Source organism: Balaenoptera acutorostrata, chromosome 6 (genome assembly GCF_949987535.1).
Source record: "Balaenoptera acutorostrata chromosome 6, mBalAcu1.1, whole genome shotgun sequence".
Lineage (NCBI taxonomy): Eukaryota > Metazoa > Chordata > Mammalia > Artiodactyla > Balaenopteridae > Balaenoptera > Balaenoptera acutorostrata.
In genome coordinates, this window is record NC_080069.1 from 85739521 (window position 1) to 85811609 (window position 72089).

A 72089-nucleotide genomic window follows, 5' to 3' on the forward strand; every position below is an offset into this window, starting at 1 on the left:
TTTTTATCCTTCCTTTTGTTAATGTGGAGTATCAATCACACTGATTGATTTATGAATACTGAACCATCCTTGCATCCTTGGAATAAATCCCACTTGTTCATGGTGTATGATCCTTTTTATATATTTTTAAATTCAATCTGCTGATATTTTGTGGAGGATTTTTACATCTATATTCATCAGAGGTATCGGCCTATAATTTTTATGGTATTTTTGTCAGGTTTTGGTATCAGGGTAATGGTGGTCTTGTAGAATGAATTTGGGAGCGTTCCATCCTCTTCAATTTTTTGGAATAGTTTGAGAAGGATAGGTATTAGCTCTTCTTAGTATGTTTGGTACAAGTACCCTGTAAAGCCATCTGGTCTTAAACTTTTGAGGGCTGGGAATTTTTTGTATTACAAATTCAATTTCACTACTAGTGATCAGTCTGTTCAGATTGTCTATTTCTTCCTGATTCCGTCTTGACAGGTTGTATGTTTCTAAAAATTTTTCCATTTCTTCTAGGTTGTCCAATTTGTTGGCATATAAGTGTTCACAGTATTCTCTTATGATTTTTTTGTATTTCTGTGGTATCAGTTGTTATTCTCCTCTTTCATCCCTTATTTTGTGTCTTTTCTTCTTGGAGAGCCTGGCTAAAGGTTTATCAACTTTGTTTATCTTTTTTTAAAAAACAGCTCTTAGTTTCATTGACCTTTTCTTTTTCTCCCCCCCCCCCTTTCTTCTGCTGATTTTGGACTTTGTTCTTCTTTTTCTAAATCCTTTAGAAGTTAGGTTAGGTTGCTTATTTTTTTCTTGTTTCTTGAGGTAGGCCTGTATTTCTATAAACTTCCCTCTTAGAACTGCTTTTGCTGCACCCCATAGCTTTTTGAAAGTTGTGTTTCCATTTTCATTTGACTCGTGGTGTTTTCTCTTTGATTTCTTCATTGAGCCATTGGAGTTTTTTTTAGTAGCATGTTATTTATTCTCCATGTGTTTGTGCTTTTCCCATTTTTCTTCCCCAAACTGATTTCTGGTCTCATACCATTGTGGTCGGAAAAAATGCTTGATATAATTCCTATCCTTTTAAACTTGTTGAGACTTGTTTTGTGGTCTAGCATGTGATCTATCCAGGAGAACATTTCTTGTGCACTTGAAAAGAATGTGTATTCTGCTGTTTTGCATGGTATGTCCTGTAAGTATATACTAAATTCAACTTGTTTATTGTGTCATTTAAGATCACTGTTGCCTATTAATTTTGTCTGGATGATATGTCCGTTGATGTAAGTGGGGTGTTAAAGTCCCCCACTATTATTGTATTATTGTCAGTTTCTCTCTTTATGTCTGTGTTTGCTTTATATATTTTGGTGCTCCTGTCTTGGGTGTATTTATGTTAACAAGTGTAATATCCTCTCTTTGTATTGATCCCTTTATCATTACATAATGCCTTTCTTTGTCTTTTATTATAGCCTTTGTTTTAAAGTCTATTTTGTCTGATATGAGCATTGTTATCCCTGCTTTCTTGTCATTCCCATTTGCATGAAATACCTTTTTCCATCCCTTCACTTTCAGTCTGTGTGTGTCTTTAGCCCTGATGTAAGTCTCTTGTAGGCAGTGTATTCAAAGGTTTTGTTTTTTTATCCATTCAGCCACCCTATGTCTTTTGATTGGAGCATTTAGTCCATTGACATTTAAAGTCATTATTGATAGGTATGTACTTCTTGCCATTTTATTACCTGTTTTCTGGTTGTTTTTGCAGTTCTCTGGTCATTTCTTCTTTTTGTCTCTTCCCTTGTGGTTTGATGATTTTCTTTAGTAGTATACTTGCGTTCCTCTCTTTTTGTTTTTTTGTGTATCTACTGTAGGTTTTTGATTTGTGGTTACCAAGGGGTTCATATATGTTGACCTACAACTATATCTGCTTGTTTTAAACAGGTAGTCCTGTAAGTTTAAACACATTCTAAAAGATCTACATTTTTACTCCCCTCTCCTACATTTTGTGTTTTTGATGTTATATTTTACATCTTCATGTTTATCCCATGTTTATCCCTTACTGATTATTATAGATAGTTAATTTTACAATTTTTCTTTTTTTTAGTCTTCATACTAGTTTAAGTGTTTGATTCTCAACATGTATTACTAATTTGCCTTTACTAGTGGGATTTTTCCTTTCCTATAGATTCTTACCTCTTATCACAGCCTTTTCTTTTCCACTTAGAGAAGACCCTTTAACATTTCTTTTAGGGTAGGTTTAGCACTGATCAACTCTTTCAGTTTTTGCTCATCTGAGAAGTTATTTCTCTCTCCTTCAATTCTAAATGATAATCTTGTTGGCTAGAGTATCTTAGGTTGCAGGATTTTCCCTCTTAGCACTTTGAATAACTCATGCCACTCCCTTCTGGCCTGCAAAGTTTTTGCAGAGAAATCAGCTGATAGCTATGATTCTTTGCTTTTCCCTTGATGGCTTTAGAATTCTGTCTTTAACCTTTGCCGTGTTAATTAGGATATATCTTGGTGAGGGTCTGGTTGGGTTCATCTTGTTTGGGACCCTCTGAGCTCCCTGTACCTGGATATCTGTTTTCTTCCTTAGGTTTGGGAAACGTTTGGCCATAATTTCATCAAATACATTTTCAACAACCTCCTCTCTCTTCTTCTGGGACTCCTATAATGTGAATGTTGGTACACTTTATGTCGTTCCAGAGGTCCCTTAAAGTGTTCTCGTTTTTTAATTTGTTTTTCATTTTGCTATTCTGATTGGGTGATTTCCATTATTCTAGCTTCCAGATCATTTATGTGTCCTTCTGTATCACCTAGTCTGATGTTAATTCCTTCTAGTGTGTGTTTCATTTAAGTTATTGTATTCTTCAGTTCTGGCTGGTCCTTTTATATATTTTTTAGTTCCTTGTTAAAATTCTCACTTTGTTCATCTTTTCTTTTCCCTAATTTAGTTAGCATTCTTATTAATACTTTGAATTCTTTTTCTGGTCAATTGTTTATTTCTGTTTCGTTGTTTTTTTCAGGAGGCTTCTCTGGTTCTTTCACTGAGACATATTCCTCTGTCTTCTCATTTTGCTTAACTTTCTCTGTCTCTATGAAATTAGGTGAAACGGTTACCTAATGCAGTCTTGAAGGAGTATCCTTATGTAGGAGCATCCCTAAATAGTCCACGTGTGCCCAGTGGCTTTGGTGGGAGAACTGGATTTGATGTGAACACACAGTCACTTCTTTCCTCAAGGTGTGCTGGCAGCTGTCACCATGGTAGGAGGTGGAGCTGGAGATGAAGGGGCTAGGGCTGGAGCCAGGTATGAGCCAGAGTTTCCCCACTGCTCAGGGGCCATCACCACTGTACTGGGGGCAGGGTTGGGTCCCAGTTTGCTGGATCAGAAGCCTTGAGAATCAGGTCCACACTGGCTCCATTCCCTTTATGTAGGTGCTCTTCCCCCTCCCAGCACCAGCATCCTTGGCCCAGAAGGGAGCAGTGCTGGAGCAAGAAGAGCTGATGTGGGCACTCGGCATGGGTTAGGGGTTGGGCTGTGGCAGTCCAGCTGGGGTCAGAAACCTGGACTTCTGACACACTGCCTGTGTAAGTGTCAGTAATGGCTGCCCCCACTCTTCTCAGGTGCCACTTCAGGTCTGAGCCAACTCTGCATCTCACAGCCATGCCCTCACCCCAGTGCGGAGCTATGTCATGAAGCAAGTGGGCCTGGCAGGTTCCCTCAGCTCAGGCTGGGGCACAGCAGGAGTGGTTTTGGAAAACCAGACAGCCACTCGTGTAGTTTTCAGTCCACCCTCTATGCCCTGCTTCACACACTCCTCACGTGTGGAGTCCAGGCTTCCCACAGCCCTCCTCTTAGTGCCACTGGCCTTCCAACCAGCCAAAGGGTCTCTACTTCCCTGTGTCAGATCCCAGGGCTGGAACACCCAATATGTGGCTCAAAGTACTCCACAGGGAAGATTTCTACATGTTTATTCTTTTTTTTTTCCTTTGAGTCCTCTCCCAGGGGCACAGATCCCACACTGATGGCTTCTCTGCCCTTCCTACCCAATTCTGTGTTGATCTTTCTTATAGCCTTGGTTATACAGGAGTCTTTCTGCCAGTTTCCAGTTATTTTTCAGTGAGAATTGTTCCACATGTAGATGTATTTTTGATGTGTTCGGGGGGGAGGTAAGTTCTATGTCCTCCTACCCCATCATCTTGATCTCCTCCTACAATAGTATATTCTGATATGAACCAACTTCAGTTCAAATCCAGGTGCTATTATAAACTAGCTGTGTAACTATGCGAAAAATGCTAAAATCCTCTGTGCATCAGTTTTCTCGTCTGTAAAATGAGTATAATAAGTGTATTATCATCATAGGAATGTTTTGAAGATTAAATAAGATAATACATGTAAAGCTTACAATATATTGCCTAGTACATAGTTAGCCCTCAATGAGTGTTAGCACTGTTGGTAATGAGAAGTATGATGATGATGGTGATGATGATGATGATGATGCTGATGATGATGACAATGTTGATGACTGTGGTGATAATGTCCTAATTTTAATGGACATCTTTAGAAAGTGAATAGGGAAAGGATGTTCTGTATTGTACTGAATACATTCTCTTTCTCAGTCACCTCTATGCCATGAAAAATGGCAACATTGAAGGAAAAGCAGACAGCAATAAAAGAAGTCACCTTCTCCAATCTGAAGCAGTCTTACTAAAAATTTTCAACAGTAAGGGGAATGATGCTAAGATAATGGGAAATCTTCTCTAAAGTGAATCTAGGCATCCTAAACTAAGTGAATCTAGGCATCCTAAACTAAGTCAGACTTTTCAGTCTACTCTAAAACATCTTTTACCTTCTCAATACTTTTCTTTGACTTAGCATTTCTATCTATTTTTATTTTTACATGTTGATGTTTTATTCCACTGTGCTCTAAGCATAAAGCTTATGTATAAAACTGATGGCTGGAAGTCCTACTTTGGACACTATTTTCAAGATGCAGAGATCCAATTTCAAGCACACAATAACAGGAGACCCAAGGCCTAGGTCCTAGTCCAAACTTTGCCATTCATTTCCTATGTGACCTTGAATAAATTCCTTAATTTTGGGGGACCTCAGTATTTCCAAATTATAAGTTGGATATAATCAGGCTTGTAAAGGATGCTTCTTTCAGTGCTACAATAAAATCAAAAGGTTGGTTGTGGTTCCTGTTTTAAGATAGCTTTGCTATTCTTGGTCTGCTCACAAAAAGCTAAGAGTCCTGCCTTGTTCTTGAATCAGCTTCTAAGCTTGTAATATTTAAAAAGAAATGTCCAGTCATGTGAACAAGAGACTTAAAGTCAACTTTAGTGTAGGCAACTGGATGTATCCATAGAAAAACTGACCAATAAATTGAAGTTTTTCTTCCCCTCCTTAAGAAATAAACCTGCAAACTGCCCACAGCCTTTGAATGCAGTTCTACAAACGATTTTGGAGATCAGATGTAGAATAAGCATAATTGGAAAGAGGAAAGATGAGGGAAAGAAAAGTAAAAGGGTGCAGGAAAAAAAAGAGAAGATAGAAAAACTTGAAAACAAAATAATCCATCTTTCGCCAAAGTGTGGTCCTTAGACCAGCAATATTGACATCACTTGAGAGCTGAAATACATACAAAATTTCAGGACCTACCCTTGATCTACCATATGGGATTGGTGTTGAGTCAATGGGAATATCTTTTTCACCTGCCAGTGTACCCATCCTCTAGCTGTTATATGAGAGTTGGCTGGTAAAAACTCACAGCTGGCCCTTTATCTAGAGAGTTAGCCTTGGCTGAATGGGAGCTTCCTTACTTGAAAAGCTACACAATATACACTCCAACTACTCCAACCCAACAAACTTTAGTTAATAATTAGCTGATACTAAGGGATGAAAGACTCATTCCTCATCTTAGGGTGACACTAACGTTTTGTTGTAATTTGTGTTCCAAAGCTTCCCCTGGTGTTCAGACTGAAGCTGCCTTTAGTTGAGACTACATTCACGATTAGCTTTTATGCCCTGCTCTATCAGGCATCCCTCACTCCTTTTCTCCTAAGAATACTCCTTCAGTAAGTTACTCAAACAAGAATCCCCATCTCAGGCTCTTCTTTAAAGGAACTCAACCCAAGTTGCTTTGTATCAGAGTAGGTCTGAGAAGCAGAGAGAATTTTGCAGTTGCATCCAACTTGCCAACTGGATCACTTGTGGTAGGCGGTATTGCCAATCTCTGGGATGCTGTGCATGCAGCAGCATGCAACTACTAAGACTTTCACTTGAGGAGAATGATATGGGATGCAGGTTGAGGGGATGAACTAACTGCTGCAATTTCTCAGGCATTGAACTGATATGGGGAAATAGCAACTATAAAGGCTGTGAAAGTGAGTGGTTCTTGCTAAGTACCATTGATTTATTGAAGAAAGAAAATGATAGGCTCAGACCTCTTAATAATTCAAAGCAAAGTGTGGGTATCACAGGCCTCCTTGGTAGCATTCAAAAAGACTCGCCTCCTGAAGCCAGAGGGCAGAAACAGCTGAAGACGAGACACAGAACTTAAGTGTAATATTGGCAGAACTTAAGAGAATTCTTGGCCTAGGCAAGTCTCCTATGACAATACCGGGCCCAGAGAGGGGAAAGAGTGGAACCTTGAGATTTGAGATGTAGACATATGGGTAGATGAATCTGTGAACCCTGTATCCTCAATATCTCTGAACCCACCAGGCCATCAGAAGTGGCCCTCTCCTTTTTGGAAGAGAGATCACCCCACCTTTTCTAAGACTGTTCAAAAGACTCAAATGAGGCAGGTGCCAAACAAGACAACGAATGAACTCCCCCAAATCTGCTCTCTCCTCACTGCCAGGGCACCAAGCCCTTATGGACAAATCTCAGCATAGCCAGTTTGGAGAAGTGCTGGACCCATTAGGGACTAAGAGGGATTATGCATCAAAATTGTTATAGGACTTGGGTAGCATGCACTGGCTGGAAGCAGGAGATGATATCTGGAAGTGAATCCTAAGGGTGCTGGATCAAGAAGAGTGGAACATAAATCTGGATAAAGGAGGATTTACAATATGAGGGAAGTCTCTAGTGATACAGGACTTAACTCCCTTCCAAGATTCCTAAGTGGTGATTCTAAAACACTGCTGGGATGAAGCACGGTAGCTTGGAAAAAAACAAAAAAACAATAGCTGACATTAAGTTAGAGATACCATGGAAAACTGCGAGAAAGAGCTGAAAAGGCTCAGAGAACAGAGCATTTTAAAATGCTTCTATTACATACAACTGGAAAACCCACCAGCTGATCATTTCCTTCAGGAGGGCCCAGAGAGCACTCCATTTACTAGGACAATAAGGGATGAACTGGGGAAGAGCACACCAACATCACTGCAATGCTCAGCAGTGCCTGTCCTCTGCGGGTTGAAATGGTAGGAGAGATGCCATCACAAAACTGAGTTCCCTAGAAGCAATGGGGGTGATAGGATTTTGGAATAGCATGATTAGCAAAACATGAATGGCAGCCAGAAGGATCTGACTTGAAATGATCTACAGAGATGACTCAAAGTCATCTGCCCAGGGTACTGTCAAATATATATAAGAATAGGTAAACAGAAGGCAGAGGTTATCCTCCCTGGAAAGTCATGAATTTTTGCCCAGTTTCAAGACTGAAGTCAGCTCGCAGATACAGAGCCCATTGACTGAAGGAGCATCCAGGTCCAGATGATGAAGATCCTTATAGCATCACAGCAATTATATATTGATACAATAGTGATTCCCCAGTCCTTCCCCAGTGGAAGCCATAGCCATTTACTTGGGTAATGGCTCACTTGGGAAAGGGGAATACCCAGATCTTTCAAGGCCTGGTAGATATAGGGTCCAAGTTCAATCTGACACCACGAGACCAAAAAGTGCTACCTTGAAAGCCTCCCCATTAAATCAGGGGTATAAGGGGTTCAGGAAATAAAGGTAAATCCATAGAGTTTTGACCCAGGTCCATCTCACAGAGGGGACTATGAACCCACATAATTGTCATTTCCCCAGTCCCCAAATGTATAATTCAAGTGAATATATTTAGCAGTTGGCAGAAACTTCACATTGGTTCCTTGACCTATAGAGTAGGAGTGGTTGTAGTAGGGAAGCCAAGTGGTAGCCCCTGCAACTGTCCCTTCCCACCCAGAAATTAGAGTAAACAAAAACAATTATCACTTCACAGCACAATAAGAAGATCAGTGCTACACTCAAAGACTTAAAACATGCAGAGGTGGTGTTCCCCACCATATTCCCATTTCATTTACCAGTCTGGTCCCTACAAAATCTGGTTGGATCCACCGTACCAAACGTGATATCTTTATTAGAGAAGATTAACAGAGCCTCCAGTATACAGTATGTGGATATTAGACTGGCAAACCATAACTCACAAAAAAGAATATTAGAGCAGTTTACATTCACATGGGCTATATACACTCACTGTCATATCCCAATGTTATGTTCTCATGTTCTCTGTCATACTATAGATTGAAGGGACCTGGACTGTGTAGGAAAGAACAACTGTTTTCCCTCTACCTATGTGGGGTTCACTAACTGGGGCCCAGTAAATTAGATTGACAAAAGACAGATAAACAAGAGAAAAACAAACAGAACCTTATTAACATGTGCATCGCACAGGCACATTGGGAGCACACGGAGATGAGTAATTCCAAGGGGTGGTTAGAGCTTGGGTTTATATAGGATCTTAACAAAACAGCAATACTTTTTTAGAGAAGTGACAAGACAAAGGTAAAGAACTTTGAGTTTCTAGGGTCAGCATGCTATGGGAAGGCAAATATATGGGGAAACTAATGTTAGATAAGGGCTAGTTGCATAATTTGTTTTGTAGAGTCCTTTGGTAGCATCCCTGGGCTGAAGAGGGCCTAGTGTTGTCTCTGGTGACTAACTTCTGTTTTTCCTGGTAGAAAGGGGAAGGGGGACACCTTTATAAATTTATGTCCTGCATTTAGGCAAGTAGTGGAAGGACAGAGAGTTTTTCCTGTATCTTCCTCTTCTCAATTGCCTTCAGGTCAAAATAATCCTATGCCAAAGTGGTATATTTTGAGGTGGCATATTCTTCTATCTTTCAACTGTCTGGATATTTTTTGTAAATTAATATTGTATTAATTGAAGCTGATGATCAAAAAAGTGGCAAATGCTTTGGATGCCTTGGAAATGTACATGTAATCCAGAGAGTGGGGAAATGCCTCACATTTCCTACCGCAAAGAATGAAATCCAACCCTGGATAGGGTTCTTTGGGTTTTGTAGGCAGCATATTCTGCATTTAAGAATACTGAAACTACTGATTCACCACATTGGTTTGAAAGCTGTTAGCTTTGATTGAGGCCCCAAAAAAAGAAAGTTCTCTGCAGCAATTCAGGCTGTGGTTCTAGAAGTGCTGACATTTCATCTCTGTGACTCAGCAGATTCCATGATACCAGACAGATCTGTGGTAGAGAAAGACATTGTATAGAACCTTTGGCAAGGCCCAATAGGCTGGTCACAGCAGAAACTCCTATGATGTGGAAGAGAAGTCATGCCACATGTAGTAAAAATCTATATAAGACTCAAAAAACAGGTCTTGGAATCCTTTTAGAAACTGCACGTCTGACCTTGAGAATTAAGTGACTATATGGCCAGAACTACTTATCATGAACTGAGTGCTTTCAGATCCACCAAATCATAATTTGGGGCAGTTCTAACATCAATCCATAATAACGTGGATGTGGTATATCCAGAATCAGCCACAAGCTGGTCCAAAAGGTACAACTAAGGTGCATGAACAGCTGCTCAGAGCCCATGTTTCTCTGGGGCCTTTTCCTTAGCTCCCACTTTGACCACATGGGCATTTTCTATGACTAAATGATGGGAAAAGAAATATACAAAGCTTGATTCACAGATGAGTCAATTTAGCAAGTGAGTGCAAGCAAAAAATGAATTGTCACTGTACCACATCTTCACTCAGCAGAAGCCCTGAAAGAATGTCAAGGGAAAAGCTTCCCACTGGGAAGAGCTTTCGACACTACAACAGGCAAAACACTTGGAATGTAGAGAGAGTAGACCAAGGTTAAGACTATACACAGACTCATGAGCCAGCAGAAATAGCTTATCTGCATGGTCAATGACTTGGAAAAAACTAGATTAGAGGACAAGGAAGGAGGTCTGGGGGATTGGCAGGTAAATGGACCTTTGAAAGTGAGTACAAAGTATGAGCACCTCTGTATCACACATTAATGCTGAGCAAAGAGCATCTGCTATAGAAGAGGCATTAAAGTATCAATACCTAGTGGACCACATGACTCAGCAAGTCTTCTAATCTTTGTCTTTGACCACCCATTATCAGTGCCTCTTGCATAAGACTCATAAAGAGCTGTGTGGTGGCAGAGATAGAGGCTATTCATGAGTCAGATAGCAGGATCTGTTTCTTACTAATGCTAATCTAGCTCTTGCCCTTCTGCATATCCCACCCAACAACAAAAGAAAACAAAACAAAACTAGGATCTCAGAAGAGTACCACCCTTCAAGAAAACCAAGCAGCCACTTGTAGCAAGTTGACGTTATGGGACTTCTTCCCCCCCCAACGCCCGCCGGATGGAACAGCCATTCATCATCAACTGGAATTAACACATATTACAAGTGTGGGTTTGCCTTTCCCAACCACGTGCTCTTAGCTAGCACCACTATCCAAGGGCTGACAGTGTCTGAGCTACAGTGTCTGTAGCGCAGACAAACATATTTCACCTAAGAAGGCCCAGCATCGGACACAATGGTTGGTCCCACTAACCCTCTTACAAGTTTTCCCCCAAATATGGCCAACCAAAATCCTAAAGAAGCTGTGTTTAGAAGGCATGAACTTAATATAGGCAGCAAGTGAAAAGAGATGCAAGGAATTGATAGTAATGAATACTTGTGGTTTCCCATCCAGATGGCCTCTATTAAGCAATGCACATATGAATTTTGAATTACAGCAACTCATGGCTGCCCCCATCTCCAGAGAATTGCCCTTGTCCAAACAGGAGTATCTAAACACTGGTGTGACTAAAGATGTGAATAGGGCATCCCTAAATTGTACCAACAGCACAAACATTTGGCAGACATACATGATTCCTCAAAATATTTGCACAATTTTGTTTTAGGATAATTACTGGCAACGATCAATTCATGAGAAATATATGTATGTATCACCAAGTTATCATAACTTCAGGTAAATGACATATCTCAGAGACTGTACCTATTTCCCCTATTTTATAACTGCTTATACACACCTCAGTAGCCACACACTTCCTAATTGTCCTTTAATGAATGACAGCATTTTGATCTCCTTTCCTTTGTTGAGTGATACCTTGTTGCCACCTGATAACTGCATTTCTAGATAATCACAACTTATAAAAAACTGTAAAAAGAAAAAATAAAAGCAAGTATCAATGGTGGAGTGAAATCTCGGCTTCCCATGGGAAAGCATGCTTTTGAGAATTGTAAATAGCCTACCACATCAGAGGGCTCGTCAGAGCATGAGAGCCGGGTAAAGTGTTTTAACGCCAGACATTAATAGCTTTTATGACAAAGTCTTCCCATGGAAGATTTTGTGGTGACAGAATATTCTGATTAAAGATGACTGGAAGACATGAAAAAAAACATCAATAGTGTTTATAAAAGATGGTTAGTTTCAGCAGCATAGACATTAAGGAGTCAGTAAGGGAGAAGCTCATGCAGTAAAAAAAATACCAGGGATTAAAACAAAATAAATACACTTATTTCCTGCTTAGGAGAGTTCTTCTAGAAGAAAGTTAGGAAACTGCAGTATTCTTCCCGAATGATTACCGCAACAGTTTATAAACATTCTATTGATCTTTTTTTTTTTTTTTGCGGGGTGGGTGGGGGTTCTTTTTACATAGGAATTTTTTTTTTTAACATCTTTATTGGAGTATAATTGCTTTACAATGGTGTGTTAGTTTCTGCTTTATAACAAAGTGAATCAGTTATACATATACGTATGTCCCCATATCTCTTCCCTCTTGTGTCTCCCTCCCTCCTACCCTCCCTATCCCACCCCTCTAGGTGGTCACAAAGCACTGAGCTGATCTCCCTGTGCTATGCGGCTGCTTCCCACTAGCTATCTATTTTACGTTTGGTAGTGTATATATGTCCACGCCACTCTCACTTTGTCCCAGCTTACCCTTCCCCCTCCCCGTATCCTCAAGCCCATTCTCTAGTAGGTCTGTGTCATCCCAATGTCCATCTGTCTACAGGACAGATGATGTAATCCCTAGTTATTACTAACTGCACAGGAAAACAGTCTGAGTGACTGCAGAGAGAACTGCCTGAGCACCTGTGGCTTTGGTCTACCTGAAGAAAGCTTTCGACAGGCATACAGGCACACACATACAAATGCTTTATCTGCAGCCAAGGGGAACAATTAGGGTAGGCCTAGCGAGAAACCACATTAAACGTGTTTCTTCCTGCCGGCACCTGAGCCCCATAAGAATTCTCCTCTCTCTCCCTCCCTGCCACCCGCCTTCCTCTCTTCTTCTTAGACACATATACCCTCACACACACAATTTTATAATTTGATGGTTTGCATTTAAAAGACAGGCATCAATGTGTGAGTGGAATCTCTTATGCTTTACTCTGGTTTTTACTTCTCCTGTGAATCAGTCTTATGCCAGTAAACCTAATCCAATAATAATGACCCAAAGTGTCTAGCAACAGGACGCCCTGTACTGAATCTTCTGCAGTTTTCTTATAAGACCCATATTGGTTTTTTGGTAAAGCAAGGTAGCTCTTGTAAGGAAAGGAGAAACAGCCCTAAGGAATTCTGTAGTGCAAGGTCAGATTGCTTTATTGTCACTTTGTTGAGAAAAGTGGCAAACCAGAGAGTGAGGACAGAGAAATGGCTAGTGGAGGACTTGGCTAATTAAAGAGGTCTGGTCTGGTGCACGCAGAGAAGAGAGGAGGCTAATATTTAATAAACACGTTCCATGCCCTGTGCTGGTCATTTCACAATTTGTAGGTTTTAATTTTCATGTTTCCTAGAAGACACTGCAGCTCAGAGAGGTTACGTAACTTGTCCAAAACATGCAGCTAGTGAATGGCATATCCCTGGTTCAGTTCCAGAACTGTCTTCTGTAGCATCATGCTGCATAAGGAGAAGTCTCACAGGGAGGAAATGCCACATATCACACACCAATGGTTCCACCAGATAATTAACACAAGACGAAAAAGTGCAAATGGACTATTCCCTATAATCCTCTGCCACAGGGAGGCTGGGTTGTAGGCCTGGAGGGAGGCGTAGATGATGGGACACGCTTGCTCTGTGCTATGGCTGCCAAAGGAAAGACCCCTGTGAAGAAAAGACTATTAACAATCTTGGCTCCATTCAATTTAAAGCAGCTGCTAACAGTAGGGGCCTTTACATTGTCAATTATATGAATTTTCCTATTACTATGTCATATCAAACAGCAATTATAGTACATTCATCAAACCCTGCTCCGGCCTCTCTGGTTCTGGCCATTAATACCACAGTGGCAGGCCTTAGAAATCCTGGAAGACAAATCTGACATGCAGACTTTAATTGTTTCAAGGATTTGTGGTCAGAAACAACACTTGGTGAGAGGCAGGGGGTCAATTACACGATTAGACAGTGATAGGCAGAGACCAGCTGAACCCACTCAACACACCAAATATTTATACATCAGTTCACTTAGCAAAGGGCTTTGACACCTACTATTTCACTTCAAGTTTTCGTCTATCCCATTAACCGATTTGGGAGGTATTTAATTATTCTGCCTCTCTTACAGTTGAGGAAATGGAGACCAGAGGGTCTCTGCTGGCAGAAACTGAACCGTAGCTTGAGGGAAGGTTCCCATGCAGTTCCAGCCCCACTGAAGGAGCAGGGCAACAGCCAATGACCAATCTTTTTTTTTTTTTTTTTAACAAAAATACAATTATTTTATTTACTTTATTGGAGTATAATTGCTTTACAATGGTGTGTTACTTGTTGCTGTATAACAAAGTGAATCAGCTATACATATACATATATCCCCATATTTCCTCCCTCTTGCATCTCCCTCCTACCCTCCCTATCCCACCCCTCTAGGTGGTCACAAAGCACCAAGCTGATCTCCCTGTGCTATGTGGCTGCTTCCCACTAGCTATCTGTTTTACATTTAGTAGTGTATATATGTCCATGACACTCTCTCACTTTGTCCCAGCTTACCCTTCCCCCTCCCCGTATCCCCAAGTCCATTCTCTATGTCTGCGTCTTTATTCCTGTCCTGCTCCTAGGTTCTTCAGAACCATTTTTTTTGGTTGTTTAGATTCCATATATATGTGTTAGCATATGGTATTTGTTTTTCTCTTTCTGACTTATTTCACTCTGTATGACAGACTCTAGATCCATCCACCTCACGACAAATAACTCAATTTCATTTCTTTTTATGGCTGAGTAATATTCCATTGTATATATGTGCCACATCTTCTTTATCCATTCATCTGTCAATGGACACTTAGGTTGCTTCCATGTCCTGGCTATTGTAAATACTGCTGCAATGAACATTGTGGTACGTGTCTCTTTTTGAATTATAGTTTTCTCAGGGTATATGCCCATTAGTGGGATTGCTGGGTCATATGGTAGTTCTGTTTTTAGTTTTTTAAGGAACCTCCATACTGTTCTCCATAGTGGCTGTATCAATTTACATTCCCACCAACAGTGCAAGAGGGTTCCCTTTTCTCCAAACCCTTTCCAGCATTTATTGTTTGGAGATTTTTTGATGATGGCCATTCTAACTGGTGTGAGGTGATACCTCATTGTGGTTTTGATTTGCATTTCTCTAATGATTAGTGATGTTGAGCATCCTTTCAGGTGTTTGTTGGCAATCTATATATCTTCTTTGGGGAAATGTCTATTTAGGTCTTCTGCCCACTTTTGGATTGGGTTGTTTGTTTTCTTGATATTGAGCTGCATGAGCTGCTTGTATATTTTGGAGATTAATCCTTTGTCAGTTGCTTGGTTTGCAAACATTTTCTCCCATTCTGAGGGTTGTCTTTTCGTCTTGTTTATGGTTTTCTTTGCTGTGCAAACGCGTTTAAGTTTCATTAGGTCCCATTTGTTTGTTTTTGTTTTTATTTCCCTTTCTCTAAGAGGTGAGTCAAAAACGATCTTGCTGTGATTTATGTCATAGAGTTTATTTATGTCTGCCTATGTTTTTCTCTAAGAGTTTGATAGTGTCTGGCCTTACATTTAGGTCTTTAATCCATTTTCAGTTTATTTTTGTGTATGGTGTTAGGGAGTGTTCTAATTTCATTCTCTGACATGTAGCTGTCCAGTTTTCCCAGCACCATTTATTGAAGAGGCTGTCTTTTCTCCATTGTATATCCTTGCCTCCTTTACCAAAAATAAGGTGACCATAGGTGTGTGGGTTTATCTCTGAGCTTTCTATCCTGTTCCATTGATCTATATTTCTGTTATTGTGCCAGTACCATACTGTCTTGATTACTGTTGCTTTTTAGTATAGTCTGAAGTCAGGGAGACTGATTCCTCCAGCTCCGTCTTTCTTTCTCAAGATTGCTTTGGCTATTCAGGGTCTTTTGTGTTTCCATACAAATTGTGAAATTTTTTGTTCTAGTTCTGTGAAAAATGCCATTGGTAGTTTGATAGGGATTGCACTGAATCTGTAGATTGCTTTGGGTAGTATAGTCATTTTCACAATGTTGATTCTTCTAATCCAAGAACATGTTATATCTCTCCATCTGTTTGTATCATCTTTAATTCCTTTCATCAGTGTCTTATAGTTTTCTGCATACAGGTCTTTTGTCTCCCTAGGTAGGTTTATTCCTAGGTATTTTATTCTGTCTGTTGCAATGGTAAATGGGAGTGTTTCCTTAATTTCCCTTTCAGATTTTTCATCATTAGTGTATAGGAATACAAGAGATTTCCGTGCATGAATTTTGTATCCTGCTACTTTACCAAATTCATTGATTAGCTCTAGTAGTTTTCTGGTGGCATCTTTAGGATTCTCTATGTATAGTATCATGTCATCTGCAAACAGTGACAGCTTTACTTCTTCTCTTCCAACTTGGATTCCTTTTATTTCTTTTTCTCTCTGATTGCTGTGGCTAACACTTCCAAAACTATGTTGAATAATAGTGGTGAGAGTGGGCAACCTTGTCTTTTTCCTGATCTTAATGGAAATGGTTTCAGTTTTTCACCATTGAGAAGGATGTTGGCTGTCGGTTTGTCACATATGGCCTTTACTATGTTGAGGTAAATTTCTTCTATGACTACTTTCTGGAGGATTTTTTATCATAAATGGGTGTTGAATTTTGTCACAAGTTTTTTCTGCACCTATTGAGATGATCATATGGTTTTTATCCTTCAATTTGTTAATATGATGTATCACATTGATTGATTTGCATATCTTGAAGAATCCTTGCATTCCTGGGATAAACCCCACTTGATCATGGTGTATGATCCTTTTAATGTGTTGTTGGATTCTGTTTGCTAGTATTTTGTTGAGGATTTTTGCATCTATGTTCATCAGTGATATTGGCCCGTAGTTTTCTTTTTTTGTGACATCTTTGTCTGGTTTGGGTTTCAAGGTGATGGTGGCCTTGTAGAATGAGTTTGAGAGTGTTCCTCCCTCTGCTATATTTTGGAAGAGTTTGAGAAGGATAAATCTTAGCTCTTCTCTAAATGTTTGATAGAATTCTCCTTTGAAGCCATCTGGTCCCAATGACCAGCCTTACCTCATTGTGTGCCATTCCGTAAAAAGGAATAAAATGGGAAAAACGATCCCATAAGATGAGAGCAGTGAGAAAGATGAGAGAAAAAAAAAGAGGCCAAAAGAGTGTAAAGCATTGAGCTTGTTGAACTCACTAAGGATGGTTCCTAGTTGGGCTAGCATTAAATCATCCTCTCTATAGGTCGACGGTGTGTTATGCCATAGCTCCACAAAGACAGAGACGAACTTCCAGAAAATGAAGGAATGAGGAGAAGAGAAAGAGAATTAGTTCTTTCTAGTAAGATCTGACTTCAGATCAAGCCTACCTACTCTCTAAAGGCAGGTCTCCCCATGTTCTCAACATAAATAGTTTAAGAATCACAAGAGAAATTACCTCTGCACAAGATGATCCCTTTCAGTTCTATGCATGAAGCATTCATTGACCACCTATGCTCTAAGTTCCCTTCTAACCACTTGATAGATACTGAGATGAACAGGAAAGTTCTCCTGCCCTTTGGAAATCTGCCATTCCTGGAAGTGACCAAAACATTGGCTGATGACTCAGTATGGCATTTTAAATGATAGAGGTGAGCTCAGGTTGCCATGGGAGCACAGAAGAGGAAGAGCTCCCAGATAAGCCTGGCAGAGATATCTCAGATATCTCACATCAGTAAGGGCTGATCAGGTTTTTTAAAAAAAAGGAGTAGGAAGGATTTTTCAGCAGAAGAAATAGCATCAGATCAGATTCTGGTCTACCAGTTAGCAAGCACATTATGGAAGGAGACAGAGGTACCAGCCAGTTTTAGTGAACAAATGCTTCTGATCAGACCCCATATGTCTCAAGCAATAGGATGTGATGTCAGGGGAGCCCAGGATAGAGACTAGTTACAAATCGAACATTTCTCAGGCCCTGTCTTCTTCACTTCGACTCATCGTTTTCTCCCCAGACTCTGAAGCTGCTCTGGTCTCCCTGCTGCCACCCCAGGTCTCTGGAGACACAATGACCCCTGACTACTTGGAACAAGATGTGAAGAAATCCAGTATCCTTTTAGTTCAAGTGGGATAACCATTCCCAAGGAATTATGGGTAAAAACAAACCCTAAGTATTGATAATTTCTAAAAAATTACCTACATTAGGTTTACAAAACCAGTTCATCAGGTTAACCATTACTTCATAACAAACCACTTGAAAACTTAAACAATTACCCCAAATGACTTAAAACAACCACTTCATTTGTTCACAGTTTTATGAGTCAGGAATTCACAATGAACTTGGCTGGGTAGCTGGTCTCTGACCCATGTGGTGGTAGCTGGAGTGGCTGGAACTGTAGGATCCACTTTCGAGATGGCCTCTTTACTATATACTGGGAGCTTCATTATTCCTTGACATTCTCTTTCTATCTCCCTCCCTCCCTCTTGTCTCCCTTCCTTTACCTCCCTCTCCCTCCCCTCTTCTCCCTTTCCCTCCCCCTCCTTCTCTCTCTCTCTCTACGTGGTGTCATATTGTAAGCAGCTCCTTTGCCCCTTTTCCTTTTGTTCACCCCTGTCTTCCTCAGACCTTAATCATAAAGATGAGATCACTAGGCAACATTTAACCTAGTTCCTGATTTCTGCTTTACTGAATGTACACAATGACTTGCCTAACCTGTTGATTCCTTTCCTGGATTAGAAGGAGTAAGAATAAAGAACTAAGTAGTTAGGGCTTCCCTGGTGGCGCAGTGGTTGAGAATCTGCCTGCCAATGCAGGGGACATGGGTTCGAGCCCTGGTCTGGGAAGATCCCACATGCCGCGGAGCAACTAGGCCCGTGAGCCACAATTACTGAGCCTGCGCGTCTGGAGCCTGTGCTCTGCAACAAGAGAGGCCGCGATAATGAGAGGCCCACGCACCGCGATGAAGAGTGGCCCCCACTTGCCACAACTACAGAAAGCCCTCACACAGAAACGAAGACCCAACACAGCCATAAATAAAAATAAATAAATAAACCCAAGGTTAAAAAAAAAAAAAAGAACTAAGTAGTTAAAGAATGACTGACTCTCTACCCCTATCTATCTTCCCCTTAGTAAATCTGCAGGCAGACCACGTGGGCAAGAGAATATCCAATTGCAGGTGGACCACACAAGCAAAACCGCATCCCAAGGAAGATCAGAGAGAGTCAGCAGGTCTGCATGCATGGAAAAATGATGAAGAATCTGACCTCCTGCCTTAATGTTTAACTGATATTGTTTCCCCCCTTTTTCCCTTTAAAAATTGTCATGGCAGAGCAGAATCTTCAGAGTTGGTTTCTGGACGTGAATCCACCTTCTCCCTAGATTGCTGGCTTTTCTGAATAAAGCATCTTTCCTCTCTGCTGACACCTGCCCCTCAATTATTGGGTTTTGAGAGGTGAGCAGCTGAGCCTGATTTCAGTAACATTATTCTCCAGGATTTATTCATGCAGCTTGGGCTTCTTAGAATGTGATAGTCTCAAGGTAGTCTCCCTTCCTGCTTGGCAGCTGGCTTCCAAGAAAGCAGGGCAAAAGCTGCCAGTCCTCTTTTTAATAACTGGAATGACATCATTTTGCCACATGCTATTAGCCAAAGCAGTCACAAACCATCCCAAATTCAAGGGGAGGATAAATAGATTCCTCCTCTCAATGAATGGCAAAGAATTTATGTCCATCTTTAATCTGCCACAGTAACTCAAAAGAAGCTTAGCCAACATTTAGCTTTATTAAGCTGTGAGGCATTTAGAGCAGACATCCTCTGGTTCCTTACTTCCCATCATGATGAAGCAAAAAACAAAGCTTACATCCTAAGTACCTCCTCACAAGTAGATGCCATGCTTGCAACACTCTGTGTGGTGGGCTCCAAAGGATGCCAACTGCAAAAAAAATTCAGCCCACACCTATACCTGTTTGTCCCATTTGGGTCTCATGTGGTAGATGGAATACAGAGAGTGGGTCACTGTGAGACCCACACATCTCTCCTCACCCACATGCCTGTAAATAATTGCTAGAATACTGCTGTGATGCTTTTCAGTAAGCCAGAACGTATAATGAATTTGAATCCTATTCTCTGGCAAATTAACATTCACTGGCAGAAAAATCCGAGAGCTAATTTTCAGTATGTCTTTATAAGGAATTCACCATCAGAAATATTCTGAACAATATATACAATGTGATTAGGTAGAAGCAGTATTTGCCTTTAAAAAATGTTCTGAGTATGTTGTCATCACAAGTAATTGATGGAGGTGAGACTAGAGCCCTGGACATTTGACCATCTGACTCCAAAGCCCATCTTTCTACTATCTGTACTTAGCCTCCTAATGCAATTAAAAAAAAATAAAAGCACAAAAGGAGGACAGGGATGAAAAATGCCATCCTCACTGAGAAAGGATAGAAACTGCCACTGCCTTCAAATCCTTTTTAGTTCCCAAAAGCGGCCATGACAGGTAAGCAGACAGGGTGTCTCTTGGGAACTGCTAATGAACAGAGGGCTGGGAGAGGCTAGGGAGGATGAAAGAGGAAGCAAGCTATAATATCAACAGCTGCCTTGGGTATCTGGCTATTGCTCAGGGGCACGTAGGATGGCCCTAGGCAAATTTTCCGAGTAGGAAGCTTGTCTTTTAGAATTCAAGTTTCTTCTCCCTACTCATTCTGGAGCTCCAATAGTTTATCTGCCCCCCAACCATTATCATCACACCTTCTTGAAAGTCTAGACGCCCAGCAACCTCATGCCCCTCCCTCCCCCACCAAGACATCACTGCCACTTCCCCTACCTCCGTACAAAGTGGCTCCTGGAAATGTTACCGAGTCCAAACTCATACTGCTCACTGCACAACAGGCCAATAAATCAAGAGATGAGTTGCTGGGACAAGGTATAGCAACTTTATTCAGAAAGCCAGAAGACCGAGAAGATGGTGGACTAGTGTCCCAAAGAACCATCTTGCCTGAGTTAGAATTCAGCCTTCTTTTATACTAAAAGGGAAGGGAGTACAGTCAAACATTTCCTGGTTCCAGTCAGCCTCTGGAGGGGAGGTGTTAATTTCTTCCTTCCTGCAGTTATGCATAGGGGGGCCTGGTCAGGATGTTTCCTATGAGCTAAACAAAGGTATTTTAGCTTAACACTCATTACCTAGGCAGGGTTCCCAGAGATGGGCCATTATGTGTCATTTAAGCTTATAGGCAACATCCCTTTACTGATTAACTGGTAATAGAATACAAAGGTTCTCCCCTATTACAGAAATGACTCCAACAGCTGACATTAACACTCAGGTTTAGGGTTTACCAGTGTGGCTTCCCCCTTCAGGAAGTACCTGCACTTTCAGCTTCTTCCCCTTCTCTCTCCACTGGCATTCCCCAAACCAAGTAGTGGAGGCAGCAGCCGTTTGGTCATAAATCAATCCCAAGAGATGCTTTATTTAATCAAAACAGATTTTAATCAAAGGATTGAAAGGGAAGAGAAAAAGAGACATGAAATAAATGATTTCATCACATATTACTCAGTAAACAGCTTCTGAGAGCCAGTAAAATTTCAGCATGTCTTTACAAGATGATGGGAATTAATTGTAAGAATCCTTCCACACACTATGAATCACTTTTCTAGGTATAAATAATATTTTTAAAAATTAAATAATGCTTTATGTATTCAATTTATAAAATTTATATTAACGGTGATTAGGAATGAAGATAGGACTAGGATGCAGGTCATCTCATCCAAATCCCATGATCTTTCTATTCTCTTTGCATATTTCCCTATTGCTTTAGCTCTCAACTGTCTCTATGGTAACAAAAGGAACTTTTCCAGTCCTCTTTATGGTTTACCAAGAACTTTCGTATATATACTTTCATGTGCTTATAGGTAATGGGGATCGGTTAAAGGATTCTACAATATTTCAACCAGGTTAAACTGCAATAAAAAAGAACTCCAAAATCTTAGTGGGTGTAACCTAACAAAAGTTTATTTCTCACTCACATGCAAGTCCAAAGTGGGTCAACAGACAGGACTTCATCTTTATAATCCTTTGGGGATGCAGGCTGAGAGAGTGCCACCTTGCACATACCTTCACAGGCTTTGAGACTATTAAAAGGAAGATGCTAAATGGCCCACAGGCTCTTAAAGCTCCCACCTGGAAGTGACACAGGTCTCCTCCACTCACATTTTATTGGCCAAAGTAAGTTGCATGCCTTTTGCTCTGCATTCATAGGGTGTGTGGAAGTACTAATCTGCCACGTGTCTGGAAGAAGAAGAGACTGGACCTTTGTGAACAATCAGAATTACTACCAAGTACACAAAACAGAAATAGCATGAGTGAAGGTTATCCTAAACACTAGATAATTTAATAACTGAGTTGTAATTCATTTAAAACTCATTTGTAGTCTGTGGGTAGGCACCAACAAAAATAAGAGGAAGCCTAGGAGTGCACATGGTTCACAAGGAGAATGAAATCAGGAATGAACAACACTTTTCAAATAATCCTCCACATTAGTCACAAGGATAACTGATGGTTAAACATACATAAACATTTTATCAATCACAGATTCCTGGTTCCTAGGTTAAAACAGTACCATGATTAAAACCAACTATCATGAATATTCAAGGCTTTAGAATATCTCTCAAATGGAGAAAATTATTATGAAAATTTGGTTGCAACTTTATCATATAGCAGCTTCTTTATCTTAGGATATTGAAGTTTTACATTATTTAACTCTCTTTAACTTTAATTTACATGGAAATTTCTCACATATCATTGCCTAAAATCTGCAAAACAACCAAGCAAAGCAGGTCATCCTTATCTCCATTTCACAGATGAGGTAACTGAGGCTCTGTGATTTTATGTTTTGCCCGAGGTCACTCATATGAAAAGAGCACCAAAGCCAAAATTTGAGCCCATTCCTGTCCCATTAATCTAACAGTGAATTGAAATATGTAAGATCTCAGATATTAAGTTGTTAAAGTTGGAATGACTTAAGTCTTCCATTTCTTAAGCTGTGTTCCATCTAAGAACAGATATTCTTAGAATTAAAGAGCAACTAGAAATAGGTTTGGGACCCTCTGGGTTAAAGAAAATAAAATACAATTCCTTACAAGATTTTGGAGAACTTTTAATGCGCTATTAAGCATTGTGAGTTTCAATGAGTGAGAGTGTGGTAGGTAAAATAATGGCCTTCTAAGATGCCTATGTCCTAATCCTAAAACCTATGAATATGCCACCTCATACGACAACAGGGTCTTTACGGATGTGATTAAATTAAGAATCTTGCAATGGGAGATCATCTTGAATTATACTAGTGGACCTCTAATTATCACAACAGTTCTTATAAGAGGAATATGGGAACATCAGTGTTCAGAGTGATGATATGATGGTGAAAGCAGAGATCAAAGTGGTCCAAGGCCATAATTGAAGGATTGTGGGCAGACTCTACAAGCTGGAAAAGACAAGGAAATGGATTCTACTCTAGAGTTTCTAGAAGGAACACAGACATCCCGAGACCTTGATTCTAGCCCAACGACACCCATCTTGAACTTCTGACCTCTAGAATTATAAGAGAATACATTTTTGTTCTTTTAAGCCACTAAATTTGTGGTTATTTGTTACCATACCATTGGAAACTAGTACAAAAGGACGGTAAGTCTTTGCTCTTAAATTTTTTTGCAACTGAACCTTTTATCCCCTAAAATACATACCTCAAGGAATACAGTTTGAGGAACACTGGTATAATCCAACCCCCTATAATTATCTTGAGATATGGATTACTGAGATTGAGAATAAAATGTTTGACCAGGGTGAAAAAATTAATAGTAAATACAGGAGAGAACAGTATTCGACATTGGAGCATGGTGAAAATAACTTACTTCCGCACCCCTTGATTTTAATAGCAAAGGTTTCATCTCCTAACATTAAATGTTCCTGCCTCTCTCAGCTGCCTGGGGAAAAGGCAGCCCTTCCTCCCCATCTCCTCTCTCTACAGCACAGACACTTTTCTTACATGCTGCAGGCAAAAACAATTTGAAGCAGGTGACAGCAGTACTCTCCTTTTTAATGCCCTTTGCCTCAGGCACAAGACTAGATCTTTCCAGACACTAGAAATGTTATGAGAGGACATTCACCCATTCTCCCCTGGCAAAGCCAAAACATACATTTCAATTGGATCTCAGAAATGCTGATAAGTGTCAGAGGTCTGACAGGCTGCTTCTGAAGCAGGTCTCCCATGCAGCATTTTTAACCTGTGTCTTATTTAGAGTGGCCGCACAGGAGAGGAGAGAAGAGGGAGGGCACGGCTCTCCAGCCTCCAACCTTGCCTCTGCCTGTCAGAGATTAGAGGCAGTGGGGGTGAAAATCCATCCTGCTAATGCAAAAGGCTTAATGCTGGTTAGTTTGAAACCAGCAGAACTACAAAACTGCAAACCTTCTCATAGTGCGGCATTTCAGAATCATAAGGAAGTATAAATCATCACTAAAATAGTAGAAAACTGGGCCCCCAGCCTTCACAGGTTTCTACAAATCATTTTTACCTCTTACCCAAGAGACACACTCATGAGGCATTAGGTTTGGAGAAAGGAGGAAAATTTCCTGGAGAGCACAACTATGGTTACGTCACTATCACTGAAGGGGCCAGCATGATTGAACTATTTTGCCAGGACAGTAGCTTCAATCTCCCAAAGGCAATTGCAGTGCTCCAATAAACAGAAAGTGAAGGCCTGCTCAGTAATCTAGAATGATTGTTAATGTGAGTTCCAAAGATATTAAATATGCTTTATTCCAACATGTTACAGGGTCGTTGTTTATTCCATTTTCACAGCCTGCCCCCTCCTTCAGTCTGATCAACATTTGTTCATCGGGATTATGGCCAATATCCTATGGGCTGGAAAACAAGCCACTGTGAAACAAGCAAGCTGCTGGCAGGCTGTGACATTTTTCTTCATCTAGTTGGAGGGCCCAAGTGATGTACAGCTGTCTTCCAAATGAAGGCTACTTGTTTATGCAGAAGGCAGGCTATGGCCATAGGCTATTACTTAATATTTTGAGTTGTCAAATCACTTGCGATGACTGAAAACATTCACCTTACCACTGGGAAGATAATGGGTTGATCTTTAAGAAATGTCTAGTACCAACACCACTCATCACCGTTAGTTTTTCAATGATTCATTCAACAAGTACTTGAGAGTCTTCAATGGGCAAAGATACAGAGATGACTAATTCCTTATACACCAGGAGCTCAGGGTGTTTTGCAATGGGTAAATATGCATATGAATATGTGGAATAGAGTTAGGGTACAAAGAGCAGAGTGAACCATTTCAGTCTAGGTGTCAGGAAAGGTGTCACAATGCAAGAGGCACTTGAACTGAGTCTTCAGAAAATAACTGAGACCTTGGAGGTGGTGGCTTTCCATATCTGGCAGGGGCATTGAGGGGTGAAACAAGAGCACCCACTTGGGGAAGTGCCAATGATTCTGTATGGCTGAATTGTGGGGTGAGGCAGGGAGTGTCAGAGGTAGGCTAAAGAGGCAGACAGAAGCCATATTAGGGAGGGCCTTGCGTGACCTGAAGAACCTTCCGCTTCAGGCCACATTAAGGAGAATCAAAAAGTTTACTCAGGACCACAGCTTGAGCTGAAACTGAAAAAACCCATGTTGTCTTTGTTCACCTAGTATTTTCACAATCAGATCCAGGTACTTCAAACAAAAGGAATTATTTTTCAAACAAAGGGAATTTAATACAGGGCACTGTTTACATAAACGATGGGAAAGTTAAAACGCCAAACTGAGACAGTGAGGCAACCTAGAAGTTAGCGATGGCATAAAATTACAGTTGGCCCTCTCTATCTGTGGGTTCCACATCTGCAGATTCAACCAAGCGCGGATTGAAAATATCCGGGGGACAAAAAATCCAGAAAGTTCCAAAAAGGAAAACCTGAATTCGAATTTACTATACTGGCAACTATTTACATGGCATTTACATTGTATTTTCGACTATTTACATAGGATTTACATTATATTAGGTATAAGTAAGTTAGAGATGATTTAAAGTATATGAAAGGATATGTGTAGGTTATATGTAAATACTGCACCATTTTATTTAAGGGACTTGATCATCCTTGGATTTTGGTATCCGAGGAGGGTCCTAGAACCAATCTCCTGCAGATACTAAGGGACAACTGTACTATGTGATGTTACAGAAACCCAGAAGCTGAGGATGTCTGGCTGGAACTAGGACGACGGCAGGAGCTTCTCCTCACAGATCTAGAAGATAAAGTGATGGGCTCCCTGGCAGGTGCTAGAACAACAGAGGAAAGGCACCTACTTCGAGATGCCACCAGAAAGAATGAGGAAGGAAGAAATATACTGGCTTCTCCCTTTTTCTCTGCTTTTCCCCTTGAACTTCTCATTGACCAAGCAAATCTACAAACCAGTAGGCAAGAAAATGTGGGAAATGTATTGACTCGTGACCCAGAGCAGTGCAGAAAAAGTACAGAGAATGAACATGAGAGAAAACATCATATGACCTACACAGTCCACCTTTTTTTGCTAATCAGCATTCATTACACCCCTCTGCTCATAACAACGTTATTCCCTTTTGTCTTGGAATATTATTTACAGAATCCATAGAATAACTGTCCTGTATAAAATGAAAATGTTCTCACCCTCTTCCCAAATTGGGAGATGTAAAGACCCATCAAAAATCACCATGACTATACTGAAGTAAAGAATCTCCATGTGACATGCAGTCCTCCCCTTTCACGCTACCACTAGGAACTCGACTTATGATGGAGTTATGTTCCAGTAAATACATCATAAGTCAAAAATACTGAGAGTCAGAAATATTGAGAGTCAAAAATGCTTTGAATACACCTGACCTTCTGAACATCATAGCTTAGCCTAGCCTACCTTAAACATGCTCAGAATGCTTACTCTCATTGTGTAGAAGCAACCCAATTTACCCTTAGCAATCGGCTTTAACCATCCAGACATACCCAATTATCCTTTTCTGGCTATTGGATAGGATCAATGGCATGAGAAGCCCAAAAAAGCTCCAATCCAATGGAACCAGTGATGTCTTCCCTGGTGGAATTCATCCTCCTTTGGAAACTAAGGCCTCTAAATGGGAATAGAGATAGGAAACAAAAATTTTGTAAATGTGCCATTAGGTGTAATAAGGAGAGAGTCCACTCCTACTTATACTTTGGTATCAAGACTTGCAAATTCTAGCCATGGGAAAAAAAGTGGCATGTACTGGTCACTAGTACAAAGCAAATGCTGCGTCGTGGAGGGAGCAACTTAATCTCACAGAATGCTGCCTCCTCACTAGTGCTGATACTGAGTCTCCAGTTGATAATCCACCATTCTATCAGGCCATCCACTTCTGAAAGCCGAAGTATAAGACTAAGGAATTTCATGAACCCTTCTCTTGATGTAAAATAATTTCCCCAGTTAGAAGCAATGTTGTATGGGGTACCATCATGATGAGTAGGGTAATAAGTCCATGGATGATGGTGCATGCAACATATTTTAGGCATGCACTACAACTGTAAACCAATTAGGGTTCATTCCATTAAGTACAAATTGCTGCCCCTAACCAATGATGGAAAAGGAGTCAAATATAATCAAACGTCTACTAGGTGTCTAACTTAACCCCTGGTGGTAGAATAGTGCCATATCAGGGGCTCAGGATTGGCTTTTACTGCTGATACATTAGGTATTCAGGAGCCAGGTAGAAATATCAGCCTTAATGAGGGGAAGTCCATATCTTTCCTGCCATTAGAGCCTTTTTGTTGCACAAGCATGAGGATGGCTAAGAGACAAACTGACAGCCACAGAATGCATAATCTTATCCACCATGTTATTGAAAGATACCTCTCCGTGGATATCCTTCGAGGAGCATTCACACGGAGCATAAATATGCTCATGCCTCTTACACAGAGTCTATCTATATACCTTCTCCCAAACCTTATCGTCACTAATCTCCCAACTGTGTTTGTTCTGGGTTCCTGAACAGCAAGCTGAGTCATTAGCCACCGCTAACAAGATACTGTAGACCCATACCTCAGGACATACCTACGTCTTAGAAAAAGAGATAGCCCCAGATGTACTGAGATGGGATTTTCCTTAACAATTTTCTTTAAGGGCTACTTCAGTGGTTCTGTAATATAGCACGAATGATTTGGGCCTTGTTCCAGCAAATTTTACAGACTTATCTGTAAACCAGACTTGAATTCTTTTGTCTTCCATCAGTTAGTAATGGAAACTCCCTATAAGACCAAATGGATGTTATGAGAATCTGCAACACCAGCAAATTCTCCCTACCTGTCTCTCCCAGACCTTTGTAAGCCCAATCTCGCATATATGTTTATTTGATGATGGATGGCTACTGAACAAATACAACCTTATGGCTTGGTAAATCAGATAGAACCTAGTTCATGATGGGCAGCTCAGAAGGCACAGTCATCTGGTGTCCCACAATCAAGCAGTCAGTTTTTAGAACGCAGTGTGTAAGCCAGTTGCATCAGTAGAGGAAGAAATGGTTTTGCTCCAAAACCCTAATGGCCTGTACTGTGATTTTTCTATTAGAGGCTAGAATGGCATCTGCTAGATCATAAATTCCAAATAACAAGAGAGCTTGTATGAAAGCCTAGACCTTAGGCAAAGCCTTCTTTTTCTCTGAGTCTTACTAAAAAGTAAGGATTATATGAGATACTCAGTAAATGAATCAGAACAATACATCAATTATGGCTTATGTTTCCTCCAAATTCCATAAAGACCCACAAGGTTTACTATACCTCTTTCTTCACGGCAGGAAATGTAAGGCACAGCAACTTGTCATTCACATTAAAGTTTTTAAATAAGATGCCAGGTCACTGGGGTTTTCCTTCCACACTCTAGCACACAATTCTTGCTACTTGCTGCTCACCAGAATCAGTAAGTATAATGCCTCTGATATAGTGACAGTATGATATTCTGTGAGATATACAGATCATCAGTGTCTCTGTACTATATTATGATAGAGGAAATTGAGTTGGCATGGCCCCGAGGTGAGAGAGGGAAGGTATACTACTGCCCCTTCCAAGTAAAACAAATTGTTATTGATAATCTATGTTCATTTGTAGGGGAAATAAATTATTTACCAGAGCAATAGTTGAGATCCAGGTGTTACGACAACTTGCTCCAGCAAATATATCAGACCTGAAACATGTTACAGTTGGAATTACTATTGGATGAAATTTTTCTAATTCTCAATTATTTTTAAAGATACGTCAGCTTTAATCTGGAGGAAGCAGGCAAGTTAAACATGAACGTGATAGTAGTCATAACCTGTATCCTGCAAACCTTACATGGTAACACTTCAGTCTCTCAATTCCTACAGATATTGCTTTTCATTTACTATCTCAGTTGAGAGGTGCACTTCCATGGGCTTTGACTCAGCTCTTCATAACATGATAGCCCCCATTCCATGAGTCAGGGAGCCAATCTGGGGATTCAGCCAGTTTCCAATATGTCTATTCTAACTCTACATTCAGGAACTGGAGAAATAACCACAGGTTGGGTTCACTGTGGGATTAACTGGGGCCAAACTCCATTTACCATCATATCTATAAGCTCCTACTGACATCACTGGATCAGAGTTTCATTTTGTGACACCAGGTATTAGCCTCAGCTAAGAATCCATGTCTAAAAATCTCCAAATTCCTGGATATTTTCCATTTCTCTTTGCACAGTTATTCTGTTAAATTCAGATCCCTTTAAAGACTTGGCAGATGACTTACAGTATATACTTGTGGCAGTGTTTCACAATCCTTCTTCAAGGGATGCTGGCCTCCTCCTTAGGCTCTGGATCTGTGAACTGGCCCACATCTGGGAAGAGGAAGAGCAGTTGTGACTTCCTATTGCATTTATTCAAGGTGTTTTCTGATCACCACACCTAATGTTTCCTGGTTGTGTTAGGTCAAGCAATTCTTTGTTAGGCTTCTATGTAACTCCTAGGGAAACTATGATTAATTAGCTATCATCATAGATCCCTGCAGGTAAAAACATCCTGGTTGCCACTCAACCCTTCCTGCTCATTACAGTAATTGGGTCACCTTGTCTCTATCTGTAAAGTGATACTGCAACCTGATCCCAGACATCCTAAGATCTCATCTTCTTATTAAAATCAGTTCACTTCAAAGGCATCATCTCTTACTGTCATCCACAGCCTGCAGAGGAAAGTCACCATATACATTTAAGGATACTGAAGCTCCTCTCATTAACGCAATTACTGATGGTTTAATAAAAGAAGAGTCCTCTAGATTTCTCTTTCAAGAGATTGTCATGAGGAAAATGAGTAGGATGCATATAATAAATTCATTCCAACATTCTCATCTCCTTATGCTTCTGAATTCTTATTAAGCTTTATTCCAGGGAAGTTCTGGCATTTTATCCTCATTTCTCATAGACCACTTTAAAGTCCATGTTTCAGTAAACCAATCAAACAATGCTTTAGTGAAATTTTCAGCTGATTGAGCTAGTACTCAAACACATTTAATCTGGATACTTAGGTAAATATACCTATATTAATAAATACTGACCAATCCTACATCATATTCTGCCTTTCTTAGACTTACTCATATAGATTCCATCTCCACACGTTTTTCAGGGGTCTGCTAATAAAAATTAGCAAATATTTGCAATTCTTTGGATGTAAAAAATATTTACTCTGGGATAAGGCTTTGCACTTCACCTGAGGTATCAATAAGAGATACTTCTGATGAGTCTTTAGGAAAATAAGCATCTCCTTTCAAGGCAACTTTTTTCAGGTGAAAAAACTGTAAGCTCTTTAAGTAAGGGAAGACTACCCTCATCAGACATAGTTGCATCTGCTGGTAAAGGAAACTTGGGATATCAAGTGATCATGGTTCTCAGATTCAACTGCAATTTGTTCAAATAGCAATGCCCCCCCGCCCCAAACTCTTCAGTAAAGAATAAAGAAATTCATTCTTCAAAATTAATGCCTTAATACTAACATAATAAACTGATGAGCCTGTGTTTTCAACTTGCATGGTAACCTTGCAAACTACACATGATTCTGATGCTCAACAATTATTTCCCTCCTGATACAAAAAATTCTAAGAACACCATGGCAGCCCTCTGACTCCTTGGTTTTCCCTTGAGCTAAGAGTTTAAACCTCTAGACTTATCATTTTCTGTTTGTATGCAGTCCAGCACAATCAGAACTAGCGATCCCATTTTTATTGTCAAATGCAACAGCTACTTGTTTTCCCAAAGTCTAGTTTTCAATTGTCACATCATCCCAAACAAACCAGGTTATAATTTAAAGTAATTGTGATGTCATTTGATAAGACAGATTAATTATAGTATCCCATTTTTCACCTGAGAGAAGTTCTGTACTGTGTTCAAGCTAAAAGAAGCAAGCAATCGAAGTTCAAAATTTTCTCTTGAGGATCTGTTTCCTGGAACTTATCCTGATACCTCCCGCCTAAAGACTGTATCAGTAAAGGTCTAACCAGGAAAATATAAATCAATGTACGTATTTCAAATAAAGGAAATTTAATACAGGCAAATGGTTATACACGTGTTGACAGCACTGAGAAACTTAATAGGAGATCACGAAGCAATCCACAGACTGGCAACAGCAGGAAAGCCAGTACTACCCCATAGGGCTATAGGAAGCAGAAGTGACTTTACTGAAGCCCGAAAGCCAGGAGTATGTAATGGGGGCAAATATCACTGGGGGAGCTGCCTGGGTGAGATGGGACCACTGAATGAGGGGTTATCTGCCAAGAGCTGGAGTTAAGGAGATGCAGCTTCTGCCAGAGATGCTGTCTAAGTCAACATGAGAGGAGATATAACCTTAAATTCCCCCTTTCTCTTGTATTTCACCTTTTCTTCCCATTGGCTGACCCTACCTAATAGCTAGTTAGTAGTCCCTTGCAACACAGAATCAAAATGGGAATATTCAGTAAATTGATCTGAGAATAAAAATATGCAATAAATTGATCTGAGAATAAATAAGCAAATGACTGGCTTGCTTTCACAAAGAGTAATGGAAAGAATTTGCCACCATTCCATTTGGAGTTTTAGCCAGGGCAACTCACAAGTAGCTAGAATTCCTTGTACCTACTTCCTATAAAGTCATTTTCTCTGTCATGCATATATTTCTAGTTCAATCCAGGGTAGAAAGTTTGATTTCACACAAGAAGTTTCATCAGCTACAGGAATTTAGACAAGAAAGCTGGGAATGGGTCATTGTCTATAAAAGTTAACTATGTGTAATAGGTGTTGAATACAGACTTCACCTCTAATTCTCCCAATGCCACCACTATTAAAATAATTGACACCAACCCCACTGAGGTTTGTATTAATGTATAAAGAGAGCATAAAACATACTTAAAACATAGTATTATACCACAAATTGCCCTAATATTAGTATTACAGAACCTGAGTTTCAGTTTCAGTGACTCACCTCTCTGAGATTCAGTCTACTGTTCTCTAAAACAGATTAAAATAATTTGTAAGTCCTTTCCATGTATTTGTTCAAAAAATATTTTCCCCAGTCTCCTTTGCTAACTGACTTTAGCTAAGCACAAAGAATATAATAATTTATCATTGCAGCCCATGTATATTTCATGAAGCCAAATGCTATGGTTATTAATCAAACAGACAAATGTATATTAAATTGTAACTGTTCTGAGTGCTATGAAGGAGAAATGTATGATTTCATGCGGGCATTTGGTCTAGTTAGGGAGTCAATTAAGGAGTCCATGAGGAGATGATCCTTGATATGTAGGCGTTCAACAAGGAATGAGATGAGAGGAGAATGTCCAAGCACAGACAAAAGCCCTGTGGCTGGAGGTATGTGACATGTATATGAGGCTGAAAGGACAATGTGCCTGGAGCCAATTAAAGAGGATGGGAGCATGGTGCACACGGACACTACAGAAGCAGTTAGGGGCCAGAATACGAATGACCACAGGGCTTGTGAAATAAACTGTTTTTACCCATAGAGCAGTGGGAAGCCATCAAAGGGTTTTGACCTGGAAAGTAACATGTTCAGATGTGCACTATGAAAAGATCACTAGCTATGCTATAGAAAATGAATTGGAAGAGAAGTAGCTACTCTGGTAGCTCAGCTTAGGTTATAGTTGATAGAGACAATGAGTAGTAGATATATTTCAGTGAGTTTTAGGAAACTAAAATAACAGGACTTAGTGCTGAGTGGGATTGGCGTAGTGAATTAGAGGGATTTGTCAAGGATCCATGGGTGGATATTGGTGCCTTCACTGATAGCATTACTGATGGCATCTGCTTGAAAGAGACCAAGGTGAAAGGACAGGATACAGGGTAACTGTGAGTATATTCTTGGACATATTTGATTCAGGTAAATTGAGCTATGTAAGAGAAAGTGCCAAGTAGGCAGGTGGATATTCAGGAGTGAAACAAAGGAACAGTCTTGACTAGAACAAGATATTTGGGCTTCATCACCTTAGAGATTGTCATTGAAGTCTTGGGCAAGAGTTAGATTGCCTAGAAGAAGAATGGAGGGTAGAAAGAAAAGGGGACCAATAATGGAACTGTGAGTAATCTCATCAGCCAATGATTACTTACTAGAGGTTGAGTCTAAAACAGAAATAGGAAAAGAATGAACAGATAGGCAGGAGAAATGCCAAGAAAGTGTTAGGTCACAGAATTCAAACAAAGTGTTTTGAGAAGGAGGATGTGTTGAAAGCTGCTGGGAGGTCAGGAAGAGGAGAAGTGAAAGAGTCCATTCAATTTAGTGAAATGGACAGTACTGATGACATAAAGGAGAGCAACTTTGGTGGAGTCAGGGGATCAAATGCCAAACTGAGGTGAACTCAGAAGAAACTGGAAGAAATTTGCCGTAGAAAGGAGGAAAAGAGAATGCAATATGTGAAGGGTAAAGAGGATTCTTTTTGTTGTTCTTAAAAAATAAAAGATATAAACATGCTTAAGAGTTGATGGCAAGTATCCAATTGAGAGGGAAAGTTTTACCATATAACATCAAGAATAAACAAGCAACGGTGTAAAGTTCTGGAGCAAGCCAGAGTGGGTAAAATTCAAAGTGTTAGGTAGTAGGGACATCATCATAAAGAGAAGGAAGAAGGACAGGGCAGATGCAAATTTATGTTTGTTATTTGGCAGATGCTTTGCTGTTACTGAGGAGATGACAGAATTGTCTTGTGAAGGCTTTTAATTTCTCTCCAAAGTCAATGTTCTCTTCCTGGGGAGAGAGGGGAAAACAGCTTGGGAGATGAGAAGGGCCGGAAAATGTAGGGAAGCAGGAAGCAGAAGGGCAGGACATCTCCAACTCAAGTTTTCAATGATCGTATAACTTCACTTCCTATGTGCTGTATACCGATTTCAAATTGGAAAGTATTTCCATGAAATAGTATCACGGTCCTTTGGAAAAATTACTTTGTGTCCTATTATGGCTTTCTCTCTCTCTCTCACACACACACACACACACACACTTAACACACACCATCACACCATTCAACTCTTTGAAAAACTTAATGCCATATGAATATTGTTGTTCAAAATCAATCTACTGACACAAATTTTACAGTTAACAATCACAGTGGAATTCAGCTACCCACTATCAAGAACGTAAAAAACCACTGCTTGACATTTGTTAGATCTGTACAAAGACATCCCTGGAGTGTCTTGTCTCTGTTTATCACAATTGAACTTGTAGCAGAGGCACTGCCTTAATCCAAAGCCTGTACAGCCTTTACAAAGCCCCTTTTAAAACTACAAAGAAAAAAAGGCTGACACAAATTCTTCTTTTCTTACTTTTCCATTCATCTGGTGTGAGTGGTCAAGAAACCTAGGTGAGAGTTGTTTAAAACTCAGTATGTTACAGAGTAATAGAGATTGTTTGAAAAACCCATGACAGATAAAATGAAGTACTTGAAAAACTAACATCTATATAAATGAATCTCAGGTTCACATTGATTTGTAGCTTCCAATTAGTGAAGTGATCAACTGAATTACACCAAGATTCTCCTTGTCTCAGGCGCTAACTAATATTTGCTCCAAAGAAATGGCTTCCTTTCTAGATAACATTACTGGCCATAGAATATTCACTATGACAGTGCAACATGAAAGTGATCTTGGCAGGTTTCACTTGTAGAATTCAAATTAAGGGAAATCTTCCAAATATTAGAAAAAGGAAGGAGAGTGTTCCTTCTTGTCTTATCAACTGTTATAAAATTCATGAAGCCCTGTCTGGCTTGGGTCTTCCATCTACTGACAAATTTGATTAAAATTAGATTTGAGAATAAGTAGTAATGGAACTGTCCGAGCATAAGTATGTTGCCACTGAAAATTAGTTTCTAAAAATCTGCTGCCTATGCTGCATCTTCAATTATACAAAATACTGCAATGAAAGGTTAGTGAGGTTAGGAAGACTTTTATTAAATAATTAAAAGCTAATAATTTAGGATTCAACCTATGCACAAAAAGGATATTTAGTGTATTGGTTTTCTATTGCTGCTATAACTTAAAACAACACAAATTTATTATCCTACAGTTGTGTAGTTTAAAAGTCTGACACGGGTTTCATTGGGCTAAAACCAACGTCAACAGGGCTGTGTTCCTTCTGGAGGTTCTGAGGGAACAATCTGTTTCCTTGCTTTTTCCACCTTCTAGAGGCAGCCCATATTCCTTGGCTCATGGCCCCTCCACCCATCTTCAAAGCCAGCAACATAGCATCTTTCTGACTGATTCCATCATCACACCTTTTTCTATACCTCACTTCTGACTTCCTCTTTCACTTTTAGGAATGCTGTGATTACGATAGACCTACCTGTATTATACAGGATAATCTCCCATCTCAAGGTCCTTAAATTAATCACATTTGCAAAGTCCCTTTTGCCATGTAAGGTACCATATTCACAGGTTCTGGGGATTAGAATGTTGGCATTTTGGGAGGGCCATTATTCTGCCTACCACACTTGGGAAAGCGGAAAGGCATGTCTTTATTTTTTTATTTTATTTTTTTTGGCCGCACAGCAGGGCATGCAGGATCTTAGTTCCCTGACCAGGGATCAAACCCACGTCCCCTGTGATGGAAGTGCAGAGTCTTAACCACTGGACTGCCAGGGAAGTCCCAGGTATGTCTTTAAAAGAAATGTATTATCGCCAGGTTTGTTTTCTAAGCCTATCATATTCAAAGTGGAGATTAAAAAATTTAAGGGATTTTTTTCCCCGTAACTGTGCAGTATATCAGATAATCAGACCACTCATTTTCAGTGACAAGAATGCTAAATAAGAAAAGGATTCCTTTGGCAAAATGAAACTAACTCAGAAGATGAACTGATTGAAAAGCTACCAGGGATGCCCACAGGATGTCATACATCTCCCTTCAGGAAATTACAGCAGTAGAGAGAGCAGACAGAGGCTGTAAAATGGTAATAAAAATGTATTTTAATTAAATTATTCTACAATAAAACTAAAAGGAATCTGAAAACAAGAGTTGATTATTATCCTCTTAAAGCTTCTTGAATAGCTTGTGCAAGAAATTATTTTGAGACGAGAGCTGAGATGGTTACAAACTATTTCTCCCTGGCTCTCTCTCCTCTATGCTTTTCTAAGTCTCATTCTTTCTTTGTCTCTGTCTCTCAACTCTCTCCCTCCGATATCTTTCATTTTATCTTACAGAAAGTATGACCTGAGGGAAGACTCAGGTGCCTCAATTTATTACCTTTGAAAGCACAGGAAATCAGTGGACCTCCCATCACTGTGGGTTAAAATTGGCATAAAGCAAACTGTTGCTTTAGCTCAGCTTGCTATACCTTTAAAAACTGTCAGACGTCAAGAGAAACAAGAGCCAGGAAAGATGGATTTCCAGGAAACAATAACTTTCATATTTTGATCATCATAATCTAGATCTAAATTCACTTTTGAAAAAATCCACGCATTAAGCATCACATTTTTCAAATAAAAAATTGGGGCATGTGGTCTGACAAAGGACGTTTAATCATTTATAAATCTAAATGCAAAGTGTTACAAAGTCATAAAAAATAAATTGCATTTAGCTACATATTGAATAAATTTACTTCATTGAAAAAAAAAAAAGAAATTATCAGAAACCAAGGCTGTCCCTGGAAAACCCAGGATGCATGGTCACCATTATTTCTATCAGGCAGTTCAGGATGCTATTTTGGTTGTAAAGCCCACATTTTATTACGTGCAATGTCTGCCAACGCCTCAAAAGCTTTAGAAAAAAAAGTCTTTTTATTCCATGTGAAAGCATGTGAACTGAGTATTTGGCCTGCTTAATTATCCCAAGAGTCTGGTTCAGTAGTTCAGGGTTTGGCACACTAAATGCCCAATAAATGTAGCTTGAATAAATGAACAAATGCATGAACAATTTAAGATTAGCCACATAGAAAGCAGGCCAAGTTTCATCTCTGCCGAGACTGAGTAAAAATCTCGTAAGATCCATCTGGAGGAACAACTTCTCAGGACATTTGTCCTATAAAGATAGAAGCATTTATAATGAATAATTAATAACTAATTTAACTGATTTCATTGAGATGGGCCAACCTGTAGTATAACCATTAAAAGGTTTTAATTTTTTGAATAAAAAATTATTTGTCAAGCCTCCATGCCCATTGGATTTCAGGCTCCCTGGTGATATTTAAGTCCAATTTCATAAATTTTCCAACTAGTTTTGATGCTCTTCATTTAAAAACCTTAATCACATATTCAATTCACAGCTCTCTTCCTCTACCATCCACGATGGGCTGGACAGATGTCTCGGAGGCTTGGAGTAGGAGGTGAAGTGGGCATGGGTGGGGTCTGGGACTTCTCTCTCACGCCATTGCTCACCTTCTTTGCTGTACAAGTCCTCTTCTGGGACTGGAGCAAGGCCGAAGGAGAGGAAGGAAGACATTCTGCAAGTGACTGCGTATGGTAAATTGGCCTCACTTCCTTGTCAACAGACCACTGTCTGGCCTCATTTTCCCCTTCATCAAATGCTGACTTGTACATGGGAGGCATCTATGGATCCTCAGGTGGGACCTCCAGGGGGTTCTCCCTGCCCAACGTGGGGTTTCTGTCAGAGGCTCAGCTTCTTCCTCCTCACCTCAGGCTCATCCCGGGTGACCCACTCCACATCCCCTTACTTCCTTTAACCAACAGGGGGCACCTGGGAGGGAGCCGTGATTGAAAAAAATCTTAATACTCAGTCCCCTTGTCACTTCAGTCAGATTCCACTCACACATCTGTGTCATACCAAACACAGCCATGCGGGCTCCACCCTGGGATGTTCTCTTTCAACTCTGTCACATCTCTCTGGCCCTGTTCTCCATGCTCAAGCCTAAAGAACCAATGATCCATCAGATAAGTTGCTCCACATTTTCTAACAAATCATTCCTAGTCTGTGACTTACATATAGGGCTGGGGAAGGCAATTTAGGCACTCTCAGTCTTGTGGGAAAGTCAGAGAACAAATCATATAACCCTTTCTTTTGGGGGATGGAACGGTTACTACTCTATACAATCCATACTTCCCTAAGAGATGATATCTCATCCTCTCTGCAGATCTATTTTCTATACCTGGGGTAAGTGGGCTCATTTCATTAAACTGTTGATTTTGAGCTTTCCTGAGAGGTAGCTGGATTCATAGATTGAGATGTGTTGCACTTAAATTTTAAGGTAACTAGTGCCCGTTATTCTCACTTGTAGCCACTGGTTGAGTGATCCCTGAAACACGGAATCACAGTAATAGAAGGCTTACCACGTGGCCAGGGCTTTTTCTTACACATAGTGCCCTCCTACACATATCAAGCCATTTTTCTTCTCACAGCAACTCTAGGAATGAGATATTAGTAAGTCTGTTTTATAGTAAATTTGTTAAGAATATTTCAATGTATATCACTAGTGCCTTAGGCGTACCACTCAATGTTTATCAACAGGTTAGATTTTTTAAATTATACTAATTTAGAAGATATTATTATAATCATCTTACAACATGAGATAAGTAATGTTATGATTCCCATTTACAATAACTTGCCCAATATTACCAAGCCAATAAGTGTTAGAATTAGAACCAGGTGTTCTAATTCCATGCCCAGTGTTCTTCCTCGATGATGTACTGTTAATGGGAAATTCTACTTTTCTTGTTATTAAAGTTCAGGTCCAGTGGGTGTTCTATTTCAAGATAACATCTGTGCCACGCACCAAGATGTGTACGGAGAGCCACACACATATAAAATCATAAAATAACAAAAACACAACTGAGTTCATTCACAATGAGTTTGTCCAGCAAAAACTCAATTCTGGTAAAGCTTCTCCATGAATAAAAGACTGCAGTTGTCACAACATGAAATATTCTTGGGCTTCTGGTAGATAGCTTTCTGATGCTGCCACTTGGACCATCTCCATTCAAAAGGCACTCAACTTAAGCTACTGAAGAGCAAGGCAGCTTGGACTGCAGAGGAAATCCCATTTGGTATGCAAATATATTCACCCCACAGTTATCAAGATTTAGAAATATGTTTTCCTATATCTTAAAGTCACATGGCTATTATACTGCAGAGTATTTTTTAATACAATAAATACTCTGTCTTTACATTTACAATTTATAAGGTAGGAAAAGGAGCACTGATTCAGATAGTATCTGAACCACCGTGGAATACTGGTGCTGAAACAGACTCGCATGGAGACCCAGATTTCCAGGATAAGGAAGAGAAGGTCAGCCTTACTGGATAGATAGCATGAGTCCTGAAGGCACTAGGATTATCTCCCTCCATATACAACCTTCAAATCCACCCTTTCTTCCTAATTTCTGAAAGCTTTCACAGCATTACATCAACCACTGTAGGTTAAATTCTTTCAGCTAATAAGTGGGTCTCTTAAAACACAAAGTCCACAAAGGATTAATGTTTTATCCATCAGTCAGATGTTGGTAGGAATCATTTAAATTAACCATGTCATCCCATCAATTGACAGAGGCACTGGTGAAATAGACATATTTGAGTTGGAGGGGAAAGTGGCTGTTAACAAGGAGACATGCACAATAATGTTCATTGCAGCATAGTTTGTAGTAGTGAAAAATCAGAAATACTCTAGATGCCCATGAGGAGAATATAGTAAATTATGATGGCTATTCCTTACAGAATATTACGTAGCAGTAAATATCAATGATTGGATTAAAATGTGTATCAAAAATCCAATGTTTAGAGAAAAATAAGTCGAGGGAAATTTTTAAAATGCATTTTTGAGCTTTTTTAAAAAATAAGCAATACCACAAAAGGCTGTAAAACATTAGAGTGGTTAAAAACATTAGCATATAACAAACAGCTCATACAGCTTAATATCAAAGACACAAACAACCCAATCAAAAAATGGGCAGAAGACCTAAATAGACATTTCTCCAAACACACACAGATGGTCAACAGGCACATGAAAAGACGCTCAATAGTGCTAATTATTAGAAAAATGCAAATCAAAACTACAGTAAGGTATCACCTTACACCAGTCAGAATGGCCATTATTAAAAAGTCTACAAATAATAAATGCTTGAGAGAGTGGAGAAAAAGGAGCCCTCCTACACCGTGGGTGGGAATATAAATTGGTGCAGCCACTATGCAGGACAGTATGGAGGCTCCTTACAAAACTAAAAGTATAGTTGCCGTATGATCCTGCAGTCCCATTCCTGGGCATATACGTGGAGAAAACTCTAATTCAAAAAGATATATGCACCCCAATGTTCATAGCAGCACTATTTACAATAGCCAAGACATGGAAGCAACGTAAGTGTCCATCAACAGATGAAAGGATAAAGAAGATGTGGTACATATATACAGTGGACTATTACTCAGCCATAAAAAAGAATGAAATAATGCCATTTGCAGCAACATGGATGGACCTAGAGATTATCTAAGTGAAGTCAGACAAAGACAAATATCATACAGTATCACTTACATGTGGAATCGAAAAAAATGATACAAATGAACTTGTTTACACAACAGAAACAGACTCACCGACATAGAAAACAAACTTATGGTTACCAAAGGAGATAGCGGGGGGAGATAAATTAGGAGTTTTAAGAGTTTGAGATTAACATATACATACTACAATATATAAAATAGATAAACAAGGACCTACTGTATAGCACAGGGAACTATATTCAGTATCTTGTAATAACCTATAATGGAAAAGAATCTGGAAAAAATATATATATATATAACTGAATCACTTTGCTGTACACCCAAAACTAACATAACACTGTAAATATTAAACTATACTTCTATTTAAAAATGATTAAAATTTTTAAATACAATAAAATCCCCAATTTTTTAAAAAAAGCATTAGTATATGATGAACCCACTGGTTTTGGAGTCAGATGCCTGCCTTTGAACCCCAGCTCCACCACTTATTAGCTGTGCAAGTTATTTAAGCTCTTGGTATCTCAAGCTTAAAATGGCAATAATAACAGTACCTATTTCATAGGGATATTTTCAGAGCCAAGGAAGGAATACACATAAACAACTTAAAACACTGCTAGGTGTATACTAAGTACTCAATAAACATGGGTTATTATTTATGGGCACATATATGTAGAAAAGTATAATATCAACTGAAACTTATGATATTGGATGCCTTTAGGGAGAAAGAGAGCAGAGAGGTTGAGTAGGAAAACAGTAACTTCACCTTTATTCAGTGTCTTTTATTAAAACAAAACAAATATATGAAACCAAAATACAAATAATGATGATGAAAGTGATGATGGTGATGATGATGTTAATGATGACAATTTTAAATCCTGAATGTCAAAGAGTAAAAGCAACACATTGGGGAACCTGGGAAGGAGTCAACACAAACGTCACAATTTTGAAAGAGGTCTGCCTTATTTTAATTGAGGCTCAGGCATGGGAAGGAAGCCACATTTATGAACGCAAGAAGGAAGACTTCAAGCAGAGCAGTTGGATCAGCCTAAAGGAAAAACTTCTAAGCAGGGCAGCAGAGCAAGCTGATCTGCAATTCAAAGAGTAAACAAACTTCTCAGGAAGTTAGATGTAACAATACCAGTGCCTTCTAATTAAAAAAGAGTTGATACCCAGAGAGTTTATTCAAACAAGAACAGGGCAGCTGACGGGGTTTGGAGAATGCTGATATCAGCCATAGGCAAAGACCAAAAAGGCTATGGGTAGCCTGAGGAACATCTGGCAACAGATGTCACAGACCTCAGTCTCTGAGAGGTCCTGAGCGGGAGCAGCCATAGGAGACTGAGCAGAACGGCCAGATGCTGGGATGCCATGAAATCAAGACCAGAGAGGGAAGAGCTGCAAAACTGACCTGATCCTGAAACACTAACATAGAGCTACAGCTCTAGAAGTCTTCTATTTCCCCTCCATAGGTGCCAGACTGGGTTTAGAGCTTGATGAAAGTTTCAAATAACACAGCTAGAGGAATTTGAAGGCAAGGCACCAAGCAGTTTCCATGAGAAAGTAGCTCTGAGAAAGGCTGCTTGCTGCTCTCCCACATTCCAAGGTTCTTCTTTCCTCCTTTCCCTATCGTTCCACTCTCCCTATAGTTCTCCATCCATCAAGAGGACTAAAGAGCATCAGGGATCTGAGGTTGTCCAGAAATTCCCATTTAGAATTGGGCCAAATAATTTGCCTCTTTATCCTTTGATTTCCTTATTTCTATAAGTGGGATTATAACATCTAATTTAAAAATTGTTGTAAGGATTAATCATAATGCTATATTTAAGAGGTTTAGCCCACAGCCTGGCAAAGAAAATGCTCAATAAGTGGCATCAGTTATTTCTAGCACTCATCACTTAGTAGGCATTCAATAAATACTTTACTAATTAATTCAATGTGATGTAAATTAAGTTGGAGTCTCTAGGCAGACGATTACTAGTAGAATATCTGAGCTAATCCAAATAAATGCCTTCTTTTTCTCCAGATACAAGGGTCAGTTGTTATGAATAACATATATTTTACGCTTTCATGGCTAGGCTTTTACCTCATGACACCTAAGTTGAAATTTTTATTCTGCTTGCAACATTGTGTTACTTACCATTTTCAAGTGCCTGACCTAGAGCCTGGAGAAGCAGAACATCATGCTACTACAACTCTTAGTCAAGTGGAACACAAGGACAGTGGTCCAGGTTTTGACAAGAATGCCCAGACACTTAGCAACCAATGCAGTATCAAGGTTCACACATCCAGAGTATCAAATGTACAATTAAACCACAGAATTCACCTACTTCTGATATTTGATGTTTGCCAGTTTCCTTGCTGCCACTCTGAATTCACATATTTCCTGTCCCTCCCAATACATGTCTTCTCAACCAGAAACATCAACGATCATGTATACAAATTCCAAGTGATATTTCTTACTGGGTGGTCTCCAAATGGCTTGACTTCATGTCCAATCAGAAAAAGCAATGTCAACAAATGCTATATGTACTACTATCACCAACTAAGCTTCAACACACATTACTTATTTAACAAAGGTGGATGTAAAACTTAACTTCAATAAATTTTCTGTATGATTTTAAAAAATTAATTGGCCATCTTCTTTTCTGAGGAATAAGACATTTATTTGACTAGTTTAGTTACAAAATATTAAATAAAATTCAAAAATAATTATCAGACAAAGAAATCAGATAAGAAAACTTAAATGCTTACAGAGGCCTGGAATCAAACATAAAGGAGTGGAGAGGGTCAGGCAGAAGATAGTGGAGGAAAGCATGGAGTCTGGTATTGATGGAAACTGGGGAGCCACTCATTGGTTTAATCCAATTGATGGCACATAGAAATCCCAGCTCAGTGTTGCTAAATCCTCCTATCATCCAACAGAAGATGGTAACTGGCCATCTTCTTGACAGATGGGATTAGGTAACCATTGTTTAGACTTCATGGTATGGTTGCCAAAGAGCTATTCCTAGAACTATAGCTGCCGTGTTTTATTTTTTTATTATTTGTTATTTTTCTATTATTTTTCAATCCATAGATTTAAGACCATTTTTTATTTTGTGAAGTACAGTGTGTTTTAAGTTAATAAACATGCAGGAATGGTTGAGTCAATCACTCCAAAGTGTGGGACTTCTGTCTTCCTTCAGGGTAACTCACAGACCACCTGTGACAAGCGCACACAGTGAGCAGATGAGTGTGCCACTTCCAATCCATATACTACATACTGATGAATCTTATTTTTAATATTAGATAACAACTGAAATAGAAGTCTTAGCATTTTGTCCTCACCCCCAGTGGATCATCCTGCTCACTCCATTAGCTGCGCTCTCCCATCCCTCTTTAGAGACTACTGACACGATGCTTTACCCACAGTAATACACACTGTAACAGCATCAGAAATGTTCTGGAAACAATCCAAATAGTCTTACGGGAGTCCACTTAAAAAAAAAATTATCTGATAAGAATCTCAAACTGAAGAAGTCCTGAATCATACAAGTAAATAAGTTCTAAATGTGCCACGTGCTCATGGGCCCACACACATGAGCAGAAGAGAAGCTGGAAAGAATAACGTTGACTTGAGGCCCATCATTAATGGGAAAAACAAGTTCTGCCGGGGCCACAGCGATCAGCAGCCTCTTTGAACATTCTCCATATGCATCGTACTTAGGATGATATATTGGTTCATCAGGCTTTGCCTTGGCCTGTTGTGTAAGGCACTGTGTGATATTTACAGTGTGTCTGAACCCAATCTGTTTGTCAGTGTCACCCTCCTCAGACCAGACCTGGTTGTATCGACTCATGATTTCCACAGTAGTAACAGTAGAATGATAAACAGAGCGTCAGAAAAGAACCCACTCACTATCTCTACTGCCATTTTTTGGTGAAAGAAGTCAATTCTGAAAAGGCAATTGCAACCACATCCTGAATCTATTAATTGGAAAGTAGTGTTTCATTCATTAGAGTGTTGCCTTGAATCATTTGATTTGGAAAATAAATTTATGAACAACCAACCAACATTTGGAAATTCTTACTCTTTAAATTCTTTCCTCCAAAATACTTTATTTACATTTTGGAGAAGCGAATACCCTACTTTGCACATATATTCGTGTTTTCCATCTCTTCCGCACCCATTCTGGTTTTAAAGAATGAATAATATATATATCTCAGTGTTCCACCTCTACTTGGAGAAATTTATGAATACCCGTAAGGACCACTGTTGCATATATTCCCCCATTTAAGGACTATTTTCCATGTCTACAAAACTCAAATATGGTAAAGATTTATTTGTAAGTTTGTGGGGAAGCCAGGTAATATTTCTTTAGGAAAAAAGGAGCTTGTAGGTTATTTATGAAGTGATAATTTGTGTGTGTGTGTAGTTGTATGTGGTAATGTGGGACCACAGTTAAATATTTTCCAGTAACTTGGAGAAAGGGAATTTAGAAATGACTTGGCCTCTTTGGATATAATTTAAGCTACAAACTACCAGAATTAAGAGTGTCCTCTTATTGTTAAACTGTAAAATGGGCAAAAATGAATCTGAGCAGAAATTTGTTAAATCATCTCACAGACAAAACGATTCTCAGACCAGAACAATACTGATTATATCAACATAATAAAAAAACAATATGTTAAAATGGATTTTGGACAGAAATAGATTCACAGACATATAAAACAAACCTATGGTTACCAAAGGGGAAAGGGGGGAGGGCATATAAATACGGAGTTTGGGATTAACAAATACACATTACTATATATATAACAGCTAACCAATAAGGGCGTACTGAATAACACAGGAAACTATATTCAATTTCTTGTAATAACCTATAATGGAAAATAATCTGCAAAAGAATATATATATATATATATCTGAGTCACTTTGCTGTACGCCTGAAACTAACAAAACATTGTAAATCAACTATACTTCAATAAAAAACTTTTTTAATAAATAAAATGGCCTTTTGGTCAGTGAAAAATTTTCAATAAACAGAATCACAGAAATATATTTTTAATTCCTTTCTTCACTGTTCAATATGGCTGTAGCCAGGCAAGTTTCTCTGCGAGGTAAATGTTTCTTTTGCAGGGATAGGCACAGCCAATCTATAGAGCTTGATGTCTCAAAGATTTTATCCAGCAGCCAAATCTCCCATCCTTGAATTTTTTTTACAGATTTTTTGAGGTATAATTTATATATCATGATAGTCACCCATTATAAGTGTACAGTTGAATGATTTTTAGTAAATTTATATAGTTGTGTAATCATGACCACAATCCAGTTTTAGAACATTTTCATCACCCAAAAAGTTCCCTTCTACCCATGTGCAATCAATTCCCACTCACACTCTCAGCCCCAGATAATCATAAACCTGCCTTCTGTCTCTACAGATTCACCTTTTCTAGAAATTTCATATAAGTGGAGTCATAAATATGTAGTATTTTGCGTTGGGCTTCTTTCTTTTAGCATGATGTACTGATACTTGAAATCCAGCCATGTTACTGTACATATCAGTAAATCATTTTTTAAACTGATGAATAGCATCCCCTTGAATGGCTCTACATTTTGTTTATTTACCAGTCTGAGGATATTTGGAGTTCATGAATAAGCTGCCATGAACAAACAAGTCTTTGTGTGGACATATGTCTTAATTTCTCTCGAATAGAGACTTAGGCATGGAATTTCTAGGTTGGATATAAGTATATGTAAGTGTACCCCATTTTACATACGCACCAGCAATGTAAGAGGATTTCAGTTTCTCCAAATCCTCACCAATGCTTAGTATTTTAAGGCTTTTGGATTACAGCCATTCTAGTGGGTGTGTAGAAGTATCTCATTGTGGTTTCAATTAGCATTTTCTCTAATGACTAATGATATTAAACATCTTTTCAGGTGCTTATTGACAGTTTGTATATCTTCTTTGTGAAATGTCTATTCAAATACGTTGCCCAGTTTTTAATTAGGTTGTTTGTCTTCTTATTGTTGAGCAATAAATATTCTATATATATTCTGGTACAATACCTTTATCAGATGTATGTTTTGCAAATATTTTCTCCCAGATTGTTACTGGTCTTTTCACTTTCATTCTTTAGAAGAGCAAAATTTTTTTAATTTTGATAAGGTCAAATTAATTATTCATTTTATTGATCTAAGCAATTGATGCCTAACTCAAGTCACAAAGATTTCTCTTTTCTTCCAGAAGTTTTATGGTTTTAGCTCTTAAATTTAGGAATATGGTTCATTCTGAATTAACTGAGCCTATCCCCTTACCTACTAGGGACAGCCATGGGAGCAGGATCACTCAGACCAGCCACTCAGGCAGGCAGGACAGAATACAAATGCAGACTTCCTTGAGAGAACAAAACAGGCCAAACTTACCAAACTTTGTCAGCTGTTCCACCACCCTGAGAGCAGTTTGGGGTTTTTTTGTTTTTTGTTTTTTTAACCTTTTACAAAATTTGCAAAATTTAGTGAAAAAGAACACCTGGAATTTTATCTTTCTCTCTTTCTTGGATTGTAGAGATAAGGGGGTAGCCTCATTTTTTTGCCTGTGGGATATCCACTTTTCCCAGATAAAAAGACTATCTACTTCTTCATTGAATTGCTTTGGTACCTTTGTTGAAAACCAGCTGACCATAAATGTAAGCATTTCTCCCTTGACAAAATGCAAATCAGAGTATCCTCTCATGATAACCTGACTCCCCACACAAACTAGCCCTTATCCAAGGAATGCACTGCTGAGGCCAGTGTGAATAGCAATGCATATTTCTCACTTTAAATAAATTAACTGGAATTCCAATTCATAAATAAGTTTCAAGTTCGGTTAACCTGAGCTTCTGAATGAACAAAGCTGAAGACCTAACTGGGATAAATTCCTCAAGGCAATCATAATCTTGGGAAGATACCTGGCAGCCAGTCAGCCTCTCCTGATATCATTTTATAGGAACTTTCCAACTTTAATCACAAATGAATATTTGTTGAACTTCTTTTATGTGGGAGGCATTATGAAGGATTCTAAGAAATATAAACTGGGTCAGTATTCCTCCAGTATGCGCCAGTATGACCAACCAGATTGTTCATGTCCAGGCTCCACTATGATTAGTAGGGTCTATACCACACTGGTTATAAATATTTTGAACATCACACTGAACAAAAGATATGGTTCTCAGTCTTCCATGAGCTTATAGTCTAGTTGGAGAGATAAGACAGCTACATAGTTAAAATGATCAAGGCAGTAAGTGGTATGTTAGAGTCAGAAGATTGACAGAGGGAAGATCACAGAGACATACTGGTAATGTTAGCAGAAAAAGTAGAAAAAAATGTTTCTAAAAATAAAATCCGTTTTTTAAAAGAATAATATTACATAAAATTTAGGCTTTGTAGGCTTACAATTTATTGCCCCAATTATCATAAGCTGTAGTACCTGATAAAATTAATTTAAAATAATAATGTTGATTGCTATCACTTATTGACTGCCTTACTAGGTGTTAGGCTATGGACAGTATTACCTAACTCTGCTAGGATATAGCTATAATTATGCTATGCTATGGGCTATATCATTTCCAATCCTTACAACAAACCTAATAAATAGAAGGTATTTTTGTAGCCATAGGCCTAACCTGGCCATCTTGGAATAAAAATAAGGCTACAAAAGGACAATAATATTTAAATTAAAATATTTCAACCCCGATTCCTATAATGAAAATTTTATTCTCCAAGCTTCCCCACTCTTAAGGGATTACTCAGAACCCAAGAAATGATTATGTAGATTATAAATTATTCCTCCTCTTTGCCTCTTGCCTCCTGCCTTTGGCCAAGAGGGGCCTGAAATTCATTCACAGACAATAGGACCAGTCACCATGACGGCTAGTCTTTGGACAGCCAATGTCGTGGTCTCAGTTTCTTCCAATGATGTCCTACCACTCTCAGTGATGAAGCTCACTGTGATTTTGAATTTTCAATGTTCATTAAGATACAAAAAAAATGATGTTTCTCTCCCCGTTGTCATGCTGAGTCCTGGAGCCCACTGTATATAAACAGCTTTTATTAAGCACGAGCAGAAGCATTTTCCCGAGTATGACCATGATGCCAGGGTCACAAGGCGCTACGAACTTGGCCAGTTGCTGTGTCAAGATGTAGGCCTTTCCCAACATCCCCCCACCACCCCATTTCAAGCCCTTAAGATTGAAGAAGTTCATACCTCTCCTAGTACCAAAGGCTACACAACTCTTGCTCCAGAATGAATTACTGAGTTGACTGATATTTGCTTTAGGAGAACATTCACATATTACTCTATCTTCATTTTAGAGCTAAGAAAACAGAGGCGAAGAGAATTTAAGTAAGCTGCCTAAGATCACGCAGGGAACATGAAATACAAACAGCATTTTCAAATTCCCAAACTGATATTCTTTTCACTCTGTTTCATTGTCTATCAAATCCACGATAATTGTAGGTAAATCAGTTCTGGACAGATTAGACTTGGGTAAGGAGCAGCCTAAATGTCTTCTCTCATCCTCACAGACACAGCTCTTCAAGTAAGATTAAAAAGGTGCCCGGTAGGCAGCTTACAAGGCCTCTCATTCTCCCATGGTTTCTAGTCTGAAAGAATATTTGTACAAACCAGAATGTGAGCTGTTAGTAAATAACCCGAAGCTATTTATTAATTGGGGGTAAACAAAAATGCAGTTGAGTTCAATTCTGCAAACAAGCTCACAGAATCCAACACACAGACTGTCTTGCAGGACAGAAAAAAGAGAGAGAGAGAGAAACATTCTGATACTACCTTCCTGCAGTAGAAAAATTCCTGTTAAGATGACAGGCACAGACTTTCTGGTCGTGGTTTGATCACTCACTGGCTGTGTGTCTCCTTCAGCCAGTCAATGTTTCTCTATGGACCCTGGCTACCCAGCTTATCTGCCTTTAAGTTGGGGCGAAGGAGGGTGGGTGTGAGGACGAGATGATATAAAAGAAACAGAGCCCAGAGGAAAAAATGCAATACCAACACAATGGCACAATAAGAAACTTTCTTTGTTGAACAACTCAATAATCTAAATAAGACTCTGGAGTATTGGAAAGACAATGACCTCTGAAGTCACATAAGCTGTGATAATTAAACTAATTCAAATATAGTCTCTATCATTTACTAAACATTTGACCTTGAGCAAGTTACTTCTCTTAGTCTCAGTTTTCTCATCTATACACCAGGGCTCATATTGCCAAAATTAGATTAAGGGGAAGGCTCGTCCTGCTACTACCCAAGGTGCTCATCTATGGCAGTGCTGGAAAGTCAATGAATTAAATGGAAAACTTGGTGCTAGTTGACTCGAGTTTCCAAATACGGCTTCTAATGAAACTGGTGACATGTCCTTGGTGCCCTTTTGACCAAAACAGAATCCTCTGGTAGACATTTTTAAAATATTATACATATATATATATACATATATATATATATATAAAATATATATATATTATATATATATCTCACTCCAAATAAATAAATGTACATATAAATAATATCTGTTTGAAGGGACACTATATATATATAGTTTATAGTGCAGTAGTAATTCTGAAAGGCCAGTGGCTCAAAAAATAAGGGTTTATGTCTTATGTGGTGTTTTATGTAGGCTGGTTGACTGTTCTCCAACTTGAATTTATATCACTTATGGAATACTTGGTATTTCCAAGTTTACTATGGTAAGGAAATAAAGAGAAGAAGATACACACTGGCATTTGCCTGCCTCGTCTTAAAGTGGCATTCCTTATTTCTGCTTTCAGTCTCTTGGACAAAACATTGGTATAAATCAACCTAACTGGGAAATGTAAGGAACACTTAATTGGGCCTCAGAAGTCATAGTATTTACCTGCCTGGGTGCCTAAATGTCTGAGTATAGCATCGATACCATGGGGGTGACTGTGAGAATTACATTAAATAGCTTATAGTAAGAACCTAGCCTGGAGTCTGGCATACACTTAGAATTCAAAAACTGTTAGTCTCACTTGAGGATATGGGGAGGGGAAAGGGTAAGCTATGACAAAGTGAGAGAGTGGCATGGACATATATACACTACCAAACGTAAAATAGATAGCTAGTGGGAAGCAGCCGTATAGCACAGGGAGATCAGCTCGGTGCTTTGTGATCACCTAGAGGGGTGGGATAGGGAGGGTGGGAGGGAGGGAGACGCAAGAGGGAAGAGATATGGGAACATATGTATATGTATAACTGATTCACTTCGTTATAAAGCAGAAACTAACACACCATTGTAAAGCAATTATACTCCAATAAAGATGTTTAAAAAAAAAAAAATTGTTAGTCTCTTTTTCCTACCCCCAATCTCAAAGGTGAACTTCACCAATCCTACAGAATCAACCCCAGCAACCTATGTCCTCCTAAATACTGCAGCCCAAGCACCCTAACATCTTGCTCAGGGCACCAGAAAGAGGCAGGCTGAAAATGGTAACTGCATCCCTGTGACAATCTGCAGGCCATCTTTCAGATCACCAATGTCACAAATGTACAGCATAACCTTCATCTGCTGAGGGTCCTTCTATGGTTCCCAGAGTTTTAAGGAAAAAGTTGAAACTCCTTAATGTAACACACTTTAGAGTTGTTACTCCACCCTCCCTCACTTATATAATATGAGATCATAACACATGCCTCACTCACACTCACTCCCCACTCCAGCTCTGACAAATAATGTCAATGTCCCTAGATAACTGTTTTATGTCATGTCTCTGCATGAGCAGGAGCGGCTGAATTTCCCTGGGATGTCTTAAATCACTCTTCACCTGACTACATGTGCTTTAAACCCCATCTTTTCTGAAATGCTTTCTCTGGCTTCACCAAGATGCCCCTACATGTAAGCCTCACAGCAGCATGTGCATTCCTGTATCACAAATTACTGAATTACAAGCAGTGATCCAAAGGCCTGTCTCCCCACTTTCACAGTAGAATCTCACAGGAGGCGGGAGCTATGTTGTATTTGATGCTGGACCTGCAGGGTGATAAGGTACTTGACACATTATAGGAATATATAATCATCTAATCAATGAATGCCAACCTCACCTTGTGTTTTGCTTCATATATCATATCACCCCTCTCCTTGTGCTCTAATTCCTAGATTTTCCAGCACATTACAATCCAGGTATGGTACCTCTCTGTCAATTATTGGCTTCAGATACCTTGCGTGACTTCTAACTCAAGCTGGGCAAAACCCCAATCTCCATTTGACGACCAAGGTTAAGGGTAGAAAGTGCCTTGTTTGCAACCAGAAAGGCCTGGAACCAAATCCTAGATTTACAACTTATTATTTGTGTGAATTCAGGCAGAGTCTCTTTACCACCTCAGTTGCCTCATAAGGAAATTAAGACTATTGTCTCCACACCATGGGGCTACTGTGGATATTACAAAGGAATCCTAATTTTTGGTCTGCCTGCCTATTTCTCCAGATGGAGAAAATTGTATCCTCTAGAAGCCCCTTTAAGCAGGGAAGAGATATTTCCCCCCCAGGAAATTTCTTTCAAAGCTGATTGGAATAACAGATAAGACCCCAAAAGAGGCTTGAATGAATACACATCACACTGTAAGAAAGACAAAGAATTGTTCCTTAAGGGTAGCAGAAAGGAGAGCAAGAGAGAGGAAATGAGAGGAAGAAGAGTCAGGAATTATGGCAGACCTCCCTGTGACTCCCCAATTTTTAATTAAGTCTAAGAACATGGAGTGTACATTTTAGAGCATCTAATAGTATATCCTGTCATATAATAAAGAGACTCTAAACTGTAGATACAACTACAATTTAAAGTGTTGTCATTATTATTAACCCAGACTCAGTTATCAGTTAATTCCACAGTTTTGCATTCTTTACTCAAGCAAAGGAAGAGGTTAGTTGAAAGGTGGAAATAGCCAGCTGAGCTTTTGTCCTATCTAGATTTTGCCTTTGTCTTTATTTCTCACTCTAGGATAATTTCTCACTTGTATCCTGATTTTGTTTGCTCATAGTTCTCTATCCAGGGTCTTTCATTGACTGTCACCTTTTTAAAAGTTCAATTTATGTACAAGAAGTGGAATCTATGTAAAATGTACAGTTTTGTGAGTTCTGACACATGTATGCATCCATTTCACATGTATGCACCCATGAAACCACAATCAGATATGGAGCATTTGCATTAAACTCAAAGTTTCCTTATGTCCCTTCACAGTCCATCTATTTGTGCCCTTGCCCCAGGCAAGCACCAATCTGACTTGTATCACCAGAAAAACTAAATGTTCTAGAATTGTATATAAATAGACTCAAACAGTGTGAGTGGGCTGTTTTGTATACTGTGAATAATACTGATATGAATGTTCACATACAAGTTTTTGTAAGGACATGTATGCTTTCATTTCTCTTGAGTGTACACATAAGAGTGGAATGACTGAGTGACAGGTTAAGTGTATGTCTAACCTTTAAGAAACTTCCAAGCAGTTTTCAAAAGTGGTTGTAGCATTTTATATTAATCATGAGCAGTTTATGAGAATTCCAGTTGTTCCAAATCCTTGGCAACACTTGGAATTCTCAGTCCTTTTAATTTCAGCCATTCCAATGAGTGCATAGAAGTATCTCATGATTTTAATTTGCATTTTCTTGATATCTAGTGGTGTTAGGCATCTTTTTCTGTATATTTTTCTTTTGTCTTCTATTGATTTTTAAGATCCTTGAGCACTCTCCTTACTGGTTCTACACTGTCCCTACTGTTATTCTGAGGCATCACCTTCACAGAACCTACTACTATACTTATCCTTTTGAATGCTGGGAATACTCCTTTCTTACATTACCCTTACTGGTTTATGCCGGTCTTCTGGATTTATTTTTAGATTCGTACTACTCTTTTCCTCTTTTATATATTAATTTCTCAAATCTTAACACTTGGGGACAATACCTTTCAAAGACACATTGAGTAAATCAACTATACTTCAATAAGTAAATAAATAAAAATTTTAAAAGACATTATTTTATCAGATAAAAATTTTGCTCACTTTAATAGCTGATTTATATGGATGTCAATTTTATCAATTTTTTAAAATATAAGTTCAAGGTATCAGACTGGAACATGCTGTATTTATTTTAAAATCTGCATCTAGCTTGGGAAATACTAGACTAATCACTTAGCCTCTCAGCCAAGCCAATCATAGTGAACTTCTGCCTACTTCCCATGGATCTGCTATAAAAATCAGGAGTTAGAAGAACTTGAACATGCAAACAAATGTACCATAGTTAAGGCACATATGCTAAGTTATAAGACTTAGCAATTTAGTCTTAAAATAAAACGAATATTTAATATTTTTGTCTCCAGGTGCATTAAATTTAAAAGCATGTTTCCCTCCATGAATTCATTATTAAAATGACAGTAATAAGAGCAAAGAAATTCTGAAGAATGAAAATTCACCTCAGATGGCCTCATGTTGACATAATATGCATTGTGATGGATGAAATTCATGACATTCACCTGAGACCCTCGTTCAGTTGATCTAAAGAGTTGGAGGTGTCTATTCTACCAAGTAGGACAGAGTCCATAAAGATTCATTTCCATGTTGTGTGGCAAGAAAGAAAAAAGATCTTTTTATCATAATGTTTTCAAATACTTGATAATGAAAGGTGTTCATAAATACATATACAAATGTTTAATGAATGTATGTATCTTAGTGCACACAGTTTTCAAATGTGGTTTCTACATATGAAAATAAATCTTTATTTAAAAATTTGCACTTTTTTCTCCTGAAAGAAAAAAAAAGGTTTCTGAGAATGTATTTTTAAAGCCACAACTTAGGGAAAAGTAAAATGCATTCCTCGTCACTACAGAGAAAGTCGAGGTCACTCTGACCTTAGGAAATACAATGTCATTCAGGACCACCAGGGTTGGATGAATCTTCATACCATAGCAAGATTTCCCTCTGGTAAACGTAACTACAATTTTCATCTAATTCATGAATCCTTTTCCCACTTTTCTCTTTTACTTTTGTGTTCCTCTGTGGTCTACAAGTTAAAAGCCTAATGATCATGGTAATGAACACAATAAATTTTGCTTTGAGAACATGTCCTGGGAAGGAATGCCTAAGTTCTCAACATTAAAAATAGAGAAATCCTAATAGCATCTGTTTCTAATAATACACTCTAAACCAAGTAGGCTGCAAATGGTCTATTTTGGTTATACTTACTAAAGAAGAATAAAAACATTTATCTATAGAATCTGGATTAAGTTGGCCAGTATTTTTAGAAACTGATGGGGAAACTGAGGTGCAGAAAGGTTATATAATTTGCTAAAGCTAACAGAGCCAGTGATAAAGCCAGACTAAAAACCAAGGTCTTCTGACTCTCATCATGAGAAAAAATTAGTCAAATGAGTGTGCTAGAGCATGCAGACTAGAAAACTAATTGCTTGAATAATTAAGTAATTAGTGACTCTTTCTTACCTATGTCAGGGCTGTAAACTAAGTTGCCACCCTCCAGAGTTTACTCAAGAAATATTCAGTGTAGGGATTATACATTAATCAGCTATTGCCTTTTCCTTATGGACCTTAGGGTGTTGTAGAACACTGTAGGTATGTTTCTTCATGATATTACAAAGGCAAATCATAAAAGAGGTGGGCAGATAAAGTGGTATAAAAATTTAGGGTGGATGCTAAGGACATCTAGTATACTTCCTATCACCAGATCAACACTGGTGCTTAAAAATATTTAAGAATTATACAGGTGGAGCAGTGTACAGTGAAGCAGAGGCAGAGCAGCTCCGTGAGCTCCTATCCACTTTCCCACAGAGAACTCCTGACTGTCTGCTGAGGACAAGCCACACACATGCTCTCACATCCGGCAATCCCACGAGGTCACTATCATATGACAAAGGCTTTTCCGCAGTTCTTCTTAATCCCTGTGTACTTTCCATTTGCTTCCTGGTAGGAACTCCTGAGCCCACAGCCACCTCTAAATACACCCCTTGACATGGCCCTGCCCACCAGATGGACAAGACCCAGCTCCACCCACCAGTGGGCAGGCATCAGTCCCTCCCACCAGGAAGCCTGCACAAACCTCTAGAACAGTCTCACCAACCAGGGCGCAGACACCCAAAGCAAGAGGAACTAAAAGCCCGCAGCCAGCAGACTGGAGATCACAAGCAAAGTTAGATAAAATGAGACAGCAGAGGAATATGTTCCAGACGAAGGAACAAGATAAAACCCCAGAAGAAGAACTAAGTGAAGTGGAGACAGACAATCGACCCAAAAAAGAATTCAGCGTAATGGTAGTAAAGATGATCCAAGATCTTGGAAAAAGAATGGAGGCACACACCAGGATACAAGAAATCTTTAAAAAGAGCTAGAATATTTAAAGAACAAAAAAACAGAGCTGCAGAATACAATAACAGAAATGAAAAATACACTGAAGAAATCAATAGCAGAATAAATGAGGCAGAAGAATGGATCAGTGAGAGGGGAAGGTGGAATGGTGGAAATCACTACCACAAAACAAAGAAAAAAAGAAATGAGGACAGTTTAAGAGACCTCTGGGACAACATAAACACACCAACATTCACATCATAGGGGTTCCAGAAGGAGAAGAGAGAGAGAAAGGACCCGAGAAAATATTTGAAGGATGATAGCTGAAAACTTCCCTAACATGGGAAAGGAAACAGTCACCCAAGTCCAGGAAGCACAGAGTCCCAAACAGGATAAACCCAAGGAGGAACACGCCGAGACACATATTAATCAAACTGACAAAAACTAAAGACTAAGAGAAAATATTAAAAGCAACAAATAACATACAAGGGAGTCCCCATAAGGTTATCAGCTGACTTTCCAACAGAAACTCTGCAGGACAGAAGGGAGTGGCATGATATATTTAAAGTGATGAAACAGAAAAACCTACAACCAAGAATATTCTAACCAGCAAGGCGCTCATTCAGGTTTGATGAAGGATTAAAAGCTTTACAGACAAGCAAAAGCTAAGAGAATTCAGCACCACCAGCCCAGCTTTGCAACAAATGCTAAATGAATTTCTCTAGGCAGAAAAGAAAACAGCAAGAAAACAAGAAAATTATGAATGGGAAAGCTCACCCATAAAAATAAACATACAGTAGATAGGAAATCATCCACACACAAATATGATATCAAAACCAGCAATCACGAGAAGAGGGCAGTACACATGTAGGATATTGTAAATGAGTTTGAAATTAAGAGAACAGCAAAGTAAAACAATCTTGTTTATTTATAGACTATATATCAAAACCTATGGTAACCACAAAACAAAAATCTACAATAGACACACACACACACAAAAAGAAAAATAATAATCCAAACACACACTAAAGATAGTCATCAAATTACAAGAGGAGAACAAAAGAGGGACAGAAGAAAAAAGACTTTCTTTTTTTGAACAAAAACAGGTCCAAAACAAGTAACAAAATGGCAATATGAACATACATATCAATAATTACCTTAAACAAAAACAGATTAATTGCTCCAACCAAAAGAAACAGACTGGCTGAATGAATACAAAAACAAGACCCAAATATATTCTGTCTACAAGAGACCCACTTCAGATCTAGGGACACATACAGACTGCAAGTGAGGGGATGGAAAGAGGTATTGCATGCAAGTGGAAATCAAAGGAAAGCTGGAGTAGCAATACTCATATCAGACAAAATAGATTTTAAAATAAAGACTGTTACAAGAGACAGAAGGACACTGAGTAATGATCAATGGACCAAACCAAGTAGAAGATATAACAATTTCAAATATATATGCACCCACCATAGGATCACCTCGATATATAAGGCAAATACTAAAAGCCATAGAAGGGGAAATCTACAGTAACACAATAATAGTGGGGGACTTTAACACCCCACTTAACATCAATGGACAGATCATCCAGACAGAAAATCAATAAGGAAACACAGGCCTTAAATGATACATTAGGCCAGACAGACTTAATATTTTACAGAGCATTCCATCCGAAAGCAGCAGAATACACAATCTTTTCAAGTGTCCATGGCACATTCTCCAGATAGATCACATACTGGGCCACAAATCAAGCCTTGGTAAATTTAAGAAAACTGAAATCATATCAAGCATCTTTTCTGGCCATAATGCTATGAAATTTGAAATCAACTATAAGATAAAAAGTGTAAAAAACACAAACACGTGGAGGCTAAACAATATGCTACTAAGCAACCAATGGATCACTGAAGAAATCAAAGAGGAAATCAAAAAATACCTAAAGACAAATGAAAAAGAAAGCATGACTACCAACACCTATGGGATGTAGCAAAAGCATACTCTAAGAAGGAAGTTTACAGCAATACAATCTTACCTCAGGAAACAAGAAAAAACTCAATTAAAAAATTTAACCTTATACCTAAAGCAATTAGAAAAAGAAGAACAAACAAAACCCGAAGTTAGTAGAAATAAAAAAACTTATAAAGATCAGAGCAGAAACAAATGAAATAGAGAAAAAGAAAACAATGAAAAGATCAATGAAACTAAAAGCTGCTTCTTTGAAAAGATAAACAAAATTGATAAACCTTTAGTCAGACTTACCAAGAAAAAAAGGGAGAGGGCTCAAATCAATCAAATCAGAAATGAAAAAGAAGTTACAACGGACATCACAGAAATACAAAGGATCATAAGAGACTACTATAAGCAACTAAATGCCAATAAAATGGACAACCAAGAAGAAACAGATAAATTCTTAGAAAGGTACTATCTCCCAAGAATGAACCAGGAAAAAATAGAAAATATGAACAGACCAATCACAAGTAATGAAATTGAAACTGTGATTTAAAAACTCACGGGGCTTCACTGGTGGCACGGTGGTTAAGGATATGCCTGCCAATGCAGGGGACACAGGTTTGAGCCCTGCTCCAGGAAGATCCCATGTGTCATGGAGCAACTAAGCCCGTGCATCACAACTACTGAGCCCGCGTGCCACAACTACTGAAGCCCGAATGCCTAGAGTCCATGCTCTGCAACAAGAGAAGCTACTGCAATGAGAAGCCCACACACCGCAACAAAGAGCAGCCGCCACTCACCACAACTTGAGAAAGCCTGTGCACAGCAATGAAGACCCAGTGCAGCCAAAAAAAAAAAAAAAACTCCCAACAAACAAAAGTTCAGGACCAGATGGCTTCAAAGGTGAATGCTATCAAATATTTAGAGAACAGTTAACACCTATCCTTTTGAAACTGTTCCCAAAAATTTCAGAGGAAGGAACAATCTCAAACTAATTCTATGAGTCCAGCATCTCCCTGTTACCAAAACCAGGCAAAAATACAACAACAACAACAAAAATTACTGGCCAATAGCACTGATGAACATAGATGCAAAAATCCTCAACAAAATAATAGCAAACCAAACCCTACAATACATTGAAAGGATCACACACTATGATTAAATGGGATTTATCCCAGGGATGCAAGGATTTTTCACACAAATCAATCAGTGTGACACACCACATCAACAAATTGAAGAATAAAAACCACATGATCAACTCAGATGCAGAAAAAGATTTTGACAAAATTCAACACCTATTCATGATTAAAAACTCTCCATAAAGTGGGAACAGATGGAACCTACCTCAACATAATAAAGGCCATATATGGCAAACCCACAGCCAACATCATACTCAATGGTGAAAAGCTGATAGCATTTCCTCTAAGATCAGGAACAAGACAAGGAGGTCAACCCATGCCACTTTTATTCAATATAATTTTGGAAGTCCCAGCCACGGCAATCAGAGAAGAAAAAGAAATAAAGAGAATCCAAATTGGAAAAGAAGAAGTAAAACTGTCACTGTTTGCAGATAACATGATACTATACATTGAAAATCCTAAACATGCTACCAGAAAACTACTAGAGCTCAGGAATGAATTTGGTAAATTTGCAGGATACAAAATTAATACACAGAAAACTGTCACAATTCTATATACTAACAATGAAAGATCAAAAAGAGAAATTAAAGAAACAATCCCATGTACCACTCCATCAAAAAGAATAAAATACCTAGGAATAAACCTGTCTTAGGAGACAAAAGACCTGTACTCCAAAAACTATAAGATGCTGACAAAACAAACTGAAGATGACACAAACAGATGGAAAGATATACCAGGTTCTTGGATTGGAAGAATCAATACTGTGAAAATGACTATACTACCCAAGGCAATCTACAGATTCAATGCAATTCCTACCAAATTACCAATGGCATTTTGTGCAGATCTAGAACAAAAATTCTTAAAATTTGTATGGAAACACAAATGACCTCGAATAGCCAAAGCAATCTTGAGAAAAAAAAAACGGAGCTGGAGGAATCAGACTCCCTAACTTCAGACTACACTATAAAGCTACAGTAATCCAAACAGTATGATACTGGCACAAAGACAGACTTTTGGATGAAAAGAACAGGATAGAAAGCACAGAAATAAACCCACACACCTATGGTCAATTAATCTACAACAAAGAAGGCAAGAGTGTACAATGGAGAAAAGACAATCTCTTCAATAAGTGGTGGTGGGAAAACTGGACAGCCACATGTAAAAAAATGAAATTAGAAAATTCTCTAACACCATACACAAAAATAAACTCAAAATGGATTAAAGACCTAAATGTAAAGCCAGACACTATAAAACTCTTAGAGGAAAACATGGGCAGAACACTCTTTGACATAAGTCGCACCAAGATCTTTTTTGACCCACCTCCTAGAGTAATAAAAATAAAAACAAACAAATGGACATAATTAAATTTAAAAGCATTTGCACAGCAAAGAAAACCATAAACGATATGAAAAAATAACCTACAGAATGGAAGAAAATATTTGCAAACGATATGATTGACAAGGGATTAATCTCCAGAATATACAAACAGTTCATGCAGCTCAATATCAAAAAAACAAACAACCTCACCACGAAATGGGCATAAGACCTCAGTAGATGTTTCTCCAAATAAGGCATACAAATGGCCAAAAAGCACATGAAAACATGCTCAGCATCACTAATTATTAGAGAAATGTAAATCAAAACTAGAGTGAGGGAGAGGGCAGGCAGCAGAAGCAAGAAGAACTACAATCCTGCAGCCTGAGGAACAAAAACCACATTCACAGAAAGACAGACAAGATGAAGAGGCAGAGGGCTATGTATCAGATGAAGGCACAAGATAAAACCCCAGAAAAACAACTAAATGAAGTGGAAATAGGAAACCTTCCAGAAAAAGAATTCAGAATAATGATAGTGAAGATAAACCAGTACCTCGGAAAAAAAGTGGAGGCAAAGATTGAGAAGATGCAAGAAATGTTTAACAAAGACCTAGAAGAATTAAAGAACAAACAAACAGAGATGAACAATACAATAATTGAAATGAAAACTACACTAGAAGGAATCAATAGCAGAATAACTGAGGCAGAAGAACGGATAAGTGACCTGGAAGACAGAATGCTGGAATTCACTGCTGTGGAACAGAATAAAGAAAAAAGAATGAAAAGGGCTTCCCTGGTGGCGCAGTGGTTGAGAATCTGCCTGCTAATGCAGGAGACACGGGTTCGAGCCCTGGTCTGGGAAGATCCCACATGCCACGGAGCAGCTGGGCCCGTGAGCCACAGCTGCTGAGCCTGCGCGTCTGGAGCCTGTGCCCCGCAACGGGAGGGGCCGCGATAGTGAAAGGCCCGCGCACCGCGATGAAGAGCGGTCCCCGCACCGCGATGAAGAGTGGCCCCCACTTGCCGCAACTAGAGAAAGCCCTCGCACGAACCGAAGACCCAGCACAGCCAAAAATAAATAAATAAATAAATTAAAATAAAAAAAAAAAGAATGAAAAGAAATGAAGACACCTTAAGAGACCTCTGGGACAACATTAAACACAACAAAGTTCGCATTATAGGGGTCCCAGAAGGAGAAGAGAGAGAGGAAGGACCAGAGAAAATATTTGAAGAGATTATAGCCGAAAACTTCCCTAACATGGGAAAGGAAATAGCCACCCAAGTCCAGGAAGCGCAGCGAGTCCCATACAGGATAAACCCAAGGAGAAACAGGCCGAGACACAGAGTAATCAAATTGGCAAAAATTAAAGACAAAGAAAAATTATTGAAAGCAACAAGGGAAAAACGACAAATAACATACAAGGGAACTCCCATAAGGTTAACAGCTGACTTCTCAGCAGAAACTCTACAAGCCAGAAGGGAGTGGCATGATATACTTAAAGTGATGAAAAGGAAGAACCTACAACCAAGATTATTCTAGCCGGCAAGGATCTCATTCAGATTCAATGGAGAAATCAAAAGCTTTACAGATAAGCAAAAGCTAAGAGAATTCAGCACCACCAACCAGCTCTACAACAAATGCTAAAGGAACTTCTCTAAGTGGGAAACACAAGAGGAGAAAAGGACCTACAAAAACAAACCCAAAACAATTCAGAAAGTGGTCATAGGAACATACATATCAATAATTACCTTAAACGTGAATGGATTAAATGCTCTAACCAAAAGACAGAGGCTTGCTAAATGGATACAAAAACAAGACCCATATATATGCTGTCTACAAGAGACACACTTCAGACCTAGGGACACATACGGACTGAAACTGAGGGGATGGAAAAAGATATTCCATGCAAATGGAAATCAAAAGAAAGCTGGAGTAGCAATATTCATATCAGATAAAACAGACTTTAAAATAAAGAATGTTACAAGAGACAAGGAAGGACACTACATAATGATCAAGGGATCAACCCAAGAAGATGTAACAATTATAAATATATATGCACCCAACATAGGAGCACCTCAACACATAAGGCAACTGCTAACAGCTCGAAAAGAGGAAATCGACGGTAACACAATAATAGTGGGAGACTTTAACACCTCACACCAATGGACAGATCATCCAAACCGAAAATTAATAAGGAAACACAAGCTTTAAATGACACAATAAATCAGATATATTTAACTGATATTTATAGGACATTCCATCCAAAAACACCAGGGTACACTTTCTTCTCAAGTGCACACGGAACATTCTCCAGGATAGATCACATCTTGGGTCACAAATCAAGCCTCAGTAAATTTAAGAAAACTGAAATCATATCAAGCATCTTTTCTGACCACAACACTCTGAGATTAGAAATGAATTACAGGGAAAAAAACGTAAAAAAACACAAACACATGGAGGCTAAACAATACATTACTAAATAACCAAGAGACCACTGAAGAAATCAAAGAGGAAATCAAAAAATACCTAGAGACAAATGACAATGAAAACACGACGATCCAAAACCTATGGGATTCAGCAAAAGCAGTTCTAAGAGGGAATTTATAGCTATACAAGCCTACCTCAAGAAAAAGAAAAATCTCAAAGAATCTAACGTTACACCTAAAGGAACTAGAGAAAAAGAACAAACAAAACCCAAAGTTAGCAGAAGGAAAGAAATCATAAAGATCAAAGGAGAAATAAATGAAATAGAAATAAAGAAAACAATAGCAAAGATCAATAAAACTAAAAGCTGCTTCTTTGAGAAGATAAACAAAACTGATAAACCATTAGCTGGACTCATCAAGAAAAAGAGGGAGAGGACTCAAAGCAATAAAATTAGGAATGAAAAAGGAGAAGTTACAACAGACACCACAGAAATACAAAGCATCCTAAGAGACTACTACAAGCAACTCTATGCCAGTAAAATGGACAACCTGGAAGAAATGGACAAATTCTTAGAAAGGTATAACCTCCCAAGACTGAACCAGGAAGAAATAGAAAATATGAACAGACCAATCACAAGTAATGAAATTGAAACTGTGATTAAAAATCTTCCAACAAACAAAGTCCAGGAGCAGATGGCTTCACAGGTGAATTCTATCAAACATTTAGAGAAGAGTTAACACCCATCCTTCTCAAACTCTTCCAAAAAATTGCAGAGGAAGGAACACTCCCAAACTCATTCTATGAGGCCCCCATCACCCTGATATCAAAACCAGACAAAGATACTACAAAAAAAGAAAATTACAGACCAATATCACTGATGAATATAGATGCAAAAATCCTCAACAAAATACTAGCAAACAGAATCCAACAACACATTAAAAGGATCATACACCACGATCAAGTGGGATTTATCCCAGGGATGCAAGGATTCTTCAATATATGCAAATCAATCAATGTGATACACCATATTAACAAATTGAAGAACAAAAACCATATGATCATCTCAACAGATGCAGAAAAAGCTTTGGACAAAATTCAACACCCATGTATGACAGAAACTCTCCAGAAAGTGGGTATAGAGGGAACCTACCTCAACATAATAAAGGCCAAATATGACAAACCCACAGCAAACATCTTTCTCAATGGTGAAAAACTTAAAGCATTTCCTCTAAGATCAGGAACAAGACAAGGATGTCCACTCTCACCACTAATATTCAACATAGTTCTGGAAGTCCTAGCCATGGCAATCAGAGAAGAAAAAGAAATAAAAGGAATACAAATTGGAAAAGGAGAAGTAAAACTGTCACTGTTTGCAGATGACATGATACTATACATAGAGAATCCTAAAGATGCCACCAGAAAACTACTAGAGCTAATCAAGGAATTTGGTAAAGTTGCAGGATACAAAATTAATGCACAAAAATCTCTTGCAGTCCTATACACTAATGATGAAAAATCTGAAAGAGAAATTAAGGAAACACTCCCATTTACCATTGCAACAAAAAGAATAAAATACCTAGGAATAAACCTACCTAGGGAAACAAAAGACCCGTATGCAGAAATCTGAGACACTGATGAAAGAAATTAAAGATGATAACAACAGATGGAGAGATATACCATGTTCTTGGACTGGAAGAATCAAAATTGTGAAAATGACTATACTACCCAAAGCAATCTACAGAGTCAATGCAATCCCTATCAAATTACCAATGGCATTTTTTACGGAACTAGAACAAAAAATCTTAAAATTTCTATGGAGACACAAAAGACCCCGAATAGCCAAAGCAGTCTTGAGGGAAAAAAACGGAACTGGAGGAATCAGACTCCCTGACTTCAGACTATACTACAAAGCTACAGTAATCGAGACAATATGGTACTGGCACAAAAAAAGAAACATAGATCAATGGAACAAGGTAGAAAGCCCAGAGATAAACCCACGCACCTATGGTCAACTAATCTATGACAAAGGAGGCAAGGATATACAATGGAAAAAAGACAGTCTCTTCAATAAGTGGTGCTGGGAAAACTGGACAGCTACAGGTAAAAGAATGAAATTAGAACACTCCCTAACACCATACACAAAAATAAACTCAAAATGGATTCAAGACCTAAATGTAAGATTGGGCAGTATAAAACTCTTAGAGGAAAACATAGGAGGAACACTCTTTGACATAAATCACAGCAAGATATTTTTTGATCCACCTCCTAGAGTAATGGAAATAAAAACAAAAATAAACAAATGGGACCTAATGAAACTTCAAAGCTTTTGCACAGCAAAGGAAACCATAAACAAGATGAAAAGACAACCCTCAGAATGAGAGAAAATATTTGCAAATGAATCAATGGACAAAGGATTAATCTCCAAAATATATAAACAGCTCATGCAGCTCAATATTAAAGAAACAAACACCCCAATCCAAAAATGGCCAGAAGACCCAAATAGACATTTCTCCAAAGAGGACACAGAGATGGCCAAGAAGCACATGAAAAGCTGCTCAACATCACTAATTATTAGAGAAATGCAAATCAAAACTACAATTTGTATCACCTCACACCAGTTAGAATGGGCATCATCAGAAAATCTACAAACAACAAATGCTGGAGAGGGTGTGGAGAAAAGGGAACCCTCTTGCCCTGTTGGTCGGAATGTAAATTGATACAGACACTATGGAGAACAGTATGGAGGTTTCTTAAAAACTAAAAATAGAATTACCATATGATCCAGCAATCCCACTACTGGGCATATACCCAGAGAAAACCATACTTCAAAAAGACACATGCACCCCAATGTTCTATTTACAACAGCCTATTTACAATAGCCAGGTCATGGAAGCAACCTAAATGCCCATCGACCGACGAATGGACAAAGAAGATGTGGTACATATATACAATGCAATATTACTCAGCCATAAAAAGGAACGAAATTGAGTCATTTGTTGAGACGTGGATGCATCTAGAGACTGTCATACAGAGTGAAGTAAGTCAGAAAGAGAAAAACAAATATCGTATATTAATGCATGTATGTGGAACCTAGAAAAATGGTACAGATGAACCAGTTTACAGGGCAGAAGTTGAGACACAGATGTAGAGAACAAACACATGGACACCAACGGGGGAAAGCCACGAGAGGTTGGTGATGCTGGTGTGATGAATTGGGCGATTGGGATTGATATGTATACACTGATGTGTATAAAATTGATGACTAATAAGAACCTGCTGTATAAAAAAATAAATTAAAAAACAAACAAACAAAAAAACTACAATGAGGTATCACCTCACAGTGGTCACAGTGGCCATCACAGTGGTCACAGTGGTCATCAGAAAATCTACTAACAATAAATGCTGGAGAGGGTATAGAGAAAAGGGAACCCTTCTACACTGTTTTTGAGAATGTAAATTGATACAGCCACTATGGAGAACAGTACGGAGCTTCCTTAAACAACTAAAAATAGGGCTTCCCTGGTGGCGCAGTAGTTGAGAATCTGCCTGCCAATGCGGGGGACATGGGTTCGAGCCCTGGTCTGGGAAGTTTCCACATGCCACGGAGCAACTGGGCCCATGAGCCACAACTACTGAGCCTGCACGTCTGGAGCCTGTGCTCCGCAACAAGAGAGGCCAAGACAGTGAGAGGCCCACGCACCGTGATGAGGAGTGGCTCCCGCTCGCCGCAACTAGAGAAAGCCCTCGCACAGAAACGAAGACCCAACACAGCCAAAAATAGATAAATAAATAAATATATATATTAAAAAAAAATAACAAAAAAATACTAAAAATAGAGCTACCATATGATCTATCAATGCTACTCCTGGGCATATATCCAGAGAAAACCATAATCCTAAAAGATACATGCACCCCAATGTTCATAGCAGCACTATTTACAATAGCCAAGACATGGAAACAACCTAAATGTCCATCAACAAAGTAATGGATAAAGAAGTTGTGGTACATATACACATTGGAATATTACTCAGCCATAAAAAAGAAAGAAATAATGCCATTTGCAGTAACATGGATGGACCTACAGATTGTCATACTGAATTAAATGTCAGACAGAGAAAGACAAATATCATATGATACCCCTTACATGTGGAATCTAAAAAGATGTACAAATCAACTTATTTACAAAACAGAAACTGACTCACAAACACAGGAAACAAACTTACAGTTACCAAAGAGGAAAGGTTGGAGGGGGGATAAATTAGGAGTTTGGGGTTTACATATACACACTACTATATAGAAAATATATAACCAACAAGGTCTTACTGTATATAGCACAGGGAACTCTGCTCAATATTCTGTAATAACCTATTTGGGAAAAGAATCTGAAAAAGAATGGATATAGGTATATGTATAACTGAGTCACTTTGCTATACACCTGAAACTAACATAACATTGTAAATCAACTATACTCCAATATAAAAGAAAAAAAAAAGAATTATACAAATACATGTTTAACTGTTGTGCAAACTCCACATCCTGTGATGCTGCAATAAACTAAGCAACCATTCTTTGAAGGAGACACCGGTTTATTTCAACTTTTTATTTCTGGTGTATAACAGCATCCCTAGTACATAGTAGGTATCCAAGATATATTAAGAAATAAATGAATGGATGAAGATTTGTAATATTTTCAGTGTTCTGTCCACCCTAAACAACAAGCATTGCAGGTAGTCTAGATTTTGGACACCTAGAATAATTTTAAGAACTAATCTTTCTTATAAGCCCTTGTAGATCAAGTCCCAACTAACAGTTCCTATCAAACACAAGGGTTCATCTTGGGAACCCGAAAACTTCATGAGTCTACCCCCCAGTGAACACGTAGATTCTCTTTTATCTGGATGCACTGGAGTGCTGGGGAATCCACTTATAAATCTATCTGGCATCACTAATGCAATGAAATTTGTATTCACTGATGAGTCTTTTAATTCCATTTTTTTTCCACAAGGCAAGCAATATACAGATGGAGGTTGGATTTTCATAGTTTATTCATGACTCTCCAAAGGAGCAGTTTGAGTTACACAGAAAGGTTTATTAATGCAGATGACAAGATCAGATTGACTATCAGAAAGGAAAATAAAAAATATTGCAAAAAGTAAGAGCTAAGTCAGGTTGTCAATCTGTCAGTATTCACAAGAGATGGGCTTATTTTCTCAAATAAAGCCAATATGTCATAAAAGACCCTGGGGCAATATGCCAGAACTTTTTGTGGACCTCCCTCTCCAGCATAATCACTGCAACAATTCATCAATCAGATTGCTGAACTGAGGATTTGGATATTCTAACTCCAAAATCTAATGGTGAAGCCTGTTATATTACACAGAAATAGCTTCAGTGAGCCTTTAGTACTCTGGATATTTTGCATGCCCTCTAATGATTCATCATCTGTGAATCTTGAGGGTTTGGCTTTAGCTGGGATTTGAAGCCTAGACTATTAGCATGAGTAATGCTACAACTGAGCAACCATGGACCCAAGAACAATCACGCTCAGTGGTGTGAAATGTAAAGGATCCAGAAAGCAGCCATGCTCAGCTGAGTGAAATGAAGCAAAAGCACAAATAGTACTGCATCTGGATAATAAACCTGAGGAAATGAAGAGTGACCTCCATGGTTCCAGACTGCTTCCACACGGTTTCCCTCTGCTGTGCCCAGAGAGGAAGGGCTCAAATTAAATCACTCACCAAAATAATATGTCAAGTATCTTAACTCCTAATTATATTCTCCAATCAGAAAAAAGAAAAAAGACAAAGAAATAAGAGTCCACATATTGATAACCTGTATTCCTTGTTAAAAATCAAGATCTACCTATAATTAGGGTGGGTCCATTGCCTGGAGTAAAATAGTTCATTTGTTGGTGGGCCCACAATATAATTTAATAAACTTCACCAGGGCACAGTGGATAACACAAATGTTGCTTCTTGTAATGTTAAAATAGTAAAAGCAAAAAAAAATCAAAGCAAATAAAAAACGACTTCCTAATTTCACTGAAATGAATGTGTTATGTATATGGCAGATTTTCTTGGCAAAAATAAATTTTTTCTCATCACCCAACTCAAATATTAAAGACGAGGAAAAGTACATTTCTTACTTTAAAAATGACAACAGAAAATGTCTGGCCCTGACATTCACGGAAGCAATGTCAGGATTCTAATGCATTGCTAGCCTAATGAAAACATCAAAAGCGATGTAAAAAATATCATGTGTCTTGCCTAAGAGAAAAATAAAGTGAAATTGTAATCAGTTGCTAAAACTTAATCAGTGTAATCACACTGCAAAGTTTTTAGAGGGCCTTTTCTTTAATGAAAGTTGTGAGATCACTAAACTGTTGGTTTCTCTGAATTACGTCATCAGATCCTCTCAGAAATGATGTTTATCACTGTCATCATCATAAACACAAGTCCAGCAATTAAAATATGTGGATAAGCTGACCATTAAGAATCAAAAAAACAGTCTCATTTTCATGTTTCACTCACATCTTAAAACGATGCCAGTTTGGTGATTCAGCACGTTGGAAGAGGGGTTATGTCATATTCCTAAATGTCTAATTAGGCTATTCCATTAAGACCAATAAAGGCAAACACGTGGTCACACCTTTCTCTGTCTTACAGAAAAAATTAGTTCCTAATCCTGAGGAAGGGCATGTGTCCAATTCTAATACCACTGGTTCTACTAGTTAAAGATGGACTTTGAGAAAAACGTCCTTTCAGAAAATAGTCCAGTAATTTTCATTTATAACCTTCATGTGTGGTGATGCTATCACAGCAAGGTGCATTTTGAAATAAGGTTAAAGGAAGTGGATTGCAAAACTTAATCTTCCTTGCTCCAACAACTATAATTCTGAAATAATTCCCTTCCATGAAACTTCCTTAAACTAGCTCATGGCTTCAATGTTAACCTTCTCCAAGAAAAATCCAGGCTCTTTTCAAATTTCTTCATTACGGAAGAAGCAAAGCTCAAAGAACCAATAAGATAAGAAGATATGGAACATTCCATAATATGAACATCTTTTCATTCCTGTCCCTATATTCCATCCTACCCATCAAATCCAAACACACACTGAGGAAACGTACAGCTGATGAAAATCCTATGAAAGATACCATGCTGCTAGCATAGTCCTGCTTAAATTATGTTTTTAAAGACTCACTGTGGCAGAGATAAGCCAGAGATTCCACCAGTCACAAGCTGAGGGACAGTGGGCAAGTCATTTAAACTCTCAGAACCCATTTTCTCATCAGGGAAATTAGGAAAATTCACAGGGTTGTTTGAGGATTAAACTAGATAGTAAATGTGAAAAGTCTGGAATAGAAAAAGCACTTGATATACGATGGCTAAAGGTTAACAAATAAATGAATGAATCTAACCTAGCACTTTTCATGAGAAGTTAATAACAATTGTAAAACCAAGACAAAACAGTTCTCAGAGTTAAACTCATCACATTAAGTGTTCTTATAAGAAAAAAAAAAATGGAGAGACTAAAGTTGCATTATGCATCCAATTAAGTAATTTATTAAAAAAAACCCAAAGAAATCTGAGAAAATAATAATAAAGGCAAAATGAAGGCAGAAAGAATAAGAAAACAGAAAGACAAAGGATTAAGCAGATCCAAGAGTTAGTTATTTGGGGAAAAAATAAACAATATGCAAATAGAATTCTGAAAGATTATATTGGAGCACCTATCTGTATCTACTCAGAACAAGGTAGGTATTTTCGTAGGAATACAATAATTGTTAATTAATAGATTCACCAATGTAATTCAGTGCATTGATACATATTGAAGGAGAAAAACATGTGTCATTTGAATAGAGGCTAAAATGTTCTTCTATAATCTTCAACATTCATTCATATTAATAAGAAAGAAGACCTGGAAAATTAGTATAAATAAATAAATAAATAAAAAGAGAAAAAGAGGGGCTTATTTGCTGTAAAGTATATCCACAGTAAACCTACAGCAAGCATCCTACTTCAGATGACATATTTAAAGCATTTCTCACTAAATTCAGCAACAAAGCAGAAATAATACATGCATAACTCCTTTCATACCTTCTACTGAACATTGTAATTATCCCAAACAATGCAATAAGATAACGATTGAAGATGTATAAATTATAAGGTAATGGATGCAAGGCACAAAATTATAATTATTAGTAAATGATATGGCTGGATTCATAAAAAGGTCAAGGAAGCCCACAGATACAGGATTAAAATTAAAAGAAGAAATGTAGCAAGTTAGTAGTGTACAATAGCAATATTTTAAAATCTATCATGTTCCTTTCCACTAACAAAAAACAATTATATAATGCAATAAAAAATAAAAGCCACTTCTTAAGAACTATAAAGTACCTAGTAATATATCTAATAAGAATTTGCAAAATCTTCCTAGAAAAAATTTTACTTAAAGACCTAAATAGAAGACATGAATAATGGAAAAACTCAACGTTTTATAGGTATCATTTAAGCTCAAATTAATCTCTAGAGGCAAAATAGTTCAAATCATTTCAAATGACTAGAATATGAAAATATGGCTCTAAAATTCACATGGGAGAGTGCCAAATGTTAAACACATTAGTTAGGATGTACTTGGCTGCAAGTAACAGAAAACCCACATAAAAAGTCTAAACTATAAAGAGCCTCAAAATGTACATCCCACCCTCTATTTATAATGCTGTTCTGTCTGTTACTCTCATATTCTTACTTGTCCATTTAATCTGGCTATGGTTATGTTCAAAAGAGCATAACATTCCCAGAAGTTACATGAGAAGAAAGCAAACAGGCTGCAAAGGGGTAAAAAAAAAAAAAAAAAAAAAAAAAAAATCCCACTATTCATTCTTAAAATGAGGGGAAATACCCAGAGGACTTCACATCTCACTGGTCACATTTCATCACACGTTCAATACTAAACTAATTACAGGCAAGCAGGAATGCAGTTGGCACAATTATTTAGAATAATTATAAATTTACAGCTCCCCAACCTTAGGATTTGGGTGGTATTCAAATCTCTAGAAGTACATCATTGCCCAGAACCTGAATGAACTGAAGTTCTATTAACAAAACAGAATAAATGGGGAAGATGACCACTGGGTAGGCAAACAACACTGTCTTGTAAAACGGGTATTCAGAATATACACAGAATTCATTCAATCAATTTAACATTTAGAAACATGAGCAAAAAATACAAATAGGCAATTTACAAACAAGAAAATACAAATGTCAAATAAACATATGAAAATATGGTCAATTTTACTAAGTGGTTATAGA

General features: G+C 38.5%; 1 long non-coding RNA gene across 1 annotated transcript; it reads left to right on the forward strand.

The window, feature by feature from the left end:
• The first annotated feature begins 1112 nt into the window (after window positions 1-1112).
• Window positions 1113-19071, forward strand: LOC130708476 (uncharacterized). The gene is made up of 3 exons (XR_009008728.1): window positions 1113-1168; window positions 17666-17804; window positions 18781-19071. It is a non-coding gene; the product is annotated as an uncharacterized LOC130708476 (long non-coding RNA).
• The last annotated feature ends 53018 nt before the right edge of the window (window positions 19072-72089 follow it).